The sequence below is a fragment of the Ambystoma mexicanum genome, chromosome 9, assembly GCF_040938575.1.
Source record: "Ambystoma mexicanum isolate Mex_15411 chromosome 9, UKY_AmexF1_1, whole genome shotgun sequence".
Classification (NCBI taxonomy): Eukaryota; Metazoa; Chordata; class Amphibia; order Caudata; family Ambystomatidae; genus Ambystoma; species Ambystoma mexicanum.
The window spans coordinates 138,083,532-138,155,620 of NC_090931.1; positions in this window are offsets into that span (position 1 = coordinate 138,083,532).

The window sequence follows — 72,089 nt, forward strand, 5'->3', positions numbered from 1 at the left end:
CAGTCATATGGAGTGCGAGACATGAAGTGGGTTGGCTTACTCCCACTTTGTCCACTTTGTGCCACTTTGGTGACGCTCCAACATCAGGCCATTATTATTGTTCATTGTGGAGGGAATAGTTTAGCCCTTGTAACTGAAATTTCACTGCAGTTTGCAATGAAGGAGACATTTGGGAAAATGATGGACATGTTTCCAAACTCCAGAGTATTTTTATTCTCACATTGCCCAGAGACAGATGTGGCTGCGGTCCAGTTCATTTGGTCCACAAATGGTTAAAGCAAGGCGCAATGTCAACAAGGCTGTTTGTGCACTTTTGAGAGATGTTACTATGACCTCTTTCCATAACAAAAACATTACATTTCACAGCACCAACATTTTTCGCAAAGATGGCATACATCTTACTGATGCTGGTAATCAGCTTATTTTTCCAAAATATCCTAAATGCTTTGCAGCCCGTTTTGCAAATATAGCAAACATTTTGCAGTAGGTGTTGCCTAATTTACTCTAAAACTTGAAAAATATATTCCAAAAAACAAAAAAAAAACAAAAAAAAACCTCTATTCAGAGGCACCAATTTCTCCCGCAAAAGAGTGCAAGGATTTAGATGTTTCCACCACCTACATTTTTCAGATGTCTGCAGACTACTGCGCTGTCCCTGGACTTCACAGGCTGCGTAGGGGCCTGCATCATTTTTTGGAACTTCTATTTTTGAACTGGACAGAAGCAGAGGTTGAGGATGCGACAGAGGAAATCAACCTGCTACCGTCTTCGAAGGCGATGACCCTTCAAATTGCTGTCTTGTGGTTAGACCTTAGGTGTCGCTGCATGGAGGTGGTCCCGTAGCTATACAGCCCAGAATTTCCTTGACTGAGTACAACATTGCACTCAGTGCATCAATCCTTGGTTGCACGCACATTAGGTACCCCCCAAAGGTGGTAAACAGCCTCCAAACCAGACTCATGCTGGCAGCTGGTATTAGGGACTTCCACTACCTCAGCCTCTTCTTCTTCTCGATCCCCCTGTGCATCACCATGTCTGTTCCCCTCTCCAGGCCCTCCAGATGGTGGTGGTGGTGGTGAGGAGGCAGCTGTAGCAGCCATGGATGCCATTGTATGGAAAAGCAGGAATCCAGCAACACCAATCTCCAGAAAGTGCTCAGTCCCGGTCAGCCAGAAAGACAATGAGGAGCAGCAGTGGGGTTTGACCTTTTATAGGGGTGTGCTTCGCGGACAGTCTCAGGTTGGGCTCAAAAAGTTACAAAAAGTATCTAGATAAACCAGGGCATGGTTTGTGACCTCTGCACAGGTGAAGTTGTAGCTTAAAGCACCCTGCATTGGGAAAATGCACTTTCTAACTATCTGGGGGTCCAAACAATATCCGCCGGTAGGCCCTACCCTCAGCACAAGTGCGGTCACATGATGACGCCCCTGGATGACTGCGGATAGGACGGCTGTCTGTATGACACCTATTGCGTGGTACTCGGAGTGCGCATGCGCCCAGGTGTCCGGAGGACAGTGGTGGGCTCCCCGAACTAATTAAAAGTGTGACACGTGCAAACAGATAGTACCAGACAGAGAGGTGTCTGCAGGACACAGGGAATCAGATGCGCATGCGCCCAGGTGTCTGCATGACAGGGGTGGGCTCCCCGAACTAATTCAAAGTGCATCACAACTTTAAGGACAACTCCGGACCGGACAGGTGCAGTGTTCGTAGGACACTGGGCATAAGATGCGCATGCTAACTGATGTTTGCAGGACATAAGTGGGCTCCTCGAACTAATTAAAGGTGCATCATAACTTTGCGGACATGTTCAGACAGGCGTGCTGTTCGGGAGGCACCTCCATTTTGGTTGCGGACAGGCTGGACAGGTGCAGTGTTTGTAGGACACCTCCATTTTCATTACGGACAGGCCGTACAGTCGCACTGTCCACAGACTCCAAACGGGGATTTTTTAAAAATGGGAAACATATATTGGGGAATTGGGGTTTTCTACAGATTGTTCATGAGGGGAGGAAGGGATTGAGGATTCATCATAGCGTCAATGATTGAAGTAATTTGGTGGGGATGATTGGCTGGGACAGGGAAAGGGGCACAAGTAGGGCAATGGTAGCGAGCATTGTCTATAATATGAGTTTTCACAAATGTCATTTAATGTTCAAAATTAGTGTTTCGTGCATCCATTATTGTAGACAGACTTAATAGGTCATGTGCAGCATTTGGACTTTGGGGCTGTCTGTAGTCATCTTTTTGCTTATTTGGTGGTAGTTGAGGGCCAATGTCTTCATTTGCACTATGCACTGTTAAACAGAAAACCATGTTTTAGTGACATGTGAAACAATTTACATTAATTGTTCTACTTTAAAAATGTCATTCTGTACCATTAGAGTTATTGCCATCACTCATTTCATCATGGGGGAAATGTTCTTCCAACCACTCCATGGTGCTTGCCTTTTCTGTATAAAGAAAAATAAACTGCTATTTCTTAGAAGTCATATAGATACAACAAACTCTACTGTTATAGGAAGAACTATGGTGTACTTACCACTTTTTCTAAGGGTTCTTTCTCTGTAGGTTGGAGTTGCTTCTGAGAGTTGCTTCACAGTCATCAGTGATGTCATCTTTGATGTCCCGGGCGTTAGTCTTAGCAGTGCATGGTGGCGGCGCAAGTTATGGTTGCTTAGCTTACCATAACTGGGGAATTTCTGGGGGTTTCGGTTTCACTTGTAACCATAACATCCCTTTAACAAAGTTGTTTCACTGAATATATATATATATATTCAGTGAAACAACTTATATGTAATATAAAGTATATTATATGTAATATATATATTACATGGCCATGGTAGTGGCCATGTAGTTATGGTTAAGTTGCTGTTTCCATAGGAAGAGCACTTTTTGGGTGGCTTATAACTTTGCTCCCCTGGACGAATCCACACCAAACGTTGCAAAAAAAGTATATGGGCCACTCTGAATTTTTTGCAAAGGTTGGTGAGGTTTGGTCCAGGGGGGGCAAAGTTATCGGGTGGGTCCCAAACATTTTTTTTTCCCATAGACTGAATGGGAAAAAAACTTTGCTCACACCTACAGCCCAAACCGCTGGAGGGATTTTCACCAAATTTTGACCAGGAGCAGCGGCTTGGTCCCGAATGCGTGCTTTTGCAAATTTGGTGAAAATCCATCCAGTAGTTTTTTAAAAAATGGCCAAAAAGTAGGTCAGAAAAAATTAGTGATATCTGTGTCCGCTTCGCAGACACACTTCCCTGTTTGCTCCGCGGACAGGACAGGGATTGGGCAAACGGCTTGCATGATGTCCAAGGACATCTGACGTGCCCTCTCATTGGCTGCGGTGAAGCGTGCAGTGCGTCGTATTTTGAGAGACGCCGCCATCTTTGTTTATCGTTTGGGGAGCGGGATCTGCTGCCTGCATAGTAAGCTCAGGCCCCGTGTCTTCCTCCTGTTCCGCCCACCCTCGCTCATGCCTGTGTCTTCCTCTTGTCCCCCCCACCCCCCGCTCTTGCCCCGTGTCTTCCTCCTGTCCCCCCTACCCCCACTCTTGCCCTGTGTCTCTCTTTTGTTCCTCCACCCCTCGCTCACGCCATCGGCAAACGGTGGCCTGCGGGCAGAGGGCCGAGGAGCGGGATCTGCGGCCTGCACAGTTAGCTCAGGCCCCGTGTCTTCCTCCCGTTCCCCACCCCCGCTGATGCCCTGTGTCTTCCTCACGTTCCCCCCGCACATGGCCCGTGTCTCCCCTGTTCAACCCCACCCCCCGCTCATGCTCTGTGTCTGTCCCCCTCCTTTTCCCCCCACCCCCGCTCATGGCCCGTGTCTCCCCTGTTCACCCGCACCCCCCGCTCATGCCCCGTGTCTCCCCTGTTCACCCCCACCTCCTGCTCATGCTCCGTGTCTGTCTCCCTTCTTCCCCCCCAACCCCGCTCATGACCCGTGTCTCCCTTCTTCCCCCCACACCCCACTCATGCCCCGTGTCTCCCTTCTTTCCCCCTCCACCCCCGCTCATGCCCTGTGTCACCCTTCTCCCCCCAACCCCCGCTCATGCCCCGTGTCTCCCTTCTTTCCCGCCCACCCCCCGCTCATGCCCCGTGTCTCCCTTCTTTCCCCCCTCCACCCCTGCTCATGCCCCGTGTCTCCCCTGTTCCCCCCACCCCGTGCTCATACCCCGTGTCTCCCTTCTTTCTGACCCACCCCCGCTCATGCCCCGTATTTCCCTTCTCCCACCCACCCCCCGCTCATGCCACGTGTCTCCCTTCTTTCCCCGCCACCCCCGCTCATGCCCTGTGTCTCCCTCCCTTCTTCCCCCCTGCTCATGCCCCGTGTCTCCCTCCTGTACCCCCACCCCCCGCTCATGCCCCGTGTCACCCTCCTGTACCCCCCACCACCCGCTCATGCCCCGTGTCTCCCTCCTGTCCCCCCCACCCCCGGCTCATGCCCCGTTTCTCCCTTCTTTCCCCCCCGACCCCCCACTCATGCCCCGTATCTCCCTTCTCCCCCCACCCCCTGCTCATGCTCCGTGTCTCCCTTATCCCCCCACCCCCCGCTCAAGCCCCGTGTCTCCCTTCTTCCCCCCACCACCCGCTCATGCCCCGTGTCTCCATCCTGTACCCCCACCCCCCGCTCATGCCCTGTTTCTCCCTCCTGTACCCCCCACCCCCTGCTCATGCCCTGTGTCTCCCTCCTGTACCCCCCACCACCCGCTCATGCCCCGTGTCTCCCTCCTGTCCCCCCCACCCCCCACTCATGCCCCGTGTCTCCCCTGTTCACCCCAGCCCCCCGCTCATGCCCCATGTCTAACCTGTTCCCCCCCACTCCCTGCTCATGCCCTGTGTCTCCCTTCTTTCACCCCTCACCACCCTGCTCATGCCCCGTGATTGCCCTGTTCCCCCCACCCCCCGCTCATGCCCCGTGTCTCCCTCCTGTACCCCCCACCCCCTGCCCATGCCCTGTGTCTCCCTCATGTTCCCCCACCCCCCGCTCATGCCCCGTGTCTGCCCTGTTCCCCCCACCCCCGGCTCATGCCCCGTGTCTCCCTCCTGTACCCCCCACCCCCAGCTCATGCCCCGTGTCTGCCCTGTTCCCCCATCCCCCGCTCATGCCCCATGTCTCCCTCGTGTTATCCCCCACCCCCGTTCATGCCCCGTGTCTCCCTCCTGCTCCCCCCATGCCCCTTCTCATGCCCCGTGTCTCCCTTGTGTAACCCCCAGCTCATGCCCCGTGTCTCTCTCCCTCGTGTATCCCCCCACCCCCTGCTCATGCTCCGTGTCCCCCCACCCCTGTGTCTGCCCTGTTCACCCCCACCCCCTGCTCATGCTCTGTGTCTGTCTCCCTCCTTTTCCCCCCACCCCCGCTCATGGCCCGTGTTTCCCCTGTTTACCCACACCCCCCGCTCATGCCCCGTGTCTCCCTTCTTTCCCCCCACCCCCCGCTCATGCCCTGTGTCTCCGTTCGTTCACCCCCACCCCCGCTCATGCCCCGTGCCTCCTTTATTTACCCCCCACCCCTGCTCATGCCCCGTGTCTCCCTTCTTTCCCCCACCCCCCCTCATGCCCCGTGTCTCCCTTCTTTCCCCCCACCCCCACTCATGCCCTGTGTCTCCCTTCTTTCCCCCTCACCCCCCGCTCATGCCCCGTGTCTCCCTCCTGTACCCCCACCCCCCGCTCATGCCCCGTGTCTCCCTCCTGTACCCCCCACCACCCGCTCATGCCCCGTGTCTCCCTCCTGTCCCCCCCACCCCCGGCTCATGCCCTGTCTCCCTTGTTTCCACCCCGCCCCCCGCTCATGCCCCCTATATCTCTTCCCCCCCATCCCCGCTCATGCCCCGTGTCTCCCTTCTTCCCCCAACCCCCCGCTCATGCCACGTGTCTCCCTTTTTCCCCCAACCCCCCGCTCATGCCCCTTGTCTCCCTCCTGTTCACCCCCACCCCCCGCTCATGCTCTGTGTCTGTCCCCCTCCTTTTCCCCCCACCCCCGCTCATGGCCCGTGTCTCCCCTGTTCACCCGCACCCCCCGCTCATGCCCCGTGTCTCCCCTGTTCACCCCCACCTCCTGCTCATGCTCCGTGTCTGTCTCCCTTCTTCCCCCCCAACCCCGCTCATGCCCCGTGTCTCCCTTCTTCCCCCCACACCCCACTCATGCCCCGTGTCTCCCTTCTTTCCCCCTCCACCCCCCGCTCATGCCCTGTGTCACCCTTCTCCCCCCAACCCCCGCTCATGCCCCGTGTCTCCCTTCTTTCCCGCCCACCCCCCGCTCATGCCCCGTGTCTCCCTTCTTTCCCCCCTCCACCCCTGCTCATGCCCCGTGTCTCCCCTGTTCCCCCCACCCCGTGCTCATGCCCCGTGTCTCCCTTCTTTCTGACCCACCCCCGCTCATGCCCCGTATTTCGATTCTCCCCCCACCCCCCGCTCATGCCACGTGTCTCCCTTCTTTCCCCGCCACCCCCCGCTCATGCCCTGTGTCTCCCTCCCTTCTTCCCCCCTGCTCATGCCCCGTGTCTCCCTCCTGTACCCCCACCCCCCGCTCATGGCCTGTGTCTCCCTCCTGTCCCCCCACCCCCCGCTCATGCCCCGTGTCACCCTCCTGTACCCCCCACCACCCGCTCATGCCCCGTGTCTCCCTCCTGTCCCCCCCACCCCCGGCTCATGCCCCGTGTCTCCCTTCTTTCCCCCCCGACCCCCCACTCATGCCCCGTATCTCCCTTCTCCCCCACTCCCTGCTCATGCTCCGTGTCTCCCTTCTCCCCCCACCACCCGCTCATGGCCCGTGTCTCCATCCTGTACCCCCACCCCCCGCTCATGCCCTGTTTCTCCCTCCTGTACCCCCCACCCCCTGCTCATGCCCTGTGTCTCCCTCCTGTACCCCCCACCACCCGCTCATGCCCCGTGTCTCCCTCCTGTCCCCTCCACACCCCACTCATGCCCCGTGTCTTCCCTGTTCACCCCCGCCCCCCGCTCATGCCCCATGTCTAACCTGTTCCCCCCCACTCCCCGCTCATGCCCTGTGTCTCCCTTCTTTCACCCCTCACCACCCTGCTCATGCCCCGTGATTGCCCTGTTCCCCCCACCCCCCGCTCATGCCCCGTGTCTCACTCCTGTACCCCCCACCCCCTGCCCATGCCCCGTGTCTCCCTCATGTTCCCCCACCCCCCGCTCATGCCCCGTGTCTGCCCTGTTCCCCCCACCCCCGGCTCATGCCCCGTGTCTCCCTCCTGTACCCCCCACCCCCAGCTCATGCCCCGTGTCTGCCCTGTTCCCCCATCCCCCGCTCATGCCCCGTGTCTCCCTCGTGTTATCCCCCACCCCCCGTTCATGCCCCGTGTCTCCCTCCTGCTCCCCCCACGCCCCTTCTCATGCCCCGTGTCTCCCTTGTGTAACCCCCAGCTCATGCCCCGTGTCTCTCTCCCTCGTGTATCCCCCCACCCCCTGCTCATGCTCCGTGTCCCCCCACCCCTGTGTCTGCCCTGTTCACCCCCACCCCCTGCTCATGCTCTGTGTCTGTCTCCCTCCTTTTCCCCCCACCCCCGCTCATGGCCCGTGTTTCCCCTGTTTACCCACCCCCCCGCTCATGCCCCGTGTCTCCCTTCTTTCCCCCCACCCCCGCTCATGCCCCGTGTCTCCCTTCTTTCCCCCCACCCCCCGCTCATGCCCTGTGTCTCCTTTCGTTCACCCCCACCCCCGCTCATGCCCCGTGCCTCCTTTATTTACCCCCCACCCCCCGCTCATGCCCCGTGTCTCCCTTCTTTCCCCCCACCCCCGCTCATGCCCCGTGTCTCCCTTCTTTCCCCCCACCCCCACTCATGCCCTGTGTCTCCCTTCTTTCCCCCCCACCCCCCGCTCATGCCCCGTGTCTCCCTCCTGTATCCCCACCCCCCGCTCATGCCCCGTGTCTCCCTCCTGTACCCCCCACCGCCCGCTCATGCCCCGTGTCTCCCTCCTGTCCCCCCCACCCCCGGCTCATGCCCTGTCTCCCTTGTTTCAACCCCGCCCCCGCTCATGCCCCGTATATCTCTTCCCCCCAACCCCCCGCTCATGCCCCGTGTCTCCCTTCTTCCCCCAACCCCCCGCTCATGCCACGTGTCTCCCTTCTTCCCCCCACCACCCGCTCATGCCCCTTGTTTCCCTCCTGTACCCCCCACCCCCCGCTCATGCCCTGTTTCTCCCTCCTGTACCCCCCGCTCATGCCCTGTGTCTCCCTCCTGTACCCCCCACCACCCGCTCATGCCCTGTGTCTCCCTCCTGTCCCCACACCCCCCGTTCATGCCCCGTGTCTGCCCTGTTCCCGCCACCCCCGTTCATGCCCCGTGTCTCCTTCCTGTACCCCCCATGCCCCGCCCATGCCCCGTGTCTCCCTCGTGTTACCCCCACCCCCTGCTCATGCCCCGTGTCTCCCTCGTGTTACCCCCCACCCCCCGCTCATGCCCCGTGTCTGACCAGTTCCCCCCAACCCCCGCTCATGTCCCATGTCTACCTCCTGTACCCCCCACCCCCCGCTCATGCCCCGGGTCCCCCTCCACCCCCCGCTCATGCCCCGTGTAAGCCCTGTTCACCCCCACCCCCTGCTCATGCTCCTTGTCTGTCTCCCTCCTTTTCCCCCCACCCCCGCTCATGGCCCGTGTTTCCCCTGTTCACCCCCACCCCCTGCTTATGCCCCGTGTCTCTCTTCTTTCCCCCCACCCCTGCTCATGCCCTGTGTCTCCCTTCTTTCCCCCCACCCCCTGCTCATGCCCCGTGTCTAACCTGTTCCCCCCACCCCTGCTCATGCCCCGTGTCTCCCTTCTTTCACCCCTCACCCCCTGCTCATGCCCCATGTCTGCCCTGTTCCCGCCACCCCCCTCTCATGTCCCGTGTCTCCTTCCTGTACCCCCCATGCCCCGCCCATGCCCCGTGTCTCCCTCGTGTTCCCCCCACCCCCTGCTCATGCCCCGTGTCTCCCTCGTGTTACCCCCCACCCCCCGCTCATGCCCCGTGTCTGCCCTGTTCCCCCCACCCCCTGCTCATGCCCCATGTCTCTCTCCCTCGTGTACCCCTCACCCCCTGCTCATGCCCCGTGTCCCCCTCCACCCCCCGCTCATGCCCCGTGTAAGCCCTGTTCACCCCCACCCCCGCTCATGCTCCGTGTCTGTCTCCCTCCTTTTCCCCCCACCCCCGCTCATGGCCCGTGTTTCCCCTGTTCACCCCCACCCCTGCTTATGCCCCGTGTTTCCCTTCTTTCCCCCCCACCCCTGCTCATGCCCTGTGTCTCCCTTATTTCTGTCCCCACCCCCGGCTCATGCCCAGTGTCTCCCTTATTTCCCCCACCCCCTGCTCATGCCCTGTGTCTCCCTTCTTTCCCCCCACCCCCCGTTCATGCCCTGTGTCTCCCTTCTTCCCCCCACCCCCGGCTCATGCCCCATGTCTCCCTTCTTTAAAGCCCCCACCCCCCGCTCATGCCCGTGTCTCCCTTCTTTCCCCCCTCCCCCTGCTCCTGCCCTGTGTCTCCCTCATGTTCCCCCCACCCCCTGCTCATGCCCCGTATCTCCCTCATGTTACCCCCCACCCCCCGCTCATGCCCCGTATCTGCCCTGTTCCCCCCACCCCCGCTCATGCCCATGTCTCCCTCCTGTACCCCCCACCCCCAGCTCATGCCCCGTGTCTGCCCTGTTCCCCCATCCCCCGCTCATGCCCCATGTCTCCCTCGTGTTAACCCCCACCCCCGTTCATGCCCCGTGTCTCCCTCCTGTTCCCCCACCCCCTGCTCATGCACCGTGTCTCCCTCATGTACCCCCCATCCCCAGATCATGCCCCATGTCTCTCTCCCTTGTGTACCCCCCCACCCCCTGCTCATGCCCCGTGACCCCCTCCTGCCCCCGCTCATGCCCCGTGTCTGCCCTGTTCACCCCCACCCCCTGCTCATGCTCCATGTCTGTCTTCCTCCTTTTCCCCCCACCCCCGCTCATGGCCCGTGTTTCCCCTGTTCACCCCCACCCCCTGCTTATGCCCCGTGATCCCCTTCTTTCCCCCTACCCCCTGCTCATGCTCCGTGTCTCCCTTCTTTCCCCTCCACCCCCGCTCATGCCCCATGTCTCCCTTCTTTCCCCCACCGCCTGCTCATGCCCTGTGTCTCCTTTCTTTCCCCACACCCCCCGCTCATGCCCCGTGTCTCCCTTATTTCCCCCCCACCCCCCGCTTATGCCCCGTGTCTCCCTTATTTCCCCCCAGCCCCGCTCATGCCCCGTGTCTCCTTTCTTTCCCCCCCACCCCCCGCTCATGCCCCGTGTCTCCCTTCTTCCCCCCCACCCCCGCTCATGCCCCGTGTCTCCCTTCTTCCCCCCCAAACCCCTCTCATGCCCCGTGTCTCCCTTCTTTCCCCCCACCCCACGCCCCTTGTCTACCTTCTTCCCTCCTCCCCCCGCTAATGCCCCGTGTCTCCCTTCTTAACCCTCCCCACCCCCCGCTCATGCCCCGTGTCTCCCTTCTGCCCCCCACCCCCCACTCATGCCCCGTGTCTCCCTCCTGTACCCCCCAACGCCCGCTCATGCCCCTTGTCTCCCTCCTGTCCCCCCACCCCCTGCTCATGCCCTGTGTCTCCCCTGTTCACCCCCACCCCTCGCTCATGCCCTGTGTCTCCCCTGTTCCCCCCACCCCCCGATCATGCCCGGTGTCTTCCTCCTGTCCCCCATCACCCCTCATGCCCCGTGTCTCTCTTTTGTTCCTACACACTCCGCTCACGCCATCGGCACACAGTGGCCTGCGGAGGGCCGAGGAGCAGGATCTGCTGCCTGCACAGTTAGCTCAGGCCACGTGTCTTCCTCCCATTCCCCCCACCCCCGCTCATGCCCGTGTCTTCCTCATGTTCCCCCCGCTCATGGCCCGTGTCTCCCCTGTTCACCCCCACCCCCCGCTCATGCCCCGTGTCTCCCCTGTTCACCCCACCCCTGCTCATGCTCCGTGTCTGTCTCCCTTCTGCCCCCCCAACCCCGCTCATGGCCCGTATCTCCCTTCTTTGCCCCCACCCCCCGCTGATGCCCCGTGTCTCCCTTCTTTCCCCCCCACCCCCTGCTCATGCCCTGTGTCTCCTTTCTTTCCCACCCACCCCCTGCTCATGCCCCGTGTCTCCCTTATTTCCCCCCACCCCCCGCTCATGCCCCGTGTCTCCCTTCTTTCCCCCCACCCCCGCTCATGCCCCGTGTCTCCCTTCTTCCCCCCAACCCCCAACCCCCGCTCATGCCCCGTGTCTACCTTCTTCCCTGCCACCCCCCGCTCCTGCCCCGTGTCTCCCTTCTTTCCCCCCACCCCCCGCTCATGCCCCGTGTCTCCCTTCTTCCCCCCCACCCCCGCTCATGCCCCGTGTCTCCCTTCTTCCCCCCACCCACCGCTCATGCCCCATGTCTACCTTCTTCCCCCCTACCCCCTGCTCATGCCCCGTGTCTCCCTTCTTTCCCCCACCCCCTGCTCATGCCCCGTGTCTCCCTTCTTCCCCCCCACCCCTGCTTATGCCCCGTGTCTCCCTTCTTTCCCCCACCCCCCGCTCATGCCCTGTGTCTCCCTTCTTTCTCCCCCACCCTCCGCTCATGCCCTGTGTCTCCCTTCTTCCCCCCACGCCCCCGCTCATGCCCCGTGTCTCCCTTCTTTAACCCCGCTCAGGCCCCATGTCTCCCTACTTTCCCTCCACCCCCGCTCATGCCCATTGTCTCCCTTCTCCCCCCCCACCCCCGCTCATGCCCCGTATCTCCCTTCTTTCCCCCCACCCCCTGCTCATGCCTCGTGTCTCCCTTCTCTCCCCCCACCCCCACTCATGCCCCATGTCTCCCTTCTTCACCCCCCAAACCCCCGCTCATGCCCCGTGTCTCCCTTCTTTCCCCCCACCCCCGCTCATGCCCGGTGTCCCCATTCTTTGCCCCACACCCCCGCTCATGCCCCATGTCTCCCTTCTTTCCCCCGCTCATGCCCCGTGCCACCCTTCTTCCCCCCACCCACCGCTCATTCCCCATGTCTCCCTTCTTCCCCCATTCCCCGCTCATGCCCCATGTCTCCCTTCTTACCCCCCACCCCCCTCTCATGCCCCATGTCTCCTTTCTTTCCCCTCCCACCCCCCGCTCATGCCCCGTGTCTCCCTTCTTTCCCCTCCACCCCCCGCTCATGCCCTGTGTCTCCCTTCTTCCCCCCCACCCCCTGCTCATGCCTCGTGTCTCCCTTCTTCCCCCCCAAACCCCTCTCATGCCTCGTGTCTCCCTTCTATCCCCGCCACCCCACACCCCTTGTCTCCCTTCTTCCCTCCACCCCCCGCTCATGCCCCGTGTCTCCCTTCTTTACCCTCCCCACCCCCTGCTCATGCCCTGTGTCTCCCTTCTACCCCCCACACCCCCCACTCATGCCCCGTGTCTCCCTCCTGTACCCCCAATGCCCGCTCATGCCCCTTGTCTCCCTCCTGTCCCCCCACCCCCTGCTCATGCCCCGTGTCTCCCCTGTTCACCCCCACCCCTCGCTCATGCCCCGTGTCTCCCCTGTCCCCCCCACCCCCCGCTCATGCCCCGTGTCTTCCTCCTGTCCCCCCTATCACCCCTCATGCCCCGTGTCTCTCTTTTGTTCCTCCACACTCCGCTCACGCCATCGGCACACAGTGGCCTGCGGAGGGCCGAGGAGCGGGAACTGCAGCCTGCACAGTTAGCTCAGGCCACGTGTCTTCCTCCCATTCCCCCCACCCCTGCTCATGCCCCGTGTCTTCCTCATGTTCCCCCCGCTCATGGCCCGTGTCTCCCCTGTTCACCCCCACCCCCGCTCATGCTCCATGTCTGTCCCCCTACTTTTCCCCCCACCCCCGCTCATGGCTCGTGTCTCCCCTGTTCACCCCCACCCCCCGCTCATGCCCCGTGTCTCCCCTGTTCACCCCCACCCCCGCTCATGCTCCGTGTCTGTCTCCCTTCTGCTCCCCCCACCCCGCTCATGCCCCATATCTCCCTTCTTCCCCCCATCCCCCGCTCATGCCCCGTGTCTCCCTTCTTTCCTCCTCCACACCCGCTCATGCCCCATGTCTCCCTTCTCCCCCCCACCCCCTGCTCATGCCCCGTGTCTCCCTTCTTTCCCCACCACCCCCCGCTCATGCCCCGTGTCTCCCTTCTTTCCCCCCTCCACCCCCGCTCATGCCCCGTGTCTCCCCTGTTCCCCCCACCCCCGCTCATGCCCCGTGTCTCCATTCTTTCCCACCCACCCCCTGCTCATGCCCTGTATCTCCCTCCTCCCCCCGCTCATGCCCCGTGTCTCCCTTCTTTCCCCCCCACCCTCGACTCATGCCCCGTGTCTCCCCCCATCCCCGCTCATGCCCCGTGTCTCGCTCCTGTACCCCCACCCCCTGCTCATGCCTGTGTCTCCCTCCTGTACCCCCCACCCCCCGCTCATGCCCCATGTCTCCCCCCTGTCCCCCCCACCCCCAGCTCATGCCCTGTGTCTCCCTTCTTTCCCCCACACCCGCCGCTCATGCCCCGTATATCCCTTCTCCCCCCACCCCCCCGCTCATGCCCCGTGTCTCCCTTCCTCCCCCCACCCCCCGCTCATGCCACGTGTCTCCCTTCTTCCCCCCACCACCCGCTCATGCCCCGTTTCTCCTTCCTTTACCCCCCACCCCCGCTCATGCCCTGTGTCTCCCTCCTGTACCCCCCACCCCCCGCTCATGCCCGGTGTCTCCCTCCTGTACCCCCCACCGCCCGCTCATGCCCCGTGTCTCCCTCCTGTCCCCACACCCTCCAGTCATGCCTCGTGTCTCCCCTGTTCACCCCCACCCCCCGCTCATGCCCCTTGTCTAACCTGTTCCCCCACCCCCCGCTCATGCCCCGTGTCTCCCTTCTTTCACCCCTCACCCCCCTGCTCATCCCCCATGTCTGCCCTGTTCCCCCCACCCACCGCTCATGCCCCGTGTCTCCTTCCTGTACCCCCCACCCCCCGCCCATGCCCTGTGTCTCCCTCATGTTCCCCCCACCCCCTGCTCATGCCCCGTTTCTCCCTCGTGTTACCCCCCACCCCCCGCTCATGCCCCATGTCTGCCCTGTTCCCCCCACTCCCCGCTCATGCCCCATGTCTCCCTCCTGTACCCCCCACCCCCCGCTAATGCCCCGTGTCTGCGCTGTTCCCCCATCCCAAGTTCATGCCCCGTGTCTCCCACGTGTTACCCCCACCCCCCGTTCATGCCCCGTGTCTCCCTCCTGTTCCCCCCACCCCCTGCTCATGCCCCGTGTCTCCCATGTGTACCCCCCCACCCCCAGCTCATGCCCTGTGTCTCTCTCCCTCGTGTACACCCCACCCCCTGCTATCATGCCCCGTGTCCCCCTCCACCCCCCGCTCTTGCCCCGTGTCTGCCCTGTTCAGCCCCACCCCCTGCTCATGCTCCATGTCTGTCTCCCTCCTTTTCCCCCCACCCCCGCTCATGGCCCGTGTTTCCCCTGTTCACCCCCACCCCCCGCTTATGCCCCGTGTCCCCCTTCTTTCCCCCCCACCCCCCACTCACGCCCCGTGTCTCCCTTCTTTCCCCCCACCCCTGCTCATGCCCCGTGTCTCCCTTCTTTCACCCCACCCCCTGCTCATGCCCTGGGTCTCCCTTATTTCCCCCTCACCCCCCGCTCATGCCCAGTGTCTCCCTTATTTTGCCCCACCCCCGCTCATGCCCTGTGTCTCCCTTCTTTCCCCGCACCCCCCGCTCATGCCCCGTGTCTCCCTTCTTTCCCCCCTCCCCCTGCTCATGCCCCGTGTCTCACTCGTGTTCCCCCACCCCGTGCTCATGCCCTGTGTTTCCCTCGTGTTACCCCCATCCCCCGCTCATGCCCCCGGTCTGCCCTGTTCCCCACACCCCCCGCTCATGCCCCATGTCTCCCTCCTATACCCCCCACCCCCCGCTCATGCCCCGTGTCTGCCCTGTTCCCCCATCCCCCGCTCATGCCCCGTGTCTCCCTCGTGTTACCCCCCACCCCCGCTCATGCCTGTGTCCCCCTCCTGTACCCCCCACCCCCCGCTCATGCCCCATGTCCATGCCCCGTGTCTCCCTCATTTTCCCCCCACCCCCTGCTCATGCCCCGTGTCTCCCACGTTTACCCCCCCAGCTCATGCCCCATGTCTCTCTCCCTCATGTACCCCCCACCCCCTGATCATGCCCCGTGTCCCCCTCCACCCTCCGCTCATGCCCCGTGTCTGCCCTGTTCACCCCCACCCCTGCTCATGCTCCATGTCTATCTCCCTCCTTTTCCCCCATCCCCGCTCATGGCCCGTGTTTCCCCTGTTCACCCCCACCACCCGCTTATGCCCCGTGTCTCCCTTCTTTCCCCCCCACCCCCTCTCATGCCCTGTGTCTCCCTTCTTTCCCCTCCCCCCCGCTCATGCCCCGTGTCTCCCTTCTTTCCCCCACCCCCTGCTCATGCCCTGTGTCTCCTTTCTTTTCCCCCCAGGTCCCGCTCATGCCCCGTGTCTCCCTTATTCCCCCCCCCATCCCCCGCTCATGCCCCGTGTCTCCCTTCTTCCCCCCCGCTCATGCCCCTTGTCTCCCTTCTTTCCCTCCCACCACCCGCTCATGCCCCGTGTCTCCCTTCTTCCCCCTCCACCCCAGCTCCTGCCCCGTGTCTCCCTTCTTTCCCCCCACCCCCCGCTCATGCCCTGTGTCTCCCTTCTTTCTCGCCCACCCCCTGCTCATGCCCAGTGTCTCCCTGCTTCCCCCACCACCCCCCGCTCATGATGCCCTGTGTCTTTCTTCTTTCCCCCGCTCATGCCCCATGTCTCCCTTCTTTCCCCCCACCCTCGCTCATGCCCCGTGTCTCCCTTCTTTCTCCCCCACCCTCCGCTAATGCCCCATGTCTCCCTTCTTTCCCCCGCACCCCCGCTCATGCCCCGTGTCTCCCTTCTTCCCTCCCACCTCCCCGCTCATGCCCCGTGTCTCCCTTCTCCCCCTCACCCCCCGCTCATGCCCCGTGTCTCCCTTCTTCCCACCCACCCCCCTCTCATGCCCCGTGTCTCCCTTCTTTCCCCCCCACCCCGCTCATGCCCCGTGTCTCCCTTCTTTCCCCCCCACCCCCTGCTCATGCCCCGTGTCTCCTTCTTCCCCCCACCCCCGCTCATGCCTCGTGTCTCCCTTCTTTCCCCCCCAAACCCCTCTCATGCCTCGTGTCTCCCTTCTATCCCCGCCACCCCACACCCCTTGTCTCCATTCTTCCCTCCACCCCCCGCTCATGCCCCGTGTCTCCCTTCTTTACCCTCCCCACCCCCTGCTCATGCCCTGTGTCTCCCTTCTCCCCTCCACCCCCCACTCATGCCCCGTGTCTCCCTCCTGTACCCCCAACGCCCACTCATGCCCCTTGTCTCCCTCCTGTCCCCCCACCCCCTGCTCATGCCCCGTGTCTCCCCTGTTCACCCCCACCCCTCGCTCATGCCCCGTGTCTCCCCTGTCCCCCCCACCCCCCGCTCATGCCCCGTGTCTTCCTCCTGTCCCCCCTATCACCCCTCATGCCCCGTGTCTCTCTTTTGTTCCTCCACACTCCGCTCACGCCATCGGCACACAGTGGCCTGCGGAGGGCCGAGGAGCGGGAACTGCAGCCTGCACAGTTAGCTCAGGCCACGTGTCTTCCTCCCATTCCCCCCACCCCTGCTCATGCCCCGTGTCTTCCTCATGTTCCCCCCGCTCATGGCCCGTGTCTCCCCTGTTCACCCCCACCCCCGCTCATGCTCCATGTCTGTCCCCCTACTTTTCCCCCCACCCCCGCTCATGGCTCGTGTCTCCCCTGTTCACCCCCACCCCCCGCTCATGCCCCATGTCTCCCCTGTTCACCCCACCCCCGCTCATGCTCCGTGTCTGTCTCCCTTCTGCTGCCCCCACCCCACTCATGCCCCATATCTCCCTTCTTCTCCCCCACCCCCCGCTCATGCCCCGTGTCTCCCTTCTTTCCTCCTCCACACCCGCTCATGCCCCATGTCTCCCTTCTCCCCCCCACCCCCTGCTCATGCCCCGTGTCTCCCTTCTTTCCCCACCACCCCACGCTCATGCCCCGTGTCTCCCTTCTTTCCCCCCTCCACCCCCGCTCATGCCCCGTGTCTCCCCTGTTCCCCCCACCCCCGCTCATGCCCCATGTCTCCATTCTTTCCCACCCACCCCCTGCTCATGCCCTGTATCTCCCTCCTCCCCCCTCCCCCCGCTCATGCCCCGTGTCTCCCTTCTTTCCCCCCACCCTCGACTCATGCCCCGTGTCTCCCCCCCATCCCCGCTCATGCCCCGTGTCTCGCTCCTGTACCCCCACCCCCTGCTCATGCCTGTGTCTCCCTCCTGTACCCCCCAAACCCGCTCATGCCCCGTGTCTCCCTCCTGTCCCCCCCACCCCCAGCTCATGCCCTGTGTCTCCCTTCTTTCCCCCACACCCGCCGCTCATGCCCCGTATATCCCTTCTCCCCCCCACCCCCCCCGCTCATGCCCCGTGTCTCCCTTCCTCCCCCCACCCCCCGCTCATGCCACGTGTCTCCCTTCTTCCCCCCCACCACCCGCTCATGCCCCGTTTCTCCTTCCTTTACCCCCCACCCCCCGCTCATGCCCTGTGTGTCTCCCTCCTGTACCCCCCACCCCCTGCTCATGCCCCGTGTCTCCCTCCTGTACCCCCCACCGCCCGCTCATGCCCCGTGTCTCCCTCCTGTCCCCACACCCCCCAGTCATGCCTCGTGTCTCCCCTGTTCACCCCCACCCCCCTCTCATGCCCCTTGTCTAACCTGTTCCCCCACCCCCTGCTCATGCCCCGTGTCTCCCTTCTTTCACCCCTCACCCCCCTGCTCATGCCCCATGTCTGCCCTGTTCCCCCCACCCACCGCTCATGCCCCGTGTCTCCTTCCTGTACCCCTCGCCCATGCCCCGTGTCTCCCTCGTGTTCCCCCCACCCCCTGCTCATGCCCCGTTTCTCCCTCGTGTTACCCCCCACCCCCCGCTCATGCCCCATGTCTGCCCTGTTCCCCCCACTCCCCGCTCATGCCCCATCTCTCCCTCCTGTACCCCCCACCCCCGCTAATGCCCCGTGTCTGCGCTGTTCCCCCATCCCACGCTCATGCCCTGTGTCTCCCTCGTGTTACCCCCCACCCCCGTTCATGCCCCGTGTCTCCCTCCTGTTCCCCCCACCCCCTGCTCATGCCCCGTGTCTCCCTTGTGTACCCCCCCACCCCCAGCTCATGCCCTGTGTCTCTCTCCCTCGTGTACCCCCCCACCCCCTGCTCTCATGCCCCGTGTCTGCCCTGTTCACCCCCACCCCAAGCTCATGCTCCATGTCTGTCTCCCTCCTTTTCCCCCCACCCCCGCTCATGGCCCGTGTTTCCCCTGTTCACCCCCACCCCCCGCTTATGCCCCGTGTCTCCCTTCTTTCCCCCCCACCCCCCACTCACGCCCCGTGTCTCCCTTCTTTCCCCCCACCCCTGATCATGCCCCGTGTCTCCCTTCTTTCACCCCCACCGCCTGCTCATGCCCTGGGTCTCCCTTATTTCCCCCTCACCCCCCGCTCATGCCCAGTGTCTTCCTTATTTCCCCCCACCCCCGCTCATGCCCTGTGTCTCCCTTCTTTCCCCGCACCCCCCGCTCATGCATCGTGTCTCCCTTCTTTCCCCCCCCCCTGCTCATGCCCCGTGTCTCACTCGTGTTCCCCCACCCCGTGCTCATGCCCTGTGTTTCCCTCGTGTTACCCCCATCCCCCGCTCATGCCCCCGGTCTGCCCTGTTCCCCACACCCCCCGCTCATGCCCCATGTCTCCCTCCTATACCCCCCACCCCCCGCTCATGCCCCGTGTCTGCCCTGTTCCCCCATCCCCCGCTCATACCCCGTGTCTCCCTCGTGTTACATCCCACCCCCGGTTCATGCCCCGTGTCTCCCTCATTTTCCCCCCACCCCCTGCTCATGCCCCGTGTCTCCCTCGTTTACCCCCCTAGCTCATGCCCCGTGTCTCTCTCCCTCATGTACCCCCCACCCCCTGCTCATGCCACGTGTCCCCCTCCACCCCCCGCTCATGCCCCGTGTCTGCCCTGTTCACCCCCACCCCCTGCTCATGCTCCGTGTCTATCTCCCTCCTTTTCCCCCATCCCCGCTCATGGCCCGTGTTTCCCCTGTTCACCCCCACCACCCGCTTATGCCACATGTCTCCCTTCTTTCCCCCCCACCCCCGCTCATGCCCTGTGTCTCCCTTCTTTCCCCTCCACCCCCGCTCATTCCCCGTGTCTCCCTTCTTTCCCCCCACCCCCTGCTCATGCCCTGGGTCTCCTTTCTTTCCCCCCCAGGTCCCGCTCATGCCCCGTGTCTCCCTTATTTCCCCCCCCACCCACCGCTCATGCCCCGTTTCTCCCTTCTTCCCCCGCTCATGCCCCTTGTCTCCCTTCTTTCCCTCCCACCCCCCGCTCATGCCCCGTGTCTCCCTTCTTCCCCCTCCACCCCAGCTCCTGCCCCGTGTCTCCCTTCTTTCCCCCCACCCCCCGCTCATGCCCTGTGTCTCCCTTCTTTCTCCCCCACCCCCTGCTCATGCCCAGTGTCTCCCTGCTTCCCCCACCACCCCCCGCTCATGATGCCCTGTGTCTTTCTTCTTTCCACCGCTCATGCCCCATGTCTCCCTTCTTTCCCCCCACCCTCGCTCATGCCCCGTGTCTCCCTTCTTTCCCCCCCACCCCCCGCTCATGCCCCATGTCTCCCTTCTTTCCCCCGCACCCCCGCTCATGCCCCGTGTCTCACTTCTTCCCTCCCACCCCCGCTCATGCCCCGTGTCTCCCTTCTCCCCCTCACCCCCCGCTCATGCCCCGTGTCTACCTTCTTCCCACCCACCCCCCTCTCATGCCCCGTGTCTCCCTTCTTTCCCCCCCACCCCCGCTCATGCCCCGTGTCTCCCTTCTTTCCCCCCCACCCCCTGCTCATGCCCCGTGTCTCCTTCTTCCCCGCACCCCCGCTCATGCCCCGTGTCTCCCTTCTTCCCCCACCCCCCTCTCATGCCTCGTGTCTCCCTTCTTTCCCCGAAACCCCCCTGCTCATGCCCCGTGTCTCCCTTGTTTAGCCCCCACCCCCCCCGCTCATGGCCCGTTTCTGCCATGTTCCCCCCACCCCCGGCTCATGCCCCGTGTCTTCCTCATGTTACCCCCACCCCCCGTTCCTGTCCCGTGTCTCCCCCTACCCCCTGCTCATGCTCCGTGTCTCCCTCGGGTACCCCTCCACCCCCCGCTCATGCCCCGTGTCTCTCTCCCTCGTGTACCCCCCACCCCCTGCTCATGCCCCGTGTCACCCCCACCCCTTGCTCATGCCCCGTGTCCCCCCACCCCCCGCTCATGCCCCATGTCTGCCCTGTTCCCCCCACACCCCGCTCATGCCCCGTGTCTCTGTCGTGTTACCCCCCACCTCCCGCTCATGCCCCATATCTCCCTCATGTTCCCCCCACCCCCCGCTCATGCCCTTTGTCTCCCCTGATCACCCCCACCCCCCGCTCATGCTCCGTGTCTGTCTCCCTGCTTTTCCCCCCACCCCCCGCTCATGGCCCGTGTCTCCCCTGTTCACCCCCACCCCCCGCTCATGCCCCGTGTCTCCCTTCTTTCCCCCCACCCCCCGCTCATGCCCCGTGTCTGCCCTGTTCAGCCCCACCCCCTGCTCATGCTCCGTGTCTGTCTCCCTCCTTTTCCCCCCATCCCCGCTCATGGCCCGTGTTTCCCCTGTTCACCCACACCAGCCGCTTATGCCCTGTGTCTCCCTTCTTTCCCCCCCACCCCCGCTCATGCCCCGTGTCTCCCTTCTTTCCCCTCCACCCCGCTCATGCCCCGTGTCTCCCTTCTTTCCCCCCACCCCCTGCTCATGCCCTGTGTCTCCTTTCTTTCCCCCCCAGCCCCCGCTCATGCCCTGTGTCTCCCTTATTTGCCCCCCACCCCCCGCTTATGCCCCGTGTCTCCTTTCTTTCCCCCCACCCCCCGCTCATGCCCCATGTCTCCCTTCTTTCCCCCCCAGCCCCCGCTCATGCCCTGTGTCTCCCTTATTTCCCCCCACCCCCCGCTTATGCCCTGTGTCTCCCTTATTTCCCCCCACCCCCCGCTCATGCCCTGTGTCTCCTTTCTTTCCCCCCACCCCCCGCTCATGCCCCATGTCTCCCTTCTTTCCCTCCCACCCCCCGCTCATGCCCCGTGTCTCCCTTCTTTCTCCCCCACCCCTTGCTCATGTCCAGTTTCTCCCTTCTTCCCCCACCACCCCCCGCTCATGATGCCCTGTGTCTTCCTTCTTTCCCCGCTCATGCCCCATGTCTCCCTTCTTTCCCCCCACCCCCGTTTATGCCCAGTGTCTCCCTTCTTCCCCCCCACCCACTGCTCATGCCCCGTATCTCCCTTCTTTCCCCCCACACCCCGCTCATGCCCCATGTCTCCCTTCTTCCCCCCACCCCGCTCATGCCCCGTATCTCCCTTCTTTCCCCCCACACCCCGCTCATGCCCCATGTCTCCCTTCTTTCCCCCGCACCCCCGCTCATGCCCCATGTCTCCCTTATTATCCCCCACCCACCCACCGCTCATGCCGCATGTCTCCCTTCTTTCCCCGCACCCATGCTCATGCCTCGCATCTCCCTTCTTTGCCCCGCTCATGCCCCGTGTCTCCCTTCTTTCCCCCCACCCCTGCTCATGCCCCGTGTCTCCCTTCTCCCCCCCACCCCCCGCTCATGCCCCGTGTCTCCCTTCTTCCCACCCACCCCCCTCTCATGCCCCGTGTCTCCCTCATGTTACCCCAACCCCCCGTTCATGCCCTGTGTCTCCCCCTACCCCCTGCTCATGCTCCAAGTCTCCCTCGTGTACCCCCCCACCCCCCGCTCATGCCCCGGGTCTCTCTCCCTCGTGTACCCCCCCACTCATGCCCCATGTCACCCCCACCCCTTGCTCATGCCCCGTGTTCCCCCCACCCCCCGCTCATGCCCCATGTCTGCCCTGTTCCCCCCACCCCCCGCTCATGCCCCGTGTCTCTGTCGTGTTACCCCCCACCCCCGCTCATGCCCCATGTCTCCCTCATGTTCCCCCCCAACCCCGCTCAAGCCCTTTGTCTCCCCTGTTCACCCCAACCCCCCGCTCATGCTCTGTGTCTGTCTCCCTCCTTTTCCCCCTACCCCCAGCTCATGGCCCGTGTCTCCCCTGTTCACCCCCACCCCCCGCTCATGCCCCGTGTCTCCCTTCTTCCCCCCCACGCCCCGCTCATGCCCCGTGTCTGCCCTGTTCACCCCCACCCCCTGCTCATGCTCCGTGTCTATCTCCCTCCTTTTCCCCCATCCCCGCTCATGGCCCGTGTTTCCCCTGTTCACCCCCACCACCCGCTTATGCCCCGTGTCTCCCTTCTTTCCCCCCCACCCCCGCTCATGCCCCGTGTCTCCCTTCTTTCCCCTCCACCCCCGCTCATGCCCCGTGTCTCCCTTCTTTTCCCCCACCCCCTGCTCATGCCCTATGTCTCCTTTCTTTCCTCCCCAGGTCCCGCTCATGCCCCGTGTCTCCCTTATTTCCCCCGCCACCCACTCATGCCCCGTGTCTCCCTTCTTCCCCCCCACTGACCCGCTCATGCCCCATGTCTCCCTTCTTTCCCCGCACCCCCGCTCATGCCCCGTGTCTCCCATCTCCCCCCCACCCCCCGCTCATGCCCCGTGTCTCCCTTCTTCCCACCCACCCCCCTCTCATGCCCCGTGTCTCCCTTCTTTCCCCCCCACCCCCGCTTATGCCCCGTGTCTCCCTTCTTTCCCCCCACCCCCTGTTCATGCCCCGAGTCTTCTTCTTCCCCCCAACCCCGCTCATGCCCCGTGTCTCCCTTCTTTCCCCACCCCCCTCTCATGCCTCGTGTCTCCCTTCTTTCCCCCCCACCCCACCACTCATGCCCCGTGTCTCCCTTGTTTAGCCCCCACCCCCCGCTCATGCCCCGTTTCTGCCATGTTCCCCCCACCCCCCGCTCATGCCCAGTGTCTGCTTCATGTTCCCCCCACCCTCCGCTCATGCCCCGTGTCTCCCTCATGTTACCCCCCTACCCCTGATCATGCCCCGTGTCTGCCCTGTGCCTCCCACCCCCCGCTCATGCCCCGTGTCTCCCTCATGTTACCCCCACCCCCGTTCATATCCCGTGTCTCCCCCTACCCCCTGCTCATGCTCCGTGTCTCCCTCGTGTACCCCCCCACCCCCCGCTCATGCCCCGTGTCTCTCTCCCTCGTGTACCCCCGCACCCCCGCTCATGCCCCGTGTCACCCCCACCCCTTGCTCATGCCCCGTGTCCCCCCCACCCCCGCTCATGCCCCATGTCTGCCCTGTTCCCCCCACCCCCGCTCATGCCCCGTGTCTCTGTCGTGTTACCCCCCACCCCCCGCTCATGCCCCATGTCTCACTCATGTTCCCCCCATCCCCCGCTCATGCCCTTTGTCTCCCCTGTTCACCCCCACCCCCCCTCATGCTCCGTGTCTGTCTCCCTGCTTTTCCCCCCACCCCCCGCTCATGGCCCGTGTCTCCCCTGTTCACCCCCACGCCCCGCCCCGCTCATGCCCCGTGTCTCCCTTCTTTCCCCCCACCCCCCGCTCATGCCCCGTGTCTGCCCTGTTCAGCCCCACCCCCTGCTCATGCTCCGTGTCTGTCTCCCTCCTTTTCCCCCCATCCCCGCTCATGGCCCGTGTTTCCCCTGTTCACCCCCACCACCCGCTTATGCCCCGTGTCTCCCTTCTTTCCCCCCCACCCCCGCTCATGCCCCATGTCTCCCTTCTTTCCCCTCCACCCCGCTCATGCCCCGTGTCTCCTTTCTTACCCCACCCCCCTCTCATGCCTCGTGTCTCCCTTCTTTCCCCCCCACCCCCCCACTCATGCCCCGTGTCTCCCTTATTTCCCCCACACCCCCCGCTTCCCGCTTATGCCCCATGTCTCCCTTATTTCCATGCACCCCCCGCTCATGCCCTGTGTCTACTTTCTTTCCCCCACCCCCCGCTCATGCCCCGTGTCTCCCTTCTTCCCTCCCGCTCATGCCCCTTGTCTCCCTTCTTCCCCCCACCCCCGCTCATGCCATGTGTCTCCCTTCTTTCTCCCCCACTCCCTGCTCATGCCAAGTGTCTCCCTTCTTCCCCCACCACCCCCCGCTCATGATGCCCTGTGTCTTCCTTCTTTCCCCCGCTCATGCCTCATGTCTCCCTTCTTTCCCCAAACCCCCACTTATGCCCAGTGTCTCCCTTCTTCCCCCCCACCCCCCGCTCATGCCCCGTACCTCCCTTCTTTCCCCCCCACACCCCGTTCATGCCCCATGTCTCCCTTCTTTCCCCCCACCCTCCGCTCATGCCCCGTGTCTCCCTTCTTTCCCCCCCACCCCCTGCTCATGCCCCATGTCTCCCTTCTTTCCCCCGCACCCCCGCCTCCCTTCTTTCCCCCGCACCCCCGCTCATGCCCCGTGTCTCCCTTATTCCCACCCACCCACCCACCTCTCATGCCCCATGTCTCCCTTCTTTCCCCGCACCCACGCTCATGCCTCGCATCTCAATTCTTTCCACCGCTCATGCCCCGTGTCTCCCTTCTTCCCCCCACCCCCGCTCATGACCCGTGTCTCCCTTCTCCCCCCCACCCCCCGCTCATGCCCCGTTTCTCCCTTCTTCCCACCCACCCCCTCATGCCCCGTGTCTCCCTCATGTTACCCCCACCCCCGTTCATGCTCTGTGTCTCCCCCTACCCCCGCTCATGCTCTGTGTCTCCCTCGTGTACCCCCCACCCCCCGCTCATGCCCCGTGTCTCTCTCCCTCGTGTACCCCCCACTCATGCCCCGTGTTCCCCCCACCCCCCGCTCATGCCCTGTGTCTCTGTCGTGTTACCCCCACCCCCGCTCATGCCCCATGTCTCCCTCATGTTCCCCCCCAACCCCGCTCAAGCCCTTTGTCTCCCCTGTTCACCCCCACCCCCGCTCATGCTCTGTGTCTGTCTCCCTCCTTTTCCCCCCACCCCCAGCTCATGGCCCGTGTCTCCCCTGTTCACCCCCACCCCCCGCTTATGCCCCATGTCTCCCTTCATCCCCCCCCCATGCCCCGCTCATGCCCCGTGTCTGCCCTGTTCACCCCCACCCCCTGCTCATGCTCCGTGTCTGTCTCCCTCCTTTTCCCCCTATCCCCGCTCATGGCCCGTGTTTCCCCTGTTCACCCCCACCACCCGCTTATGCCCCGTGTCTCCCTTCTTTCCCCCCGACCCCCGCTCATGCCCCATGTCTCCCTTCTTTCCCCTCCACCCCCGCTCATGCCCCGCGTCTCCCTTCTTCCCCCCACTCCCTACTCATGCCCTGTGTCTCCTTTCTTTCCCCCCCAGCCCCCGTTCATGCCCCGTGTCTCCCTTATTTCCCCCCACCCCCCGCTTATGCCCCGTGTCTCTCTTATTTCCCCCCACCCCCCGCTCATGCCCCGTGTCTCCCTTCTTTCCCTCCCAACCCCCGCTCATGCCCTGTGTCTCGCTTCTTCCCCCTCCACCCCAGCTCATGCCCCGTGTCTCCCTTCTTTCCCCCCACCCCCCGCTCATGCCCTGTGTCTCCCTCACCCCCTGCTCATGCCCAGTGTCTCCCTTCTTCCCCCACCTCCCCCCGCTCATGATGCCCTGTGTCTTCCTTCTTTTCCCCTGCTCATGCCCCATGTCTCCCTTCTTTCCCCCCACCCCCGCTTATACCCTGGGTGTCTCCCTTCTTCCCCCCACCCCCCGCTCATGCCCCATTTCTCCCTTCTTTCCCCCAGCCCACGCTCATGCCACATGGCTCCCTTCTTTCCCCCCATCCCCCACTCAGGCCCCGTGTCTCCCTTCTTTCCCCCCCGCCCCCCGCTCATGCCCCATGTCTCCCTTCTTTCCCCCGCATCCCCGCTCATGCCCGTGTCTCCCTTATTCCCCCCACCCACCGCTCATGCCCCATGTCTCCCTTCTTTCCCCCGCACCCACACTCATGCCTCGCATCTCCCTTCTTTCCCCTGCTCATGCCCCGTGTCTCCCTTCTTCCCCCCCACCCCTGCTCATGCCCCGTGTCTCCCTTCTCCCCCCCACCCCCCCGCTCATGCCCCGTGTCTCCCTTCTTCCCACCCACCCTCCTCTCATGCCCCGTGTCTCCCTTCTTTCCCCCCCACCCCCACTCATGCCCGTGTCTCCCTTCTTTCCCCCCCACCCCCTGCTCATGCCCCGTGTCTCCTTCTTCCCCCCCACCCCCCGCTCATACCCCGTGTCTCCCTTCTTCCCCCACCCCCCTCTCATGCCTCGTGTCTCCCTTCTTTTCCCCCCACCCCCCCGCTCATGTCCCGTGTCTCCCTTGTTTAGCCCCCACCCCCTGCTCATGCCCCGTTTCTGCCATGTTCCACCCACCCCCGGCTCATGCCCATGTCTTCCTCCTGTACGCCCACCCCCCGCTCATGCCCAGTGTCTCCATCATGTTCCCCCCACCCTCCGCTCATGCCCCGTGTCTCCTTCATGTTACCCCCCTACCCCTGCTCATGCCCTGTGCCCCCCACCCCCCGCTCATGCCCCGTGTCTCCCTCATGTTACCCCCACCCCCGTTCATGCCCCGTGTCTCCCCCTACCCCCTGCTCATGCTCCCTGTCTCCCTCGTGTACCCCACCACCCCCCGCTCATGCCCCGTGTCTCTCTCCCTCGTGTACCCCCCCACCCCCCGCTCATGCCCCGTGTCACCCCCACCCCTTGCTCATGCCCTGTGTCCCCCTCACCCCCCGCTCATGCCCCATGTCTGCCCTGTTCCCCCCACCCCCCGCTCATGCCCCGTGTCTCCGTCGTATTACCCCCCAACCCCCGCTCATGCCCCATGTCTCCCTCATGTACCCCCCCACACCCCGCTCATGCCCTTTGTCTCCCCTGTTCACCCCACCCCCCGCTCATGCTCCTTGTCTGTCTCCCTTCTTTTCCCCCCACCCCCCGCTCATGGCTCGTGTCTCCCCTGTTCACCCCCACCCCCCGCTCATGCCCCGTGTCTCCCTTCTTTCCACCCCCAACCCCGCTCATGCCCCGTGTCTCCCTTCTTTCCCACCTCACCCCCCGCTCATGCCCCGTGTCTCCCTTCTTTCGCCCGCTCATGCCCCGTGTCTCCCTTCTTTCCCCCACCCCCCGCTCATGCCCCATCATGTCTCCCTTCTTCCCCACCACCCCCCGCTCATGCCCCGTGTCTCCCTTCTTTCCCCCCACCCCCGGCTCATGCCCTGTGTCTCCCTTCTTCCCCCCTACCCCCTGCTCATGCCCCATGTCTCCCTTCTTTCCCCCACCCCCGCTCATGCATCGTGTCTCCCTTCTTTCCCCCTCACCCCCACTCATGCCCTGTGTCTCCCTTCTTTCCCCCCACTCCTGCTCACGCCCCGTGTCTCCCTTCTTTCATCCCACCCCCGCTCATGCCCCATGTCTCCCTTCTTTCCCCCGGTCATGCCCCATGTCTCCCTTCTTTCCCCCCCACCCTCTGCTCATGCCCCGTGTCTCCCTTCTTTCCCCCCCACCCCCCACTCAAGCCCCGTTTCTTCCTTCTTCCGCCCCCACCCCCGCTCATGCTCCGTGTCTCCCTTCTTCCCCCCCACCCCCCGCTCATGCCCTATGTCTCCCTTCTTTCCCCCCACCCGTGCTCATGCCCATGTCTCCCTTCTTTCCCCCCCAGCCCCGCTCATGCCTGGTGTCTCCCTCCTTTCCCCCCCACCGCCCGCTCATGCCCCGTGTCTCCCTTCTTCCGCCCCCCACCCCTCGCTCATGCCCCGTGTCTCCCTTCTTCCCCCCACCCCCTGCTCATGCCCCGTGTCTCCCTTCTTCCCCTCTACCCCCCGCTCATGCCCCATGTCTCCCTTCTTCCCCCGCTCATGCCCCGTGTCTCCCTTCTTTCCCCCCCACCTCCCGCTCATGCCCTTGTCTCCCTTCTTTCCACCCCCACCCCCCACTCATGCCCCATGTCTCCCTTCTCCCCCCCCCCTCCCCCGGCTCATGCCCCTTGTCTCCCTTCCTCCCCCCCACCCCCTGCTCATGCCCCCTGTCTCCCTTCTTTCCCCCACCCCCCGCTCATGCATCATGTCTCCCTTCTTTCCTCCTCACCCCCCGCTCATGCCCTGTGTCTCACTTCTTTCCCCCCACCCCCGCTCATGCCCCGTGTCTCCCTTCTTTCCCCCACCCCCGCTCATGCCCCGTGTCTCCCTTCTTTCCCCCGCTCATGCCCCATGTCTCCCTTCTTTCCCCCCCACCCCCTGCTCATGCCCCGTGTCTCCCCTCTTTCCCCCATACCCCCCACTCAAGCCCTGTGTCTCCCTTCTTCCGCCCCCACCCCCCGCTCATGCTCCGTGTCTCCCTTCTTGCCCCCCCGAGCCCCGCTCATGCCCCATGTCTCCCTCCTTCCCCCCCCACCACCCGCTCATGCCCCGTGTCTCCCTTCTTCCGCCCCCCACCCCTCGCTCATGCCCCGTGTCTCCCTTCTTCCCCCCCACCCCCTGCTCATGCCCGGTGTCTCACTTCTTCCCCCCCACCCCCCGCTCATGCCCCATGTCTCCCTTATTCCCCCGCTCATGCCCTGTGTCTCCCTTCTTTCCCCCCACCTCCCGCTCATGCCCCTTGTCTCCCTTCTTTCCACCCCCACCCCCCACTCATGCCCCGTGTCTCCCTCCTGTACCGCCCACCCCTCGCTCATGCCCCGTGTCTCCCTTCTTTCCCCCCAACCCCGCTCATGCCCCGTGTCTCCCTTCTTTCCCCCCACCCTCCGCTCATACCTCGTGTCTCCCTTCTTTCTCCCCACCCCCCGCTCCTGCCCCGTGTCTCCCTTCTTCCACCGCTCATGCCCCATGTCTCCCTTCTTTCCCCCCACCCCCTGCTCATGCCCCGTGTCTCCCTTCTTTCCCCCCACCCCCCGCTCATGCCCCGTGTCTCCCTTCTTTCCCCCACCCCCCGCTCATGCCCCGTGTCTCCCTTCTTTCCCCCGCTCATTCCCCATGTCTCCCTTCTTTCCCCCCACCCCCTGCTCATGCCCCGTGTCTCCCTTATTTCCCCCCCACCCCCCGCTCATGCCCTGTCTCTCCCTTCTTTGCCCCCCCACCCCCCGCTCATGCCCCGTTTCTCCCTTCTGCCCCCACCACGCGCTCATGCCCCGTGTCTACCTACTTCCCCCCACCCCCCACTCATGCCCTGTGTCTCCCTTCTTCCCCCCCACCCCCTGCTCATGCCCCGTGTCTCCCTTCTTTCCCCCCCACCCCCGCTCATGCCCCGTGTCTCCCTTCTTCCCCCCCGCCCTCCGCTCATGCCCCGTGTCTCCCTTCTTTCCCCCCCACATCCCCCGCTCATGCCCGTGTCTCCCTTGTTTCCCCCCACCCCCGCTCATTATCATGTCTCCCTTCTTCCCCCCACCCCCTGTGTCTCCCTTCTTTCCCCCCTCCCCCCGCTCATTCCCTGTGTCTCCCTTCTTGCTCCCCCACACCTCGCTCATGCCCCGTGTCTCCCTTCTGTCCCTCCCCACCCCCCTCTCATGCCCTGTGTCTCCCTTCTTCCCCTCCACCCCCTGCTCATGCCCAGTGTCTCCCTTCTTCCCCCCCACCCTCCGCTCATGCCCCATGTCTCCCTTCTTCCCCCCACTCATGCCCCGTGTCTCCCTTCTTTCCCCCCCACCTCCCGCTCATGCCCCTTGTCTCCCTTCTTTCCACCCCCACCCCCTGCTCATGCCCCGTGTCTCCCTCCTGTACCCCCCACCCTGCGCTCATGCCCTGTGTCTCCCTCCTGTACCCCCCACCCTCCTCTCATGCCCCGTGTCTCCCTCCTGTCCCAACACCCCCCGCTCATGCCCTGTGTCTGTCTCCCTCCTTGTCCCCTCACCCCCCGCTCATGCCCCGTGTCTGTCTCCCTCCTGTACCCCCACCCCCGCTCATGCCCTGTGTCTCCCTCCTGTCCTCCCATCCCTTGCTCATGCCATGTGTCTTCCTCCTTTTCCCCCACCCCACGCTCATGCCCCGTGTCTCCCCTGTTCCCCCCCGCCCCCTGTTCATGCCCTGTGTCTCCCTTCTTTCCCCTCCACCCCCCAGCTCATGCCCCGTGTCTGCCCTGTCCCCCCCACTCCCGTCTCATGCCCCGTGTCTCCCTTGTGTTATCCCCACCCCCGCTCATGCCCCGTGTCTCCCTCGTGTTACCCCCCACCCCTGCTCATGCCCCGTGTCTCTCCCCTGTTCCCCCCACCCCCCACTCATGCCCCGTGTCTCCCTTGTGTTCTCCCCACCCCCCGCTCATGCCCCGTGTCTCCCTCGTGTTACCCCTCACCCCTGCTCATGCCCCGTGTCTCCCTCCTGTACCCCCACCCCCGCTCATGCCCCGTGTCTCCCTCCTGTCCTCCCATCCCTTGCTCATGCCATGTGTCTTCCTCCTTTTCCCCCACCCCACGCTCATGCCCCGTGTCTCCCCTGTTCCCCCCCGCCCCCTGTTCATGCCCTGTGTCTCCCTTCTTTCCCCTCCACCCCCCAGCTCATGCCCCGTGTCTGCCCTGTCCCCCCCACTCCCGTCTCATGCCCCGTGTCTCCCTTGTGTTATCCCCACCCCCGCTCATGCCCCGTGTCTCCCTCGTGTTACCCCCCACCCCTGCTCATGCCCCGTGTCTCTCCCCTGTTCCCCCCACCCCCCACTCATGCCCCGTGTCTCCCTTGTGTTCTCCCCACCCCCCGCTCATGCCCCGTGTCTCCCTCGTGTTACCCCTCACCCCTGCTCATGCCCCGTGTCTCCCTCCTGTACCCCCCCACCCCCCGCTCATGCCCTGTACCTCCCCTGTTCCCCCCACCCCCCGCTCATGCCCTGTGTCTCTCTCCTGTTCACCCCACCTCCCACTCATGCCCTGTGTCTCTCCCCGGTTCACCCCACCCCCCGCTCATGCCCCGTGTCTCCCTCCTGTACCCCCTAACCCCCGCTCATGCCCCGTGTCTGCCCTGTTCCCCCCACCCCTGCTCATGCCCCGTGTCTCCCTCCTGTTCCCCCCACCTCCCACTCATGCCCTGTGTCTCCCTCGTGTACCCCCCACCCCCTGCTCATGCCCCATGTCTGCCTCATCTCTTGTAACCCCCCACCCCCTGCTCATGCCCCTGGTCTCCCTCCTGTCCCCCCACCCTCCCTCATGCCCTGTGTCTCTTTCCTGTTCCCCCACCCCCCACTCATGCCCCGTGTCTTCCTCCTGTTCCCCCCGCTCAAGCCCAGTGTCTTCCTCTTGTCCCCCCTCCTATGATGCCCCTTGTTGACCTCTTGTTCCCCACACCCTCCCTCGCTGATGCCCTGTTGTTTTCTCTTTATACACTCCGCCTTCCCTTTCCATGGTGGCCATCTTGGTAAAAGATTTTCCTTCCTACATCAGGATGCCGCATGGGTCTCGGTTTGGGAAGAAAAATCCTTTTTTTACCTCCCGGGGTTTCCACTTTGAGGACATAGGATGCTAGTGGTCTTCATCTATTGAAAAGGACGTTTTGGTTACGTTGCACTAAAAAAAACCTATGAAATTCAGTAAAAAAAAAAAAATGTTAAAGGGACGTTATGGTTAAGTTTCACTAATAAACACCTATGAAATTCAATGAAAACACTTTGTTAAAGGGACGTTATGGTTAAGTTGCACTAATAAAAACCTATGAAATTCAATGAAAACATTTTGTTAAAGGGACGTTATGGTTAAGTTGCACTAATAAAAACCTATGAAATTCAATGAAAAAACTTTGTTAAAGGGACGTTATGGTTAAGTTGCGCTACTAAAAACCTATGAAATTCAGTGAAAAAACTGTGTTAAAGGGACGTTATGGTTAGGTTGCGCTACTAAAAACCTATGAAATTCAGTGAAAAAACTTTGTTAAAGGGACGTTATGGTTCCAAGTAAAACCGAAAAACCCTTGTAATTCGCCAGTTATGGTAAGCTAAGCAACTATAACTCGCACCACCACCATGCACTGCTAAGACTAACACCAAGGACATCAAAGATGACATCACAAATATCATTGATGACATCACTGATGACATCACATGTCTAGCCCCTTCTTTTTTGTTCACTGCCATATCTAGGCCAGGTGGGTTTATTTACTGACAGTCAGAAACTTAACTTTCTAAAGATATTACATTTATAGATATTGCTATTCTCACATGTTCTTATACTACTTTCCTTAAAATTTAATCGCATTTTATGATGTACATATATAGGGGTAGAATCAGGCCTGAAACACAGCAATCATTTTTGTGTGTGAATACAATCATGAAGATTATACACATTTGCTAATGGTACTGCCTCTTGTTTGCTTACTTTACTCTCCATATATAAGCCCTATATTTGTATGCATTGTAGTCTTTTTATATTTTGTGTGTATTAGTAGAAATATGTAGTAAGTGATGCATTATTAGCTATTTAGTACATGTTTAACAGTACGGAAAAGTCTGATACACAAGCATTCACCGATTTATTATATAACTTTGGAAAATTACAAATATAGCACCTCTGTGGTGTATGCTGCAGCCAATACCTACATTTCTGTATGAGTAGGTTACTGTACTAGAAAGAACACTGCAATGGAATGTTCTTTAGAACGCTACATTGCGTGATGAAGTATGTAATTTATTACACATCTCCCGATAATCCCTGATACTTTTTTTCCAACATTACATTCACAACCCCTTGTATGAAAAGTCAATGCACATGTGATGTCATCAATGATATTTGTGATGTCATCTTTGGTGTCCTGGGTGTTAGTCTTAGCAGTGCACGGTGGTCGTGCGAGTTATGGTTGCCTAGCTTACCATAACTGGCGAATTTCAAGGTTTTTTTTGGTTTTACTTGGAACCATAACGTCCCTTTAACAAAGTTTTCTCACTGAATTTCAAATGTTTTTATTAGCGCAACTTAACCATAACGTCCCTTTAACAAAATGTTTTCACTGAATATATATATATATATATATATATATATATATATATATATATATATATATATATAGAGAGAGAGAGAGAGAGAGAGAGAGAGAGAGAGAGAGAGAGAGAGAGAGAGAGAGAGAGAGAGAGAACAATTTCTGGCAGTGGCTTTGCAAAAGGCTAGTTTTAGGAGCATGCACGCCCACTTGGTTGTGAGTCCTTTTCCATGTGTTTCCTTGACTTCTAAAGCGTTGTGTTGAGGTCTATGCCTTTTCGTAAGCCTTTCTATGCCATGTTCTGACCTGCTTCATCTGGTTTCATGTAAATCTGCCCATTGAGGTTTCTGACTGCTCCCTGCAATAACATGTTAAAATTCTAACTCCCAAAACATAACACACATACCAACTAAGCCAATCACATGTGGTAATTGAAGACGCCCCACAACAGACATCAAACATCAGAAAACTACACCTCTACAACCAACTCACATACCACAGACCACACAAGGATCCCCCAGCACAAATGCCTATGTGCATTTGAAACAGACAACACAGAAACTAATCCCTAAGCAGAGGTCAGGATACTTCGATCTTCACAGATCAACACAACACCTAAACTGTCTTTCATTTTCACCTCTCTCTCCAGTAACCTTTCCCTCCCCCTCTCTTCCAGATCCATCACAGTACCTGCACCCCAAGCAAATGGCAGCAGAGTGTGATATATATTCCAATAGCATAGCACACATAAAACCTGTTTCTACAGCACCCACTCTCTGTGAAATTGGCAGAATCTTTACACAGAAAATATTTGTGAGATCAATATCACTTACAATGGAATGTGAAATTGACGACAGAAGGAGATGGCGGGTAGATCCAGTCTGCTGCTTTCCATAGCTGCATGCCCTGCAAAGTCTTCATCTTACACCTTGCTGACTCTGCTCTACAGGCATTGCACAGTTTTCAAGTCTTTCGAAACTGCTTACCACTTCTGAATGTATGACATCTGTTGGCAGGCTGTTTATCTCCCAATAGATCTCCAGATATTTTGGACTCCAACTTCCATAATCCCTAGCCAACATCTATATATATATATTTGTGAAAGTGTGTTTGTATGTTCGGGGTTGGGTCCAGCCCCATAACAGTTGGTGGGCTGAGATTTTGGACCAAGGTTGGCATACCAGTCTGCGGTGTACTGTCGATAGTGAAATTTCACCAACGTCACCCATTTTCCCTGCAAAGGGCAGGGTCCAGCCCTGTGCTATCAGTATAGGTGGTTTTTGGGAGATTGCTGATTTTTCAATTGTTGGCCGCAGCCCCACAACAGTTGGTGCGCTGACATTTTTGTCCGGAGGTCAGCATACCAGTTTGGGTTGTAATGGCGATAGTGAAATCTGACCAACCCCACCCGGCTGGGTCCAGCCCTGTGCTATCAGAATAGGTGATTTTTGGGACATTGCCGATTTTATAACTAACCCAAAAAAAGGAAGTTAGGACACAAGGTCGGCATACCAGTCTGGGGTGTACTGGCAATGGTGAAATTTGACCAATCCCACCAATCCGCCCTGCACAGGGGTTGGGCAGGGTCTGGCCCTGTGCTATCAGTATAGACGATTTCCGGCGATTGACGATTTTGCGATTTTTCCAAAATAGGACGTTTTGGCACAATGAAACATACAAAAGGCTATAGCAGACCTCCACATGCATTTCCGGGCCAACACCGGGTGCTACCGCTAGTAGTCAATAGTGAAGGGTCCTGGGATTTATAGCCAAGAGCATCTGGAGGGCCACAAAATGAGTAACCGTGCTCTAAGCTATATAAAAAAAATCAGTATTATTATAATAATTATTGGAGTGTTTATTTAGCAGGAGCCTTGCTTTGGGAAGCAACGGGGTACTATACAACTGATTGGGGGAAGTGCACAGCAGAGGAAGGAGGTTGTGAGGGATTCATATAAAGTATTGAGGAGCGAACAATGGTGGAAGGACAGGGTTTGGGATTTAGCCACCAAGGGATCTATGAGCAATCAGGGGAGGACACAGGGAGAATAGATTCTCAGGTTAGGTGGGAGTGAAGGGGGTGTATTTTGAATACCAAAACATATAATTGTGTGTTTATTAACAAGAGTTGGTTGGTATCATACACGGTTCGTAGCGCCACTGGTAAATGATAACATTCCCTACACAAAAAAGAGATAAACTGCCTAAGCACACACTCACTCACTTTGCACCACTAAACCATAACAATTTTGCTAGACCGAAGCTGTTCATCCCTCGATATCAGAACCTGAATGTACCCTGCTAGCACTGGCAGCCACCCTACATGCACTTGCCCTGCACTGGCAGCCACCCTACATGCATTTGTCCAGCACTGCCACCCACCCTACATGCCTTTGCCCTGCACTGGCACCCACCATACATGCCTTTGTCCAGCACTGGCAGTCACCCTACATGCATTTGCCCTGCACTGACAACCCCCTACATGCATTTGCCCTGCACTGGAGTCACCCTACATGCATTTGCCCTGCACTGACAACCCCCTACATGCATTTGCCCTGCACTGGCAGTCACCCTACATGCCTTTGTCCAGCACTGGCACCCACCCAACATGCCTTTGCCCTGCACTGGCAGCCACCCTACACGCATTTGCCGTGCACAGGCAGCCACTCCACAGGCATTTTCCCTGCAGTGGCAGCCAACCTGCACGCATTTGCCCTGCACTGGCAGCGTTCCTACATGCATTTGCCCTGCACTGGGAGCCACCCTACACCCATCTGCCCTGCACTGGCAGCCACCCTACATGCCTTTGCCCCTTTGCCCCGCACTGGCAGCCACCCTACACACATTTGCCTTGCACTGTCAGCCACCCTACAAGCATTTGCCCTGCACTGGAAGCCACCCTACATGCATTTGCCCTGCACTGGAAGCCACCCTACACGCATTTGCCCTGCTCTGGTAGCCAAACTACCAAACGTTTTTTCCCCTTCCTACTATGTGTATCCTTTTAGAAATGAGACTCTCACAAATCCATACGCATAATTCAACTCTGCATGCACATGTTTAAGATATTGATAATTTCCTTATAAAATATGTGTTTATGGGTTTCCTCCCTTTGTGCTAGCATTCCCTCACCCCCTATGCTCTCTCCCCGCCCCTGAAAGTGCAAGCAAATCATTATTCATATGTGTATAGGTCTCTCGGCCATAATATGTTGCTTAGGAGTGAGTGCTTCAGGTGTTGTGTACCTTTAGCAGTCCAATAATGAAGCTTCGACTCAATCCCACATTTGCCTGAGGCGTTTCCTCCTGCCTCTGTCTTTGGGTGGGAGGCCCTTTCCCAGAGTGTCTCCTTCTCCAGCTCTGCGAGCTCTGGATCTGGGTAGCTAGCAACTAGTTCTAATGAGAAGAACAGATCTATTAACACACACCCATGTCACATGACTTACACGTGCCACGTGATCAGGAGGCGTTGTTAGGTCTGATGACGCGTAGTTGGATTATCAGCCTTGAAAAAGTGCAAAATGCATAAAGTGCGTGTTGGCCATGCATTACAGAAGAAGGAAACATTAAGAAACTGAAATAAAAAAGTAAAAAAAACTTGCCTCAATGAATAATTATTTCTCAACACTGTGTCGAGGACTGTAGCATAATGGAATTTCACTTTCTGTAACTAGTGCCTAGATGCCTCTGGGTTTTGTGCACTGAAATAAATGCAATGAAAATAAACAAATAAACAAGAGAATAACTTTTCTAATCTACTGGAAATTAGGATGAGAGCCACCTCCTCCCCACCTGTGCAGCCCAGCACCGTCATTACTAAGATGCAATAATCATAAGATAGGGAGGCAAATGGCTGCATTCTGTGGCAGTACAACCTTTTCTCCCCGTGGTAAAAGGCTTTCGGACCCTGTGAGTTGCACAAACTGTGAGAGGCGTTTCGCCTGCATAAACGGCAACAAGCACTAAGAGCAGCAGCTGCCTACAAATAAATGCATTTTGTGGCGGGGCGCGATTGAGGACGCAACTGACAAAAACCAAAGAGGTGGAGGTCAGATCAGTGGCCAGAGTGAGGGCTCCCATGCTCAAAAGCAGAACATGCTATAAAAGTCATTATAGTCAAACTAGAAAAGATGATGGCCACCCATAGCCTGCTCAAATCCCTAGTCAAACTAGAAAAGATGATGGCCACCCATAGCCTGCTCAAATCCCTAGTCAAACTAGAAAAGATGATGGCCACCCATAGCCTGCTCAAATCCCTAGTCAAACTAGAAAAGATGATGGCCACCCATAGCCTGCTCAAATCCCTAGTCAAACTAGAAAAGATGATGGCCAATGATGACCACCCATAGCCTGCTCAAATCCCTAGTCAAACTAGAAAAGATGATGGCCAACCATAGCCTGCTCAAATCCCTAGTCAAACTAGAAAAGATGATGGCCACCCATAGCCTGCTCGAATCCCTAGTCAAACTAGAAAAGATGATGGCCACCCATAGCCTGCTCGAATCCCTAGTCAAACTAGAAAAGATGATGGCCACCCATAGCTGCTCGAATCCCTAGTCAAACTAGAAAAGATGATGGCCACCCATAGCCTGCTCGAATCCCTAGTCAAACTAGAAAAGATGATGGCCACCCATAGCCTGCTCGAATCCCTAGTCAAACTAGAAAAGATGATGGCCACCCATAGCCTGCTCAAATCCCTGAAAATTGACAATTGAACAGCCTTTCAGAGAAAGAAATTCCACAATTTCTTATACTCTAAAACTTCAGGCAAAGTCACATCAGTGCTTGCTGGACACATAATGATAATGCCGTTGCTACCCTCCACAAGGGTCGGGTCACCCAGACATCTATCCTGAGACTTACTGACTGGATCCCCAAGAATGTGACACTGAGGAAAGCCACTGGTGCCGAGCCAAGCACAACATTAATGAAGGCTGAAGACAATGCCCCACCTCATGGGACATTTCTCAGCGAGCTTGCCATGGAAGGTATGGTGAACACTGAATGATGGGGCTTGTCTACTGTGATCCTGAATTTATCACACTTCACGCCATCGAGTGTGGAAGTAGAAGATGGACATCCCTAAATGACGAGGACGAAACTGTGGTGTGAAGACCACATCTCAGAACCTCTAATGGTGGGCAGGTGAAATACCCTGAAAGCACATTGTGTTCGCAATGGCCCAACACTGATCTGACCTCAACCAACGTGATAAGTTCGAACCCCCAATACCCTGCAAGAACGCAATGAAGATTGTAAAGTAGGTTCAAGGAATTTGTCTAACTTTATTATACATAGGCAACCTCAGGGACTCTACCTGGCCACGTCAGTATTTTGGTGGGGAGGGATGTAATTAAGTGGGAATGGACGTTTTGCCAGTATGCTGCTGTGCTCAATGTAATGGCCTATCCAGTCTCTACTCTGAAGAATCCTCCGGATACCTCACTGAAACCCTGCCTAAAGTCTGCTACCAAGTGGCCAGGGGTAGGCAGAGTCTTCCTGATCCTAGCCCTGGGGGTGGGGTACTCTACTGGGAGGAGATAGGGCCCAGGGTGGTGAGAAGATTCCGTGGGATGAGACGCAGAATATTTCCTCTGTAAGGAACAATTTCCTCAAGGTCCCTAAAGATGTAATGGTTTATTGTAATTTTAATGTCCCTGAATCCTATCCTACAGCTTGAGTTGTGGACATTAGTGTTGCAAGATCTGAGCAGATTTGACCAAAAACAAGATAATTCTTGTTTTATCTGAACAACTTCCTCAAATCCTAGTGTACTTTATAAAGGAATTCGGAAATGTTGTCTTCAATAAACCAGCTTCCCCTGTAAAGTCTAATCTTCATAGCCTCTCTCTTAATAACTCTAAGTCATTTAAACCTACCAGCAAAAACAACTAAAATATGCTAAAACTTTACTTTGCTGCAATAAACTACAAGTTTCAGAATTCTAGAGGGGCTGATTTGAGGAAGAAGGCTGAAGAGGCGTGCAGATGTAGTAGTCAGGCAATTGCTTCTAGTAGCCATTGCACTAGTCAGGCAATTAAGGCCAATAACTCACATCTGAAAGTTATCAATAAACATGGGAGGCAAACAAACCCCCCTCAGGGAGAGAAAAGAGAGAGGAGTGGAAGGAGCTGGAACTTTGTCTGTGGCAGTAGAAGCAGGAGGAAGACACAAGGCTGGCAATCCAAGCAGAAGTGGGAGCACAAGAGGGACACCGGAGTGAGGATACAAAAGATTTCACCTGCATTTTCTGAGAGAGTCCTGTCCTCCCAAAGTCTGAAGTGCAGAGGCTGCAGAGCAGAAGGCATGCTGGACAAACGTTTTTCACCATGTGAGCCTGATTGTCGTGGTTGACCAGCTGCTGGTGTGTCAAATACCGAGGCAATAGGCACTTGTCAAGCCGAGGGTCATGGAAACAGAGGAAACTCCCAGGACGTGTGGACTGGACCGGAGACACCTGTTCAGGAGCAGGTTGTTGGTCCCCAGTGAGCCAGAAGCAGAAGAAGTTGTAGTAGAAGTCGGGAAAGCAGTGCAATCCACAGAGAAAAACTTCAGAAGCAGGGGAATGAAGCACAGTGTTCTAAAGTATTGCGCAAGCCTTACCGGAAACAGTAACTAGCTCCTTTGTCACTTGCAGAAGACTTTCAGCAAGTAGAAGTGAACCGCTGTATTCAAAACCCTTTGAACAATGGAAATCTAGCACATGCATGTAAAGTAAACGTTTGCTTACTCGCATAGGAATCTCACGCTGTTAAACCTTTTGTTCTAATAACTGAAGAATATACTTGTTCCAAGACTTGTTGCATGTCCTTAATCAAGAGAAGGGAACACTGTGAAGACCATCACAGAACACAGAACGCTCACATTATTAAAATTACATTTACTGTGGGAAAACTCCATTAATGAATGGTCATGTGTGCCTTATTGAAATTCCCCAAATAGGCCTGAACTCTATCCTTTACATCTATGGGAATATCATTTCACAACCACTTTTAAAACAAGAAAAACACATTAAAGAGTGGTTGCGTGTACCTAATTTTGGTTTCTCCAGAAAGCCCAAACTGTATACTTTGTATATAAATGGCACACCTTTCATTCAAGAGAGTATAAAGAATTGAAGAAGAACAAGCATTGCCTAAATCCAAGAGGTACCCCGTAGTACTGGTGAAGCTGAACCTTTCTCTGAGTTGAAACCAATACAGCAACATTGTGAGGTCGTTAACGTTTCACTGGCATAACCCATCACACGTGCAACTGTTACCTGAGGCCAAGAAAGTGGCACTAAGGCTTCTGGGTAATTATTGTACTAGCGGGCGGAAAGCTATAGGTCAAAATGATGAGAAAAATGTTCTGCTTCTGAAGAACACTTTTGGAATAGTCGCAACCTTTAATGCCCACAACTGAGAAGGCTGGAAGAGGGAAGTCTTGAAGGCAAACACAGGTTATCATTGTTGACAGTTAGACAAGAAAGGCTAAGAGGCTGCCCTTTGAAGAGAACAGTTTGAAGGAGTGTGCCTAGCATACCTGAGGTGGTTGAAGTATCTTCAAAGGCTGTCAAAGGTCATTGAAGTTGTAGCAGTAGTCCAACATTTGGTTGTCAGTAGATGATACACTGCAGTTGTCAAAGTCAAGGTAAACTACTGTGGGGCAGAAGTGACTGTTCTCATAGTAATACTAAGAGGGCATCCTGGTGTTGCAGTAGAAGTAGTAGTAAAAAGTCTCCCGACAAATCTACCATTTTGATTGTTGATCAATAACTGTGCAGCATTACCAGTGGGTATTGTATTTTCTGTTCTGAACTGTGGCAAGTCTTCCAGTGGGATGGACAAAGCATCATGGCCAGGAATACCGTTAAGGCTATTTTACTTGAAGTGAAAAGTGGAAAACTTCTCCCAAAAGGAGATGTGTTGCTAGTGCAACTTTAGTTATATGGAGGAGATTGTTGCCATTAGAACTTTGTTTTGTTAATAACTTTTGCTTTAACTTTACACCTTTAAGGAACGAGTTGAGACATTTCCTTTTCAGGGTTCAACATTTTGTCAAAGTGACTTTAAATCCTGGGGAAGAGAGATCACTCAGTACATTAGAAGGTCCTTGTGGATATTGTATATTATTCATGTCTTGTTGAACTGGAATACTTTTTATTTATGTGTTTGTCGTTTAGTGTGAGGGCCAGTTATCCTATGTTAGAGTGTGTTCCCTTAGCTTTTAAAATAGGCAGGGAATTCCTCAACAGAGTAGGGAAACTGAGGTATTTTGATACATTTTCTTTTCAAATAAAATGCTGTATTTTGAAAGATCTTCAAACAGTTGTGCACATTGCATTACTGACTCCTCACACTACATGCACACATGACTGCATGCAGCAACGTGGGGAGCATGTTGCGGCAATATTAAAAGGTCAGCGTATGGGTGGGAATCGTTCATGCTTCAAGAGAGTGCAGATGCTTCATATCTATAGATGCTAAATGTGGTGCTGAACAGGCCTTGCAATATAAGCAACCCTCTTGGACTGAAGGAGAGTATAACAACTTGGTGACCACCTTACAATCAGTCTATGCCTGGAAGTGGTGTGATAGAGGGACCATAGGTCCTAGAACCCTGAACAACATATATCTATACAATTGGTGACAATGGTCGCACTCGACTTTCCCATATATACCCACTCACTTCTACCATATATATTTTGGGCCAGAAAATGCTGGAAAAGAATAATATAGTGAAGCATAGATGAGTAGCTAATTTCAAAGGGAGCTATTCGTCAAAAGGGTCCCAGTGACATATGATGTCTAAGGCAGCCATCTATAATTGTATGTTGTGTATGCCTCCCAACACTCTTTTCAACCTTGGTGCTCTCCTGAATAAGCCAGGGCAAATAAATTCACCAGAATCATGAATCACACAAATAGTCACCATATTCTAGTGATTCAGGTTTAGCCAAACTTTTGAGAGATTCAGTGATAGGTTTGGGTTCATATTAATAGAAAATATGAAAGAAATACACCTTGCATGATTGGTTTCAATAACTGATTGCCTGGCTGAAACTGCACTGGTTACAAGGCTACCCCCGGATCTCGGGCACAGGTCCACTCCCTGCCAGTCGCACACCTGCACTGCCCCCTGGCAACCCTGCACTCGGGGACTGTTTTTTCTGTGTCCCTACAGCCCCCTACCAGCACTTGACTCCTGTCTGCACTTACCTTTGCACTTGCCACCAGCTGGCCGCAATTTTTTTGTATTGTTTTATTTATTTTTACTGTTATCCTATGTACTGCACTGCCCCTGTGCCCTTTTCCCCACACTTTCCAACTCCCCCCTCTACTGCACTTCCGCAATCTCAATGTCACCTGGCCTAGCAAGATCGTTGTCTCTGTCTTCCCTCTGTTCCCGCTCGCTTGCCTTATCGTGCCTTGAAACAGTTGTGGTAAGGTGCTTTATAAATGCCATATCATATCATATCAAAGGGGGTGAAAGCACCAGGAAAGTATGGGTACCACACTGAACTCATCTAATTCAGATCGGTGCGTACTAGCAGCATGTTGTAAAAATCCCATGGGACAGTGCTCAGTGCCCCAAGCAAAGAGTTACAGGATGAGTGTGAGATTTCTACGATATTGGCGCTGCAGTTCATATGCAGTCTTACATAGCATTTACAGTTGGCCTGTTAGGTCTCAATTCAATGAAAACCGGAGCTTGTTTGTTCAATTTGTGCCATTAGGTCTCTAATGTTAGTGAAAGTGCTGACACATGTTTCGACCACTCACGGATCTTTATCATTGATTACTTACCAGCGAGGAGGGTGCTAACTGAGGCACTGGCCTCTGGAGAAGCACTATCAAGTGCACAATACTGCGCCAGGCAGCACACCCCCACGTTACCAAATGTACACAACATACCCATACTTGCCTTGATAAAGACCCTTGAGTGGTCGAAACACGTGTCAGCACTTTCAGTAACATTAAAGGCCTAATGGCACAAATTGAAAGAACAGGCTCCCGTTTTGCATATGAACTGTGTGCGCAGAAATATATATTACTCCTGAGTGCAAGCTAGATTTGCTGTTTAGGTATGATAGTTAACTGTGCAAATGATCTTTGAGCAAAGTACATTTCAACACAGTAACGCTTTGCATGGCCTCCAATACAGAAGTTATTTAACGATCAATACGTAGCATCTGTGTAACAAAGAGCGAACCAGAGAGGGGAAGTGGTGCTTTAATGTAAGTAACGAAGACAAACGCATTATCCATGACAACTCTCCAATGTCCTGGAGATAGGATTGTGAAAATTAACCAATACAATAAGAAAGAAGCTTCAACTTACAATTAATGACACTTAGGGTTGTTATTATAGCTTGTCAATATGTGTGTGTTCTAGTGTAGAAAGACACAGCCAAAGTTGAGGAGTCCACCTTTAAAATTAAGAATCTATCCATGGGCTTGCGAGGATGCTGTGGTGAAGATTTAAGACAGGACCCTATTTATTTATTTCTTGTATTCGTTGGTAGCGGCCAGACCCGGAGGTATCACAGTGCTTAAGTACATGGTTAGAAGAACATAAGGTTACAGGTATGATAGCAATATGGAGGCTACATTGTATCAGAGGTCAAAAGTCAGATACATGGTAGGTAGGCAGTGCATTACAGTATTTGTTGAATAAACAGGTTTTTGTTTTCATGCGGAAGATAATGTGGGTAGGTTCATCTTCTATGTGCTGAGCCAGGACGTTCCAGAGTGTGGGAGCGATGGTGGGGAAACAGGAGCCGCGCCGTTTGGCTGGTAAATCTGGGAATGCTCAGGGCAGAAGTTGTGAAGGAACTGAGATTGTGCAGGTTCTGTTTCTTAGTGATATGGTTAGTGAGATGGGGGGGCAGGGTTATGTAGACAGCAATGGGTGATGGCTAGGAGTTTCATCTCAATGCAGGCTTTGATGGGAAGCCAATGAGCCTCACATCTGATATGGGAGATGTGGTCAGGGATGGTGTTGCCATCTATGCAGAAGGAGGCGAAGGCAGGGCTGAGAAGCTTGAGTCAATGAGAGGTTCCTATGATGAGGAGTTCTGTTTTTCTATTATTCAAGCAGAGACGGTGAGTGGCCATCCAGGCTTGTATGATGCTGAAGACATGGTTGATGAGTGTAGAATCAGTGTTGTGGTTACCAGAGAGTTTGAGGAGGACCTGAGTTAAATCGGCAAGTTTGGTGTAAGGAATGTTGAGGCTGTCGAGATGGTCAAAGAGTGGTTTGGTGTACATGTTGTAGAGGGTGGGGGAGAGGCAAGAGCCCTGTGGGACATTGTAATACACAGGTATAGGGTCAGCTGATTCGAGGCATGCAAAGTCCCTGGTGGTTCGGCTGGAAAGAAAGGATTGGATCCAGGAGGTGGCTTCTAGGGAGAGGAGGAAGGTGGTGGCGGTAGTTTTCTCTGTACAGAGGATTTGAGTTGTGACCAATGTCTGCTTTAAAATACTGTTAAAAATATAATGGGCCTCACTATGAGTTCAGCAGTATGGTAAAAAGTTGTAGTAATTCCAATACAACCAAGAATTAATTTACCATCACATTTGTTGCACCACAAAATTCAGAATTTGGAGGAAAAGTGGGGGATTCACCACCAGCAAAACATTGGCAGTAAATGATTCACTTTACCTCCACAAATCGGCAAAATTACCATGGCAGAATTACCCCTCATGATAATTCCACCAAAGTCCCCAAGGAGTCCTATTGGCGATTTATACAGCCTTTCCACTACTCATGATATGTGGTAATTCCAAGGGACCTAGTGGCATTAACGGTAACTAATTTTGGTGGTGATTTGACAGATTTGCCACAGAATCACCACCAAACTTGTAATGTGGTGTTTTTTGTAGACTCTCTTTTTTAATTACACATATAGGCCTAATTACAAGTTTGGCAGTGAGGTAAAAAAGTGACGATAATTCTGTTACTGCCACTTTTCCTGCATCAGCAAATAAACATTTTAGCCAGATTTACCACCAGTGGAATTACTGCACAGTTTATCTGCCAATTTTCTCTGAAAAAGTGGGGGATTCACTGCCAGCTTGTTGGAGGTACATCCTGCACGTAACCTCCAGAAATTGGCAGATTTACAGCACTATAATTCTGCCGGCGGTAAATCCGCCAAAAATCCCCATGGAGTCCTATCGACTCCAAAAATGGGAATTTACAACCACTTCCAATCTGTTGGTAGCTCGACGGGGCCAAGCGGCTGTAACAGTAATTGAGTTTGGCAGTATTCCGGTGGATTTATCGCCAGAATACTGCCAAACTTGTAAGGAGGCCTCTGGAATATTGGGAGGATTCTGCACCGAAGCCATTATTATGCAACTACAAGTGACACTTCCCTGCCTGGGAGTCTACGTTTTCCCAGACAGTATAAGATATGTGTAAGTTCAACGTTTACAAGATTGAAAGGCTAATTATTATACTAACCTGTTAATGTGTAGGAACTATTTTTTATGGTATTGTTTTCGCATCATTGTGTGATTGTTAATGTAGATTGTATGACCAGCCCCCGAGGAATCTGCTGGCCTGAACAAAAGGGGTCACATCTGATCATGTCGGGCTCATTTAAAGAGGCTGGCTGAACGAGAAACCCAGCGGTCACTTTCAGAAGAATTGAATACCACTTAGTATGTTAGGATTCATTTATTTAAAACGATGATCTGTGCAGTTGTTTTTGCTTTGCTCTTAAGTTGACAAAGGGGTATTAGTCTCACTGGTGTTTTAGACAGGGGTGCAGGATCTACGTGATATTACTGTGGCTGTATTTCATGCGAAGGAAATGTTCGCATGGGAAATGCACGAACACAAAATGTTCGTACGTTTCCCATGCGAACATGCAGGGGTTTCCCCCACAACCCCCGCTCACTATACTGTGTATTTATTTTATTTTTTTATGTTCTGGGAGAGCTCGGGGGTATCCCCCGCAACCCCTGCTCAGTGTAAGAAATGTTTTCATGCCGACTCCACCAAAACACCTAAACACATACCACGAAAAGTTCGACTTTTGGTAGTTAAACCTTTTCGTGGTGTGTGTTTTAGGACTTTTGGTAGGGTCGGTAATTTTTATACGGAGATTTCGTCCTATTCTGGGGTGCAATGGTGGGGCACTTTTGATATTGAATGCACAATTCTTTTTTACAAATTGGGATATAAAGTGATCATAAATCTATTTTTACAAGAAATTGCGTGTTATGCATTGAACTCTGGAGATAGTGGGCCTCATTACAACCCTGGCGTTAAGGGGTTAATGGCGCCGTAAAAGGCTGCGGCGCCGTTAAACCCTTAGCGCCAGATTCCCACTTTAACGCCTGCTTTTTGCAGGTGTTAAAGTCCAAGGCGCTAAACAACCCTGGTGCTAATTATGGCACCGTAATTTACGGTGCCGTAATTAGCGCCTTCCCCATCCCCATTATGCCCTATGGGGCAAAAATGCGAATGGGGAAGGGGCAATGGTGAATGGGGATTTACCGCCCCGCCAACCTTGGAATGAGGCGGTATATCTGCCATCCACCATGGCGGAATCCGGCATGGACCATGGTGCTAATAGCACCATGGTCCTACGCCAGGGTTGTAATGAGGCCTAGTATTTCATGTATGCTCCTGCATTAAATTGCAACTTACAACTACATAAGACAGATGTTTTGAGTGCTGTGATTAAGGGTACATCTGTTTCTTGCTCATTTATCGAGATCCAGGTTCCCCATATAGTGGCATTAAGTGGTCTGTCCTAAATAAGCCAGGTCGGATAAATTAGTTTGAAGTGCAAATCAGAGGAATTGTCACTGTTTTCTGTTAATTCGGGTTCAGGTGAACTTTTACAAGAGAAGTTGCAGAGTCGGACCTTTTCCTTCCAGCAATGTTCAAAGAAACCAAAGATGAAGTTAATGGACGAGGTCAGACCCTTTCCTGCATCAGAAGGATCAAAGAAAGGAAAGTGTCTAAATGACTAATGGCATTTTAATATAGAAATTTAAATTAACTCTTTGTTTGCAGCTGACGATAACAGCATTTACAAAAAACACATAATGCCAAATGAACAAAAAAGTAATGCAAATAAATGAATATGCAGAGGCTGCATTTTTTATTTGCATTTATTTGTGGAATGCGCAGGTCATCGTATTCACAAAGGTGGCCTGCTCATTCTCAAAATCGGTGCCACAGCCCAAATGATGTACTGGTCAGCCTCTATGCATACATTACTGGGTTCCATGTCATTCCACTGCCAGGGATTTTTTTGCAGAGATTTTTTTGCAGAGATTTTTGGCGCCGATTTTTGGCTGAATTATGTACTTTTTTTAAATTTAGTGTGTTCCTCCCTAACACCTGTCCCAGTTGTTTAACTACCCATTCCCCACGCCCTCGACCCCTTATAACCCTTTTACCACCACCCCTTATTTTTCTATGAGTTTTTTCAGTCATAAATCAGCAGCAGGGGAGCGTGGCCAGCAGCAGAGCAATGCGGACGTGAGTCCCCGAAGCTCCCGAGGCCGCCAAATATATCTTGAATAAACAGCCTGCCATCCACAAACATTTGTGAAGAAAAGCATCCCGATCGAGGGATAAGGGCTTCAAGAACACACAGAAGCAAAACTAACTCTAACAGTGGTGGCTAGACCACGTTCTGAACCGCGGAATGAAACACGTGTGCAAGCAAAGCTGAATGGTCAAAATGGCTGCTTACTACACATTGAACAGGAAGGGCTGTGAACGGAGCTGAAAAGAGAGATATACTGGGAGAAGACCTGAGGAAAACAACAGAAAGCTGAAGCCGAATGAACACGAACAGCCCGCTGGCTGCTGCAGCACCCTGTGACACTGTGTTGCCTGCTCCAACACCGTACACAGCAGACAACCGAGGTACCCAGGGCGGCCCTGTGACACACCCCTGGGACCAGAGGGTGGAAGTGGAGGCCTGGGACTGGAGAACGGATGTAACCGTTCCGCCGCACCGGTGCTTGGGGAAGAGCACTCCTGGTTTCAAGCCGCCCCACGTGTCGAGCCCCAAACGGTGCAAGCAGAATGCCTCAGACATCACCTACTGAACTCCTACCGGGGGCGAACTGATGAGCAATGCAGGACTCCTGGTCCAACCGAACGAGTGGATGGGGCAACGCGTGAAGGATGCTCCCCTTGGGTAATCCGCTACCCGACAGAATCTGTCTACACTGAAAGGAAGTGAGACACAGAACCAGGCTCATTCCGCAACTTGAAAACAGCGGTGGGTGTTGATACGCTTTGCCGGTGATACGCCTGGCCCTCTTGCACAACGCAGCAGAGCGGAGACAGGGAACCCCGCCTGGAGATGATGCGTATAGAAGATACATAGCAGTTAGTGGATTACGAGTAAACTGGTCCAAATCACTATTATTTCCAGTAGACAAAACGAACTTCACAGTGCCAGATAACTGCCTGTACCGAATCGTGCCAGATCGATTTCGGTACCTTGGCATACAAATCACAAGTAATCTAGATGATTACGTGGTTAAAATCCTCCAACTGATCACGGCTAGGTTTACAGAGGATGTCCGACACTGGATCTTACTGCCATTAACTCTACTAGGCAGGGCGGACCTCTTTAAGATGATGGTCCTCCCCCGCTTCCTATACATATTGCAAAATGCCCCATTACACGTCTCAACCCAATGCTCCATATGGAAAAGTGGGATTGGACTCCCACGCCTACAGTCATATTACTGGGCCACCCAAATGGCAGGGGTTAATGACTTGTTGCACGGAGACCAATCATTGCCACATATCAGGATTGTGAGCACGGGAGAACAAGGCAGGTCCCAGCTTGAACATCTCTACAGGGCGACAGACCACGCATCCCCCCGAACCATGCTGACACATGTTTCACTGGTATGGAAAGCAGCACACAAATATATGGGTTGGGATACAAAAATCACCCCACTACAACCATTATGGGTTAATAGAACCTTCCTGAAGTGAATAAACTCCCGAGATCGCACAATTGGATGAACCTTGAGATTAGAACTGTTGGGGATGTCATCACAGACGGCAAACTGGTACCCTTTCAATCCCTGATGTGCCGCTTCCACCTCCCACTCACCGAACGTTACCACTATACACAACTACAACATGCACTGCAACCTCACCTCGCGGAGCTAGCGAATATGCCTGAGAGCACCCCTCTTGAAAGGAACATAGTCCAGGCAAGGATTGATACCAAGATTACATCTATAATGTACAATGTTATAACCTCCTTTGCCACCACTGAACTATTGAGCCTGAAATCGAAATGGGAGAGAGATGTCGGGGACATACAAGCGGAATACTGGGTGACGGCCCTGATGTATCCCCACGAAATAGCAATTTCTGCCAGACTCTGACTTAAATAGCTCAAAATACTGCACAGAATATATCACCCTAGGGTGGCGCTTTATAGATGGGGGAAAAGTACTGACCCGCACTGTCTCCGTTGTAAAAGAGAGGAGGGAAAATTCTTCCACATATTATGGGAATGCAATAACATCCAACAGTACTGGCAGCAGTGCTGTGATGAACTGTCACGTGTGCTGGGGAAGGAGATACACAGAGATCCAAGACTGTTGCTGCTTGGGATGGAGGAGGAGGGGGAATTGTTCAGACATGAGAAATTATTTGTATCAACGACCTCAGCACTAATCAAACAAAACATTGCAAAACTATGGGGCTCTGCGATAAGGCCGCAATATGAGCAACGGATCACAGACGTAAACATATGCATTATGATGGAACGCAGAGTGTACACAGCCAGAGGATGCCCGAGGAAAGATGATAAGACATGGCAAAGATGGGAAGACGCGCAGTGAGCATTGCAATTGATGTCGGCCGATGGATGAAAGGGGACACTCTGCTATACGCACTGTGTAAGTGACGAAAGACTTTTTAAGACCCACTTTGTTTGAATGTGTGAGAGTTTTGTAGATAGTCACTTCGGTCCAGGTTTGACCTTAAGGTCTTGTACTGTTCCAACTTTATAAATGCTAAAAACAATAAAATGTGTTATAAAAAAAATAATCGGCAGCAAAAAGCTCTGCAAAATAAAACTTACCAATGAATGAACATTGTACCACATTAGTGTGCATCATGACAGGCCCTATCCCTGTTTGAGAGATAGTTATGAATGTGGGACAGCAGCAGTTCATGCTACTGCCAGCCAACACTTAAAAAATGCATGTATGAACGGCACAGAAATGAGACCGTCATCTATTTTACTTCTCCCTGTCCCTTTTGCAACACAGGGCAATGTGTTTGTTTTCTGCGCATTGTAATTGTGCATCACCTTATTTGTGCAAATGTGCAAAGGGGTGAGAAGGGGGAAAAGAAAGCATGCATCTATGATGCACCCATTCATGGGAACTTTGTAATTAGGCCACCTCTTTTGTGGACACAAGTGATAAGATGCACTAGTGCATCTCATCACTTGAGCTAACAAACCTTTTGTGTATAGGATAATTACTATAGATATACCTCGGTACCGGGCACATAACATTGGAATCATACGGAACTAAATGATGCTCTTTTAAGGAACACTAGAGTCTTCCTCATGAATGCCTGACTTGACATGTAACTCACTCTGCCTTAGCCTTGCTGGCCTTTCTGAGGTCACTCACCTGCAGTCATTGACTCTGCCTATTATTAGAGAAATAACTTGGGTAGTCCCCATGGAAGTAAACTCAGGAGGATGAAATACCAAGCACCCTTAATGCACGATTGACTATCCGACAGTGGTACATGATTTTTCAGAGGTCCATGTCTGTTATGGATTCCCTGTATTGTAATATTATAAATCCCAATAATACTCAAAGCCCCGACCTCTGAATGATGAAAAGCAGGCCCAGCGTTGCCTGACGAGGGGCTGTGTTGGTCTGACATGACATTTTATAAATCCCCACTTAAACTTTACATATTTCATCAACTAAAGAAGGATAAAAGGCTGAGTTCTTCTTACTCAGAAACAAACCTGGGACAAGCAGGTTAGACATCAATGTCTGCAGTGGGTGCATTACTGTACTGAGATATCTTAGTGTAGCGTTTAATGTGCTGCCCTACTTGAATACTATTTACAGGTGCACAGGACTCCGTTTCCTCTTGCTAATGCCCCTCCTGGACCAGCCTCACCCAATCCCTCTCTTTCCTCCAAACTTTCTCTACATTCCTGGGGCCTTTTCAGTTATTGTCTGTATGTTTTTTTTTTCTCAGAAGAATCAGTCTGAACCTGCCCGAAACTCTTCCGAACTCCCCTGAAGATGAATGACTCTTATAAAGAGATTTGCGCTGGAAGATAAATCTGCAGGAACCATGAAACCTTCAGGAAACTTACCAGGTCATTTCCTGGAGCCCATAGATCACTTTTGAGAAATGCTTCCCTGACTTATTCCTGGAGGACCAGCCTTTCAGTGGGTGGTGAGTTAAGGTCCGAGGAACTATATAAAACATGAAGAAAATGTCGGCCTCCCACTGAAGTTACACACATAGGAAAACCATACCTGGATCAGAAAATGCCTCATCCTTCTGCTGCGACCTCATAGCATAAGCATGTGATGTCATTCCGTAATCTTCTACCATGACATTACAACAGGAGGATACAGCAATCAGAAAGGCAAATAGTTACAAATGGTTTCCTATGGAAGACATACACAACAAGGAAAATATTAAAGGAGGTTTGCAAACAATTTTGCACAATAGCAGTCAATATCAATGATGACGCCCCTTCAAATGTGGAAAAAGCAATAATGATGGGTGCTGCCAAAGTGGAAGATTGGAGTAGTTTTAGCGCTGTTAGGCAAGATTTGGAGCAGTTCCCTTTGGGTGCACTACAACAACCTTGCCCCCTGGCAATAGGAAACCAACTTTTGGTATTAGTCTGTACTACACAGGTTGGTAGTGTAGCTGAGCAGCCAGGCTTATCTCAAGAGAGGTCAATGTGAGCAGTAGCGTGGTTACACAGAGATTCACAGTGATAAGTATTCAAATAAACACTTACACTCAAGGGTTCTTGATTACACAATTATTAATTTATTTAACAGTCAGTTTGTATAAGTCTTCTTCAGAAGGGGCAGTATATCAGTAACACATAAATACACTTAAAAAATACACACTCTTAGTTTCTCTAAATCAGCAAATACCCATTTGGGATGGCACACAGACTCTTCCTACACCCTCGGGTGACTTAAATAGCTAGGAAACTGTGGACATTAACATATCACTGGTGCATTTATAGCAATACTGAGAAGAATGTCAAAGAAAAGTGTTATAAATAAAACAAGAGATCACACAACTATTCAGAATCAGATAAGTACCTTTGAACCTACCAATGCTTAGCTAGTTATTCCCTCCCTGGGAGGAAAGGTAAAACACATTGCCAGAGAAAAGAAGAGTCATTCAGGGAGCCAGGCCAGCATATGTCAACTGGGCAAAGGTCCAGGTGAGCTGAAGCACTTCTTGCAGGTAAGTAAAAGTCTTGCACAATGTTTTAGAAGTTGTTGTAGAAAAAGTAGAATCAATGTAGGGTCACAAGGTGGGAGGCTGGTGAGAGGTAGAAGATGCAAGCAACTCTACAGAAGCAACCAAGACAAGTCGCAACTGAGATCAAATAAGTTTACAACAAGAGGTAAATCCTATCAAACTTTAAAGTACCTTTGGTTAGAATAAATGGTTCTAGCTGGCTTCTGTTCCTGTGCAGCTCTGCCGATCATTTTATTCCTGTGCCTTAGTCATGGGGACAAGAGGGAGGATGTCTGGGAACTCCTGCACTGCAATAGGACGGTCAGCGGAAGAAAAGGACAAACTTCTATTCAGCGGCACTTCGTGGTTTCAGCTCCTCGCGTCTCAGCAAATAGCACCACTGTGGTCTCTTGGGTACCACTCTGGACTTTCCTCAAATCTGGGGTCCAGCACTCTGTTGAGGTGGCTCAGGCTTGGTCAGTCCTGCTTACTGGGAGATTGGGGGATCTTCTGCTAGCTTGGGTCTGACTTAAAAGTGATGCAGTCTATTTGGTGTCCTTCTCTCCGGCACTTCGGTTCCAGCAGCAGTGGAAGTCCGAGCGGGTGACCAAACGAGTTGACTTTGGAGTTGATTGGTCCCACCAACTCAAGGGGAGAAGTCGTCCTTGCAGGGCTTCTCTAGTCGAAACAAATTCAGAGTTTCAGAAAAGCAGCAGGGCTTCCCTGGGCAAACCAACGGTCCAGGAGTTGCAGCGGGCATCTCTTCCAAGTTCTTCTTCCAATTCCTTGGTCCAGTGGTCAACTCTGCCTTCTAGGACAAAAAGCCACACCTTTTATGCAAGTTTATCCCATTCATTCCAGCCTAGATGTCAATCACACAGCAGGGTGACTGCCCTTGCCGGACAGCCAGCTGGCCATCACCTTTGGGTGCATTCCTGTAACCAAGGGGATTAAGCACAGGGAGTTTCGGGCACCTCCCTCACTTCCTGCCCCTGCCATACACTCTGGAGCCAGAGGCGGTCTTCCATCGTGAATCCCGCCAAAGACAAAATTAACAATGGGACCAATCCTGGTTTGGCTTGCAGAGTAAATCTCAAGAAGGACCTTTCCAAACAGAAATGTCCGAAAAGGAAGACCAGGGCCATTTTGACAAAATGTGCCCCCATGGGTGCCTTACTGCATCTGCGAACAAAGCCCGCCATACAAACACACAATTGTAGTAAAACGTAAACCATTGCCATCAGCCATTAATTGTAGAAAGGGTAACATAAAAATGTTACATGAGAAACTAGACAAAGGGGATACTAAGTAACCCCTCCATCACCCTATTGTAAGATAGTGTGTGCTGGGTCTAGAAAGTTACAAAATGTAAGGAAAGTTAATTTCACCTTACTGCTCTTGGAAACAGTAGTTTATCCAAGAAAAGGTATTTAAACCTTTGGAAAATCTAAGAGACTTCCCTGTGCCACTGCACTGAAGGTGCTGTGTGAAACTATGTAAAGATGATGCCTGTGGGGTTTGTCAGACTCAATAACCAAAAAAAACACAGAGTCCAATTCACAGAAAAATGCATGAGAGAGTGGGGAAAATGGCCTCACTCTCTCCAGGTTTAAAAAGTCCTAGAGTCCAGCAGAAAGTGCTGGGGGTCTCTAAGGTAGAGAGGAATTAGCACATTTCTGAGAATGCTCCCTAACAAGCACCGCCCATCATGCTGGCTTTTATGGGTCCCTTGCTTGTCTATTGTTTTTCCTTCCACACCTTCTACACATAGTTCTTCAATGTTCATTGTCTGGCATGGGTGATGCCTGCCACCGTATCCACCACTGTATCTATCTTCCTCTTTCCAACACTACATGCCTTCTCATAATCTCTTTCCAGCAATACAGACCTTCTCATGATCTCTGTTCTGCCTCATCGACTACCCCTGTGGCACCTCGCCCACCATGTGCTTCGTCTCACTTCTGCTCTTTCTCTCTTCTTGCTCTTGCTCTCTTCTTGCTCCACTTGCAATGAATTCTCATCCCACAGACATCTGAGAAACAGACCACACCGACTGGTTCAAAACAAAACTAAAGGCCTACCTCTTCGCCTCCGATTTACCCTCTTAACCAACCCCTCATCTACCTTTTAGCTAAAATTCTTCACTTACCTTTAAACTGCCTCTGTCCCTCACTTTTTCTGCCTCCACTGTATCAATTCATCCATAATGGTCACATCCCTAAGGCAACTGGACGTAGCGCCTACATGAACTTATGTTTTTGTTATGTTATGTTATGTTACTCAGATTTATAATGCCCACGTACACCTGAAGGCATCTTGGCACGAGGATAGTCACAGTACTACAACATCAATCTAGGAGATTAATGAAACGGCAGAGTTTTTAACAAGTAACGGAAGTGCAGGTGGTTCGTGGTCAGCCTCAAAGTTAAAGGGAGACCATTCCATAACTTACTAGCGGCCACCAAAAAGGCTCTAACGCCCACTCTTTTAAGACAAAATCTGGGGACAACGACCAGACAGTCACTGCTTGACCGAAGAGGGGGGCCAGGAATATAAGGAGTGAATTTATCCCACAAGAAATCGGCACCAGCCTGATAGTACGCCTGGTGAACAAGACAGAGAGATTTAAAGACTATTCTATGTTTCACCAGCAGCCAGTGCAAAGAACGTAGCACTTGGCTAATGTGAGACCCATAAGGGGTGGCTCTGGCTGACTGAGCAGCTAGGTTCTGCAGAAGTTGCAGGTGATGGTTTAGGGCCGAGGGCTGGGCCAGGTAGAGAGCATTACAATAGTTCAGCCTGCTGGAAATAAGAGAAGCCACAACTGGAGGCCAAAGAGAAGGAGGAATAAAGGGCAGGATCTTCTGAAGGGCCCCCAGTAAGAAGTGGCCAGTCTGACACACTGCACTCACCTATGATGCCATGGACAGAGAAGCAGAGAGGTAGACTCCAAGATTTTTACCCCAAAGGTAGACCCCAAAAATCATCTAGAGTAGGGACAACAGGAGGGTTAAAGTGGATATTAAAGTCGCCTAGCACTATAATATTTACCTATTTCAGGTGAAGCGAAGCCACAAGTTCCAGGAAAGGTAGCAGGGAATGCGTATAAGGGCCAGGCGGACGATAGACCAGCAGAAAATGAACACAATCAGAAGCAAAGATTTCCAAGCATACTAAAAAAGCTTCCATGGTCAAATCGTGGACAAATGGTAAAGTCACTGGAATAGGAAAGTCACTCAGTGAAGATGACCAGGAGGCTGAGGACCAAGGACAGGATTCAGAACAGGCACCCACCACCAGGACCTCAGTCGTGTCCCTGTTGAGTTTGGGCCAATTCCACCCATCCACTCCCCCATGGCCACCAGGCAGTCACACAGACGGGACAACACCTCCTCCTGGTCCTGATCTAAATGGACCAGGATCTGCATGTCGTTCACATATGAGTAGCACCTGAAACAATGAGAACGGATGAGGTCAACCAAAGGCTGCAAATAGATGTTAATCGGGGACAAGGCAGAGTCATGTGGGATGCCACAGGAAAGAGAATAGAGAGAAGAGAGAAAGGGAGGTAAAGATATTGATTGGCCCTGATCGGTCAAAACAGATGTAAACTACACCGGGACAGGACCCGGGATGCTGATAGAGGCAAGGCGGGATCGGAGTATGGGGTGGTGGATAGTGTCAAAGACCACTGATAGATCAAGCAGAATTAGGGCCCCGACACCACCTCCATTGACCAGCCTGGCTATATCATCCATTACTGAAACTAGGACACTTTTGGTACCTCTACCGGGGTGGAAACCCGAGTGAGAGGGGTCAAGCACAGAGGAGAGACCCGGAAAGAAGTGAAGATACCAAAGCCTCAAGAAGCTTCATAAAGAAGGCAAGTAGGGAGATAGGGCAGAAGTTGGTCAGAACAGAGACATCCAGTGACAGCTCCTTTAAAAGAGGGACCACGATAGCCTGTTTAAGTTCTTTAGGGATCACAATAGAGCAGTACGAATGGTTTACTGCCTTGGTCACCAGAAGAATAATCTCAGGCAAGAGATCTTTAAGAATACATAGAGGAAAAGGGTTGGATGGAGTTGTAGATTTACAACAGCCTTCAAAACAGCCTCATCAGAGAATATAGGGAAGGTAGCCCAGCCAGAGGTAGCTGGCTGGCTGTGCCCCACAATGGTCACACCAGGGCTAACCTGTGTGAGATGAATGTTGTTTCGAAAATTAACAATTTTGGAATGGAAAAAACTCAGAAAGTGCATCACAGTGTGACTGAGAAGCAGGCAATGTGGGAAGAAAGTGAGCTGTAGAATAAAATGATTTAATGACCGCAAATAGCTCCTTCAATTGATTGAGTGCCGTTTCAATCTTTAGAGTAAAACATTTCTGTTTGGCTGACTTAATAGCCAGATGATCGTTTGTGGAGAGCGAGGCGAAGGCCAATTTATCACAAGGACTATAAGAAGAGCTCCACTTGTGCTCTGCTTTGCGAAGTCCCAGTTTAGCCACTCTCAGTTCTTCCATGAACCATCCCTGAGGAAGGCGGCCATGCAGCTGAATAATTTAAAGGGTGCCAATTGATCGGCAGTGGATAGCAGCGCCTGAGATAGGGTGGCAAAATCAAGAGGCAAGTCACTAGCACATTTAGTCTTCACTGCAGATGCCAAGACAGACTTATCAATGCCATGCCATTTCCTCTTAAGAACCGTGCCTCTAGACGGTGTAGGAGGGGAAACTCCAAGGGGTACTGAAAAAGGGATCAGGAAGTGGTCGGACCAAGGGGCAGACACTAAGGGGTGGACTACCAGTCCCGGGACTGCCGGAAAAATAAGATCCAGGATCCTTCAAAAAAGATGGGTCGGTTTAGTGACATATTGGGTTAAACTCAGATCCACAAAACCCTCAAAAAAGCATGTAGAGTAGGGACAAGGGGTGGAGGGAAGCCACAAGTTCCAGGAAAGGTAGCAGGGCCAGGCGAACGATAGACCAGCAGAAAATGAACAAAGTCGTAAGCAGAGATTTCCAAGCACACTAAAAAAGCTTCCATGGTCAATTTGTGGGGTACTGGTAAAATAGTAACCTTAAGGGTGGCTTTAAATATAACAGCTATCTCCCCACCCGCATGGGTTGCAGCTCTGTCTTTATGAATGATTTTATACCCCTCAGGCAAGAATTGGGGAAACATGGGGGCAAAGGTGGCTGTTAGCCACTAAGAAATGTCTAACGGTGACTGTCCTTAATCAATGTATAATCACTCACGCATTGTCCCCGGTGACTGTTCTATTTCCCCCACTCCACAACCTTGCCAGTTCTCCTCGAGCTAGCTCTGTAGGGAAGAAACATCGGATTTTCTGTTGTGTAGGGCCTGAGGTTGGTATTGCAAGCAGTCCTCTGACTTGGGTTAATAAAAAATGGCTTAAGGAATTGTGTTTTAGCCACTTTATATAAGCAATATGTGTGCCCTCACATCTGTTCCTTGCACCTAAAACCTGTCACAAACAAGTTTGGGCAAAGCTACAACCTTTGGCTTGTGTATAACTATTATTTGAGCATGTGCCAGCTATTGCCACTGTATGCCTAGGTACTCAAACCATTTCCCAGCTGATGACATCTTATTGTCAGGTAGTACCTTTATGGAATTTCCTGGCAAATTACTACCCCATGCCTACCAAAACCCCAAAGCTTTTATCTTTGCCAATGCTTGTTTTTCAAGACCCCACATTCTAGTAGTTTGCGGTTTGGCTCACTTTACTGGCAGAGATGCCATTTTACCAACATAGCAGAGGTAGTGAAGTGAGATCACACGACCCTTGACATCTGATGACATGACAGGAAGTGATGTCATTTGACACCACCCTGAAGTGATATCACGGGAAGCAATGGAACACAACCTTTCACCCCTTGACAAAACAGGAAGTGGCATCACATAGCATTGTTCCCAAGTACCCTACGAAAAATATGGTTACGATATATCTATAATGTGATATACATTTCATACAAGAATGGATCACCATATGTATCGTTAATATCAGTGTCTATAGGCCCATGTTACCAAATTACTGTGAATGCAAGGAGACTTCCATGGCCAAATGATAATGATGTGTTATTATATACCACTTATGCTTAAGCGCTTTATATAGAACAAATATATATATTCAATATCACCCAACCTGGGTTGGTGCTCATTTATGGACCTCAGAATGATAAAAGGCTGAGTTGAGGTGTTTAAGAGCAGACTAAATCAGTCACTCACCCCCTGAAGTGTGCCTGGAAATAAACCTTTAATGAGTCTAGCAATTATTGTATAGAATTCCAGAAAGACAACTTATCTGGTATTTCTATTCTTTCTCTTTTAGGGTCACGGCAAGTGTTAGACTTGTGGCCCTCATGTTCTTTTTTTTCTTGTTTTATTTTAAAGAGGCCTAAACAAGAAAGCCAGCCACTCCAGAAGCAAAGAGCCACATGGCGCTGGCCACAGCCCATGAGCTTGCATTAACAAAAACACAAGAACATTTTTTTTGGGTGGTACTAAGGGAGACCACAAGTGTAGCAAGGGAGACCTCAGGGGTTGCAATTGCGACCCCTTGATAACCCCTTAATGACTTCCCTGTTTACTGGCCTTGTTGTACCTACTTAATTCAATCTCCACCAGTTTCTAAATGTAGTTTGTTTTTCCCTCAGGGGTATGGTGCTTGATGCTTGAATTACCTGTGTTCTCTTAACAGGACATCTACCATGTTCTAGTGCCTTCTGATTCTTAGTAGTCACAAATACAGCAACCTTTGGCTCTCCAGATGTTTTGAAAAGCAACTCCCATCAAGCATAGCTGGGAAAGTCAATGGTGAGCTGCCAGATTAGTTGTTGTCAAAGACATTTGGAAAACCGCAGGTTACAAACTCCTGCACTAGAAGAATGATGTCAATTGTGTTTCCAGAGTTCACTATTGAAGAACGTATTCTTGGGTTCTGACACAGAAAACAAAAAAATGCACCAAATTGTCCTAAACCATAACCCACCCCGAGCACTTCAACTCTTCGAGTGATTCTGAAATCGCGGTATATTGCCAACAACGACCATATCCACATGACATTACAATCATGTGCTGGGAATGGATATCATGATTTATGTGACAGGTTTGCAGGATACTTTGTCAAAACTGTCATCGCACATCGAGCCGTGCAAGTCATTACAGAGGGCATGCAGGACTAGCCTGGGGCCTTCCAGGAATCCAAGATACCTGTCTCGTGGGCACTGTGGGGGAGCCAGCGTCTGCCCAGGTAGCCCTCGCATTCACGCATAGGGTGACTTGGATGCTATCCAGGTCTAGCTGTCCCCTGAGAATAAAGATCTGAGCGTTTCTGTCAACCACCTGCTAGCAGAGCTCAAATACCCTCATGGGATGTTGACAGCTTGCATAGTTGAGTCAATTCCCATGATCCACCTGTGGGGTTTGGTGATCTGCCAAAAGAAACAAAAGATGTTTTGGTTGTTCTGTACATGGTCCAAAAATTGAAATTTCTCACTTTTCTTTTATCACTTTTTTGACTTTTAATTATTTTGAAAAATGTGCAAACAAAACATCACTAGGTGATAGAGCTTGATGCACCTTTCTTTGTAAATTGCTATTAGTTCCACTGGGATCTCTAGGATGTTGACAAAATGATTATCACAATTATCAGTGAGGTTAGAGTTCAACAACCTGGCTGAACCCTGATTACCTATATTCTTATGTAATGTTTTATTCAATGTTTATAGAGTAAACCTAACTGGGAAGGATCTGTGTGCTTTATATTTGCTACTTCCGGCCCTCCTGCAGCCACCCCCTCCCTCTTTCTCTTCCTTTCCACTGTTCTCCCCTGACAAGATTTTCAGACAAGTCTGATCTATGAAAGTCTCATCCAAAACTATCAAGGACCACATTGGCCCCATTGCTCCTGCTCTGGCCAACTTCTGCAACCTCTCCTTTGACTCTGGAGCCTTCCCCTCCCCTCTGAAGCAATCTCGTGTGCACCCTACTCTCAAAAAACCCACAGCCGACCCCTCCTGCCCGGCTAACCGTCGCCCAAACTCCATCACTCCTTTCCCGGGAAAACTCCTGGAAAAGGTTGCCATCTCCCAGCTTAATCTCCACACCAATTCTGTTGGTTGTTTCCATGACCATCAGTTTGGCTTTAGAGCTGCCAGAAGCACGGAAACTGCTCTCCTGAACATTCTTGAAGACCTGCTCTCCAATCACAATTCTAACACCCCTTCTATCCTCATCCTACTTGATCTCTCTTCTGCCTTTGACACGATCAACCATGCAATCCTGATCAAACGTCTCTGTGATAACCTCAGTGTCACTGATCAGGCACTGGTCTGGCCAACCTCTTTCCTCTCTGATCAACCCTCCCAGGTCCAATGTGGGCCCTTCCTTTCCTCTGTCTCACTCTCTACCGGTGGTGTTCCCCAGGGGTCTAACCTCTCTCCCTGCCTTTTCAACCAATACCTGGCACCCCTTGCCCACCACATTACCACTCTCTGCTCCAACTTTCAGTGCTAATCAGATGACACTCAGCTCATTATTAGGCTTCCCTCTGCCACCTCTTCTCCTTCTCTGACTGTCTGTCTGCTATCCAGGGCTGGTGTGCTACCAATGATCTCTACCTTAATGACAGTAAGAAGGAGATTCTCCTCATTGGAACACCCACACCCTCCTTTCCTGTCACTCTCTGGCCGGCCTCCCTTGGCCCTCTTCCTGCTCCCACCTGTGAGGCTAAGAACCTCAGCGTCATCTTCAACTCCACACTCTCCTTTTCTCCTCACATCTCTGACGTCTCTACGAAGTCATACTACCAACTGCACCTCCTCAGAGGTATTCTTCCTTTTCTCTCATTCTCCCAGAAGCTCACTGTCTCTGGAGCTCTGGTTCTCTCTTAGCTTGTCTACTGCAACAGCCTCTTTCTAAATCTGCCTTCTTCTACTCTCTGCCCTCTGCAACTCATCAAGAACAGCACTGCAAGACTTGTCCTTGGCCTCAAGCCCTGGGCTCGTATCTCTCCAGCTCTGAAATCTCTTCATTGGCTCCCAGTGCCTGCATGGATTAAATTCAAGACCCTTTACATTGTCCACAAGGCTTTCTGGGGCCTGGGTCCACCATACCTTCAACTCTCCCTCTGTAAATACCTTCCTACTCGAGCTCTTCGCTCCTCCACCTCTAACTCCCTCAGGGTCAGTTGCTGCTCCAAGCAACAAGTTGGGGATGGATCTCTTTCCTCGGCTGGGGCCTCCCTCTGGAACAGCGTCCCTGCCTGAAAGTTGAGGAGAACCATCTTCGGTTCCAGAAGCACCTCAAGACCTTCCTCTTTGCTTCTGCTTTCACTATTCCTCTCCCCTGCTGATCTGTCTGCTTCAGCATCCGGCACCTGGTTACCCTCTGATTTTCGGGCACAGGTCCCTGTCCACATAGCACATACATGCACTGCCTCTTGGCAACGCTTGCACTTGGGACTGAATCTGTAACCCTACAGTCCCCTTACCTCCACTTAGCGGACCCCGCCTGTCTGCGCTTTAACCTTGAACTTGCCAACTTGCTGGCTGCACTACCAGATGTTGTTGCTTTATCCTTGCTCAGCACTTTCCACTCCTTCCCTCTCCCTTGCACTTTCCCTCCTCTCTGTCCCCTGCACTCACGCATTCTCAATGTCATTGGGCATTGTAAGATCGTTGTTTTGTCTTCCCTTGTACCCCTCCATTGCCTCGTCACGCTCTGAAACACTTATGTATGCGATACAAATAAAATATCATATCACATCATATTCCAAACCTTATTCCTGGTGTCAGGAAAACCAAGGAGTTGATGCCTGCAAACCCAGCATCCTTTTGTAAATGCCTTTTCAATTTTCTCGATCGGGTCCCCTGCTTGTAGCCCCGTAAAGGCCATTTGCCTAAAATTTAGAGCTGGCTTTTCATGCTAGGAAATAAACTCTCTCTGAATTAGCTCCTTTCTTTTGAATTGTTTCTGGCTCCAGATCTTTTCCAGGGATTTAATCCAAATTCATTGCCTGAATTTGTCCAGGGCCACCTTGTGAAAACCTAAGGGGGCCAAACCACAAAAAAGGCTAAGGCAGCCCTGTAAAATATTAGGCTGTAGTATAGGTTTTGACACATGAGGCAGCAAGAAGAAGGAGAGACTATTAAGGGTACCGTTGGAAGAATCTGGACCATATGAACTAAGAAAGAAAGGTACTTCACAAAATTAATAGCTTAATAAAAATATCCTTTTTTGAAAGGGTGCTCAAAAGAGAAGATAAATACGAAGCTCAGGGGCCCTGTGCTCTGAACTCTTTGCTAGTTGACGTATGAGAATCTGCCGCAGTGGAATACCGTCAAATGTGCAATGTAAATGCCCTATTGTTCTCTTAATTGAGCATCAAACCAATGCAATCTAAAAAGAAACAAGACATGACCATTGGGTGTTTTATATCAATAATGTATTCACTCATATCAGAATGAAAAAATATGATTTAAAGAAAAGATAGAGAAGGACGACACATGTTTCGCGCTAGACTCTGATTTACGATCTGTGACACGTCTTCTCAAGTCCTGCCTGATAAATAATCCATGGTTATAACTGTTTACAGAGTCCAAACATAGAAAATAAATCTCCCAATGATCCTATTTCTGGAGATTTATAGAATAGATGATTGTAGTTTTCCAAGTTTCTGAGGGGCTGCTTGTTGGCTGCTTAGAAAATTGGTAAGCTATACTGTGGTATAATTCATTGGCTCGGAGAAATGATAAAAGCGTGTTGCTTAGTGTATTAAGTGAAGTTAATTATAAAGTGAAGGTAGTATGATAGTTGTACAAAGCTTAGTTACAATAATGAAGAGGTGATACTACTCTGGTTTACAGGCAAGCAATAACGGATACTAAGGGAATAGCAGAGAGTCTCCACCAGTTGTTCATCCATAAGATATTCTTTGAAGATCTGCAACTTCGACTTTTTTTCAGAATTGCAGCCAAGATGGAGACAGTTTGGTGTGCACAAATCTTTTCCATATTTTGAAGGCATTGTTGTTATTCTTTTTCTTTTTGCAGCAGTAGGTTTGCAGTTCAGTGATGTCCAGGCTTTACACTGGCCTGTGGAGATAGTAAAGGAGTTTTGCCATGGTGAAATGTGGCATTGTTGGTGGATGCCTTTGGGTTGATGATGATCATCTTTAATAGTAGGTGGGTCAGTAAGGCCAGCCCTCTTGGAATTTTTGTATATGTTCTTCCCCACTCCAGGCCCTCCTGACCCAGTTTCCAGAGCACCCAGCACCCTAAGTAATTACAAGGGTCTCTGGGATAACATAGTTTCAAGCCTGAGGGGATAGAAGGACTTTGTTTTAAGTTCAAAAGAGGTAGATCCTCAGTTTGTGTGTGCTTGTCCATCTGTGTGTTCATGTTTATCACAATCTTCCGCCCTTCTGTCTTTTAAGCAGTCTTCCTGCACTGGTTTATGGCTATTATGAGGATGCAGAATCCAAATAACACTAGGACTGGTATGGCTATTAGTACATTGGATGCATTAGACAGCCAGGAGGGGATCCAGGAGAATAGATAAGAGAGCCAGTCATCATCATGTTCTACCTCATCCACCTGCTCTATCATTTTGGTGTGGAGATCTGTTAGTTGCGTTATGGCCTCTGTGAGGGTCCCATTTTCTTCATCATCGGCAGGTGTGTAGGTGCAGCAGAGCAGATTGGGCCAATTTATGTGCACAAGCCACCCTCCAAGGCCGTGATATGGTCAAGGACATACCTGTTTTGAAAGGTCAAGAGCCTTATCACCCTCAGCTCTTCCTTTATAGAGTTAAAGCCCTTCACCGTCAAGTTAATTGTTTGTAGCAGTTCCCAGCAGGTGATCTGAAACCACTTGGCATTCATATGTGTCTGCGCCCCAGGAACGACAGAGGCAAAGAACATTTCTATTTTGATGAACAGTCTATGCTCATATAGTATTTCATCAAGTGTCTTTTCCATTTTGTCTGAGATATAATTGCTACTTCTTTTTACATGTTCAGAGTTTAGGGATCGTTTCCTCCTAGAATGTGCATCCAATTTGGGAAAATCACCAATTTTTATCTCACTCAGGGGTATTAGCAGAGCTGGTGCATTTGTTAATACCAAGGAACATACTCCTTCCCAATTTGGGCAATTTGCATGTAAGCATTTGAACCACAGGCCCAATAGTGTTCCATAAGCATCAGAACAGGTATCCTGGTTAGGTGGTTGCACCCCTCATTTACTCCAACTTGTACCAGGCCCTTATTCTGGAAACAGTGTGCCATTTTGTAGGGTTATTATGGGTATGGGGTCTGCTTCATTTTACACCCAAGTGAGCAACCTGGAGCATTCTGACCAGTCTTTAAGGCACCCATCATTCTCTGTTTGCACAACCTCTACTGTTACTGTCAGGAGTGCTTGTACTTTGCACCCCATCATTCCGTCAACCCAACCTCCTGAGGTAAATACATGTCCATATATCAGTAGATGAGGCCTTTGCCAACACCCAGGCATTCCCACTATCTCCCTCGCTACAACATTTGGGCATTGCAGTAAGTTCTGATCTACTATTTTAGCTTCACCTTTATTTGGGCCATCCAAAGACATTGTTAGTTGGGTCCAGGGGTTGATATTTTCCGTGCTCAGTACTGTGCGGTCTGGGTTTATCTTGTTTAGGGTGAGGATCCCTGATGCTGGTCTTCCTTGTTTTTTGACGATAGCAGGATTGAGAAAAGTGAGGAAGCCATCACAAGCCGGCGGTTCACTGAGCCAGGTTTCCTGAAAGCATATGATTTGAAATTGTTCTAGTTCTTTGGAGGGGTTTGTGAAAAGATGCAAGTTTCCTCTGGTATTCCACGAGCAGAGTGACCACGTGTATCCCAGGTTCGTTGATTGTTATGAGTGGGAGAGCTGCTATGTGTCCTCTCTCATTCCTTAGACCATGAGCACTTCCAGGACATTTGTAGCCACTGAGATACCAGCAACCTAATGCATTTGGCTTTCTGCACAACTACGGGGCCAATTTCAAGAGAAATGGGATATGTTGTGATTCATGCCAAAAAAGACGTTCTCCTATGAAGACAGCTACATAAAATCAATAACTATGATGGATGACTATTGGAACAAAAATAAGATGATACACAATGGGCCTCATTACACGGAAGGCGGTGATCCAAGGTGCTATTAGCACCCTGGACCATGCCGGTAAATTACCGGCACCGCCTTGGCGGTAAGGGGATTTACCGCCCCATCCCAAGGTCGGTGGGGCGGTAAATCCCCCTTCCGCCATTGCCCTTCCCCATTCCCATTTCTGCCCCATAGGGCTCTATGGGAATGGGGAAGGCGCTAATTACGGCACCGCAATTTTGCGGTGCCGTAATTAGCTCCGAGGTCCCTTAGCGGGTTGGTTTTTAACGCCTGCAAAAAGCAGGCGTTAGAGCACCAACCCGCTAAGGGACCTCGTAGTACGGCGGTAAGGGTTAACGGTCACCGTTGCCATTAACGGTGACCGTTAACCCTTACCGCCGTCCGTGTAATGAGGCCCAATGAATCTAACCAAACCATTCACAAAAAAGCGATACCAACCGAGTTTCAATATCAATGGGAACCAAATAGAAAATGTGACAACTTTCAAATATCTTGGTGTCCTAATAAACCAATCAAACTCGGAGGAGCAATGGATTGACAAAATCGAACAAATAGCACAAACCCTAGCAAGACAAGGATGTATACTTCACAGGAAATATGGCCAGTTTTCATACAAACCCATCATTGCTTATTACGGACAGAAGTACATCCCGACATATGGAACAGAAGCAATGCTGAACGCCCGTACAACAAACTGGATGAAATTTGAAGCAATTTTCTGCAGGAAAATTCTCCACTTACAACAAGCATATCCAATGCCAAGAATTCGATATGAAATGGCAACCCAGTCAATTGAATCCGTTGTTCTATGGAAAAGACTAGACATCTTCAGAAAAATTCTCACCGACCAAAAAACCCCAGCTATTCACATCCTCCGAGCCCAAGCTAACACCTTCAACAACACGGTATTACAAAAATGGAAACAGTCAATAAGGAAGGAAATGGAAAACTAAGACATCACAGAAGAAATGCTAACTCTTCACCCACAACATGCAAAAATAAAACTTCTTCAGAACGATTGGATAAAAACTATCCAAAAAAAGAACGCCTACAAACAAAATCTTCAATGTACCAAAGATAGCAGGAAAATCCATATGCTACCGCCATACCTTCAAATTTTTCCAGACCAGAGCATTAGAACAACATTCTTAAGACTACATTTGTACATTCTGCCTACAAACTCATATCTATCAATAACGAGGAAGATTGACATCACAAACAACTACTGCTGATTCTGTAAAGACCAAGCGATCCCAGAAACAATATTTCATCTAGTCATGGAATGCCAATCACTTTCTTCTCAGCGTAAACAATTTGGAGCGTTCTTCCAATTCTCAGCACAACAAATGAACACTCAAGAAAGATGGGCCGCCCTGCTTAGTAGACACAACAATAAATACACATATAAAATCACCCTTTTTTTAAGTACTATATTGGAACTCAACAGAAGAACATCATAATACCATGAGAAACAATCTAAATCATTAGTTCTTACCATCTACAGATAACGACGGAAATGATGAAAAAGTTTACAAATAAACTAAATCATCAAAAAAAAAAAAAAAAAAAATAGCAGCTCTCATTCAATGTCTCTCTCCCCACCCTGTTCATGTGCTGATACCACATTTTATTGGTCACACGGGCAGAATCAGCCTTATAGGCAGGAATGTGTTGAAAATTAATAACAGAGAAAGGCTGGGTCATCGCTTCATTCATCATCGGAATGGGGGTCACATTGGTGTATACTGCCTGGGGGACATTATAGAGGATCACCTCTCGTGGTGCTAAGAGAGTAAAGAGATAGAGACAACAAAAGGTGAAAGATCAATGTTGTATTATTATATTTTTCCACTTAATACTTTCACATCGATTTCAATGATGCCGAGACCTACAAGAAGAAATGCATGATGGTGGCTTCCAAGATCCTTTCAAAGATGTACCTAATCTTGGGATCTCCTAAAAGAGCAACAAGAAGTCCTTTACTTGTCTTAAAGTACTCTTAATGGCAACATTGAGTAATAGTGCTGTTTGTCTTTTTTTTCAAGAGCGCATGCTATGTTTTGATTATGCAGGTAAAAGTTCTTGGGGGATAAAGTTCATTTGAGCGGGCTAATTGCTTGTGTAAAAAAGGACAGTGTATTATTGGCTTTTATTGACAGGCTGCTCACTGCTCCTTGTGACCGATTGGGCGTGGACTCTCGTTACCTCTTCTTCTGCTGCACTGTCTGGGATTGGCGGCAGTGGGGTCTCACCTTTGCAGAGTTTGAAATCGCCAAGGTGGAGCCACTTGCGTCTTACTTGGACTTTGACAACTGTGGGAGGGACCTCCTCAACTAGTTAAGATCCCTCAAACCTTGGCTTGTGTCAGTTCCCCATGAAATTCCTTATATAAAATCGACTACCAGGATATGGTGGTGGCAGTGGGTGGGCTGGAGCAGAGTCTGTACATCATTTTGCTAGTTATCTTCCTCATTTTTCTTTGACCCCACCTGCTAGGTTCAAAGCTGTTGAAATATAAAAGAGACACTAGTCGTCATATCAGCCAGATATTCATGGATTTCTGAACCAAGAAATACTGTGGGCATCGGTTTCTGCTTGAGTGGAATGATCAAGAGGTATGGCGTCCTGTCACCAGCTCATGAGGAGTCAGGTGATGGTCTGAGCCAGGCTGATTGCCCAATGCCAATAGGGCTAAAGGTAGGCAATGGAGCCATCCTTTTTTGAGGGTCATTTATAATGTGGCTGTTCTCCCTTTAAGGAGGCCATTGAGGTGTTCACAAATCCCATTTGCTTGTGAGTGATAAGTGTAGGAAAATATGTGCTGAATACCCAGAGGGAATGTGTTGAGTTCTAACAATTAATTCACAAAATGCAGTCCATTGTCAGACTGAAGAACTTTGCACACTCCCCATCTCAGAAAAACGTCTTGTGCAAGGAATTTTGCAGCACATGCAGCGTTGGGATGTGTGCACAGACCTGCCTCAATGCACCTGGAAAAAAGGCATACGACTACCAAAATGTATCTGTAGCTGTTACAACTTTGGAGCATATCCACGTAATCAATATGCAAATGCTTAAAAGGTCCAGTAGGACGGGATATTGCTCCCTTCACTACATGCAGTGTGTGTCCTGCTGTACAATTCTGGCAGTCCACACAGTTCACAATGAATGCAGCAACATACTCAGCAAGTTTGGGTTTGAACTAGTTGTCCAAAATTAGAGATGCAAGACTCTCTCATGTTGTGTGTGCAGTATAGTGAAGCTGCTCTAACGCTACTTTGAGTAATGCAAGGGACATGACCGTTTTGCTGGTACTGTACTACAGCCACTTTGCATTGGTGGGGGACAGTGAACACCCTCTGTGTTTCCACAACTCCTGCTCTTCTGGTGGTGCGCGTCCCTGCAATTCAATTAGCCGTGTTGTGGGCAAGGAATGAAGGCCTTCGTTCATCATCATGCATGTGCTTGTTAGGTGATGTATCAAATTCAGACATTTCATGAAAATACACTGCTTGTTTGGCTTCTGTGTCATCAGCTGTTAACATAGGAAATAAAATCTTCTCCTCTTGTATGGGCTACGCACTTCACCACGCCGATGGCCAATGGGAGCTGTAGTGCATCTATGAACCTGTTCAAGAATGGCACGTGCTGCACTGGCGTGCTGTCTGCGAGTATGAAATCCCCGCCTTTTGCAACTTGACAGTTCTGCATGTACTGTTGACATCTCATAGGCAGAGTCTGAATAAACCGTCATTTCTTCATCCTCGTGCATATCAAAAGCTACAATAAGTGCTACTAATTCTTCTTCTTGCACTGAAAAATGTAAAGCAATCTTGCACTGACCACTATTTCAATGTTCCCATTCTGTTTTAGATTTACCACTGTGGTCCCAGTGTGCCTTTCCCCTGAATTCTGGTCAATTGATGAGGAACTGTCAATGAAGTGCACTCCCCCCCCCTCCAAGGGCATTTTCTCGGACATGGTGTATATCGTCATAGTGCTCAGTGTATTTGCTGCAGTCGTGCACGTAATTCCCTTCCTCCACTGGTTCTGCTATGAACGCTGCTAGATCCACTACTCTACATCTGACTATCTTGATTGACGAGTTTGAAATGATCACTTCATACCCAGATGCTCTCTGTGTGGCCTCCTCAAGTTCTGGAAACTTCTCAAAACTGCTTTTCTTGAACTCTTTCCCTCTTTACCTTCCCTGCTAATCACCCCACTGCCGTTGAGACTGGCGACCTGGTCCTTCATGATCCTCACAAGTTACCAGGCCCACTACACAGTCAACACCAGCACCCCCACCCTCAGCACTGCCCTTATGGGCCCTATGCCTCTCAGCTGTGCATCCAGGCTGATTCCTCTGCCCTAGCACTTAGCCAGTGGCCTCCTCTCTGGCTCCCCCGGCACGTTCCTCCTGTGCTCCCACCAGCACTTGCTCTAACCCTGCTCCCTCCCTCCTCCGTCCACATCCCCTTCCTTAACGCCCACACTTCTCCTCACTGCAATTGCATGTCCAGATGCCACAAGAGCTAGTAGGACCATGATTGTATATTTACTGTTTTTGCTACTGTTATTTACTCCCTTGTTCCCTCCCCAATTAGCCTTTTGGTGCTACGAAACACAATTATGATGTATAGGTGCCTAACAAATGCTCAATAAATACATAAATATGCTTTTGGGTTTCTCAATAATTGCAAACAGGACATGTTCATACTATAGTGTTACTTCAGAGCAAATCGTTATACCGACTGATTTCTCAATTGTAAATTTGCTGCAGCCAACGACTGTTCACAGGATAATGGCCTCTCATCATTGGATCTTGGATTCTGCTGTAATATGCCATTGGTTTGTGTCCCAAAGGTGTCTTCTGTGTGAGTACTGCTGTTATTATTACCCATTTAAATGAGAGAATAGAAAGAATTCTGAACTGTAATCAGGGATACCCAGAAGAGGTGCTATGCATATTGCTTCTTTTAGTTCATTGGTTGCTTCTGTTATTTTGCCTGTCCATGCTATCCTACTGTCATCTCTCTGAGCTTCCTTGTGTCCTTTTAACAGGGGTCTGACATAAGCACTGTAGTCAAAGACCCACACCCTGGTGTAATTGTACAGGCCCAGAAACGGTTGCATTTCCCTCACTGTCTTTGGTTGAGATGGTTTCATAATTGCTTCTGCTCTTTCAGGGGGTCACTTTTTGCTGTCTTGAGATATCAAATGTCCAATATACAAGATCTCATCCTGGCAGCATTGCAATTTCCCCTTGTCTACCTTGTATTCTTTTTTTATGCTTCATGGGCATCACTGGTCATTGTGGCGCTCCTGGAAGCAGATTGGTATGGTTACATTCTTAACCTCCTTGAACCTTGCGCCTCATTGAATTGAAGTCTTCAGAGCTACACAACTTCCTCCCACACTAATGTTCAGAAGTCATCCACAACACAGGGTTTTCTTCCCCAGAGGGTTTCCCTAGGGTACTTGTGCTTCCCTTCGCTGTCACACAGCGGGGGCGATGCAGGGGTACTGGGGAAAGACCTCATAGCTGCAAACTCACTGCATCTGACCCAGGTTAGTGCCTTTTCAACCATTTACCTATTGATACTGTGTCCAGGTTTAACACCTTTGTCTAGAAAAACTGTCCTCAACTGTATTGAGTCTTTGCTGCACTGTTCTTCTGTTTCACTGCACACCAGAATGTCATCTATGTATTGAATCACTGTGCGAGCAAGGTACACATTTCCTAGATCCATTTGGAGGACCCTGTTGAATATGGAGGGGGACTCACACTAACTCTGAGGTAACCTTATATGTTTCCACTTTTTATTTCTATATGAAAACAAGGTCAGGTCATGTGACTCCTCATGAAGGGGGATTGAAAAGAATGCATTCTTTAAATACATCACTGTAAAATATTTTGCTTTGGATGGGATGTTATGCAATATTGTGGCTGGGTTTGGCACTAATGGAAATTCTGCTTCAACAATATTGTTAAGGGGTGCAAATCCTGACTAAATCGCCACAACCCCCACGTTGAATTTTTCACTGGGTACACTGCCATGTTACATGGGGATTCAAATGGCACTAGTATTCCCTGTTGCACTAGTGCAGAGATTGTCTCATAAATGTCCTCATCTGCTTCTTTCGCCATGGGATATTGTTTCACTCTTGGAAAAATTGCTCCTGGCTTCAATGTAATCTTGACTGCACCTACTCCTTTAATCAGGCCAATCTCATAAGGACTGCTGGTCCACAGTGTACTTGGTACCCGTGCCAAATCTTCTTGGAGAAATGACAGTGGGCCTCTATATAACTGTGGCGGCCCAGTAACCACGGTGCTGGTAAGCCTACCGGCACTGTTGTTACCAGAAGAGCACAGTACAATTTTGTGGGTGGGTGACTGTCCCGCCTGCCAGGGTCAGACCTGCCGGGCGGGATAGCGCTCGCTCGCAGATTTCTCACGGGAGCACCGGCACTGTTGCTAATGGTGCCGGTGCTCCTGTGCTAGTAAGAGGTAGTGAGAGTCTCACCCCATACTGAAATACTTTGGGATCCATAGGCACACCCAGCTGTGCCCTCTGACCACATAATGCTGATATAAACTATTGTTCGTTCATGTAAGAAATACGTG